Consider the following 66,548-nt stretch of genomic DNA (forward strand, 5'->3'; position numbering starts at 1 on the left):
ATTGAATCCAGGAAGAGGGAAGAGGTAGAGGGGCTGGAAGTGTGTGACCTGTGCTCACGTTGTGAGTCTTAAAAAGGTCTGAGTGAATCCAGGAAGAGGGAAGAGGCAGAGGGGCTGGAAGTGTGTGGGTGCTCAGGCTGTGAGTCTTAAAAAGGTCTGAGTGAATCCAGGAAGAGGGAAGAGGCAGAGGGGCTGGAAGTGTGTGGGTGCTCAGGCTGTGAGTCTTAAAAAGGTCTGAGTGAATCCAGGAAGAGGGAAGAGGTAGAGGGGCTGGAAGTGTGTGAGTGTTCAGAGGCTGTGAGTTTTTAAAACATCTGAGTGAATCCACTAAGACGGAAGACGCAGAGGGGCTGGAAGTGTGTGGGTGCTCAGGCTGTGAGCCTTAAAAAGGTCTGAGTGAATCCAGGAAGTGGGAAGAGGTAGAGGGGCTGGAAGTGTGTGACCTGTGCTCACGCTGTGAGTCTTAAAATGGTCTGAGTGAATCCAGGAAGAGGGGAGAGACAGAGTAGCTGGAAGTGTGTGGGTGCTCAGGCTGTGAGCCTTAAAAAGTCTGATTGAATCCAGGAAGAGGGAAGAGGCAGAGGGGCTTGAAGTGTGTAACCTGTGCTCACGCTGTGAGTCTTAAAAAGGTCTGAGTGAATCAAGGAAGAGGGAAGAGGCAGAGGGGATGGAAGTGTGTGAGTGTTCAGAAGCTGTGAGTTTTAAAAAGGTCTAATTGAATCAGGGAAGAGGGAAGAGGCAGAGGGGCTGGAAATGTGTGACCTGTGCACAGGCTGTGGGTCTTATAAATTTCTGAGTGAATCCAGGAAGGGGGAAGGGGCAGAGGGGCTGGAAGTGTGTGGGTGTTCAGAAGCTGTGACTTTTAAAAACGTCTGAGTGAATCAGGGAAGAGGGAAGAGTCAGAGGGCTGGAAGTGTGTGGGTGCTCAGGCTGTGAGCCTTAAAAAGGTCTGATTGAATCCAGGAAGAGGGAAGAGGCAGAGGGGCTGGAAGTGTGTGGGTGCTCAGGCTGTGAGTCTTAAAAAGGTCTGATTGAATCAGGGAAGAGGAAAGACGCAGAGGGGCTGGAAGTGTGTGGGTGCTCAGGCTGTGAGTCTTTAAAAGGTCTGAGTGAATCCAGGAAGAGGGAAGAGGCAGAGGGGCTGGAAGTGTGTGGGTGCTTAGGCTTTGGGTCTTAAAAAGGTCTGAAGGAATCCAGGAAGAGGGAAGAGGCAGAGGGGCTGGAAGACTGTGAGTGTTTAGTAGCTGTGAGATTTAAAAAGGTCTGAGTGAATCAGGGAAGCTGGAAGAGGCAGAGGGGCTGGAAATGTGTGACCTGTGCACAGGCTGTTGGTCTTATAATTTTCTGAGTGAATGCAGGAAGGGGGAAGGGGAAGAGGGGCTGGAAGTGTGTGGGTGTTCAGAAGCTGTGAGTCTTAAAAAAGTCTGAGTGAATCCAGGAAGAGGGAAGAGGCAGATGTGCTGGAAGTGTGTGGGTGTGTACTAGCTGTGAGTTTTAAAACCCTCTGAGCAAATCCAGGAAGAGGGAAGGGGCAGAGGGGCTGGAAGTGTGTGGGTGCTCAGGCTGTGAGCCTTAAAAAGGTCTGAGTGAATCCAGGAAGAGGGAAGAGGTAGAGGGGCTGGAAGTGTGTGACCTGTGCTCACGTTGTGAGTCTTAAAAAGGTCTGAGTGAATCCAGGAAGAGGGATGAGGCAGAGGGGCTGGAAGTGTGTGGGTGCTCAGGCTGTGAGTCTTAAAAAGGTCTGAGTGAATCCAGGAAGAGGGAAGAGGCAGAGGGGCTGGAAGTGTGTGGGTGCTCAGGTTGTGAGTCTTAAAAAGGTCTGAGTGAATCCAGGAAGAGGGAAGAGGTAGAGGGGCTGGAAGTGTGTGAGTGTTCAGAGGCTGTGAGTTTTTAAAACATCTGAGTGAATCCACTAAGACGGAAGACGCAGAGGGGCTGGAAGTGTGTGGGTGCTCAGGCTGTGAGCCTTAAAAAGGTCTGAGTGAATCCAGGAAGTGGGAAGAGGTAGAGGGGCTGGAAGTGTGTGACCTGTGCTCACGCTGTGAGTCTTAAAATGGTCTGAGTGAATCCAGGAAGAGGGGAGAGACAGAGTAGCTGGAAGTGTGTGGGTGCTCAGGCTGTGAGCCTTAAAAAGTCTGATTGAATCCAGGAAGAGGGAAGAGGCAGAGGGGCTTGAAGTGTGTGACCTGTGCTCACGCTGTGAGTCTTAAAAAGGTCTGAGTGAATCCAGGAAGAGGGAAGAGGTAGATGGGCTGGAAGTGTGTGGGTGCTCAGGCTGTGAGTCTTTAAAAGGTCTGAGTGAATCCAGGAAGAGGGAAGAGGCAGAGGGGCTGGAAGTGTGTGGGTGCTCAGGCTTTCAGTCTTAAAAAGGTCTGAGTGAATCCAGGAAGAGGGAAGAGGCAGAGGGGCTGGAAGTGTGTGGGTGTGTACTAGCTGTGAGTTTAAAAACCCTCTGAGCAAATCCAGGAAGAGGGAAGGGGCAGAGGGGCTGGAAGACAGTGAGTGTTCAGGCTTTCAGTCTTAAAAAGGTCTGAGTGAATCCAGGAAGAGGGAAGAGGTAGATGGGCTGGAAGTGTGTGGGTGCTCAGGCTGTGAGTCTTAAAAAGGTCTGAGTGAATCCAGGAAGAGGGAAGAGGCAGAGGGGATGGAAGTGTGTGGGTGCTCAGGCTTATAGTCTTAAAAATGTTAGAAATGTGTGACCTGTGCACAGGCTGTGGGTCTTATAAATTTCTGAGTGAATCCAGGAAGGGGGAAGGGCCAGAGGGGCTGGAAGTGTGTGGGTGTGTACTAGCTGTGAGTTTTAAAACCCTCTGAGCAAATCCAGGAAGAGGAAAGGGGCAGAGGGGCTGGAAAGGTGTGGGTGCTCAGGCTGTGAGCCTTAAAAAGGTCTGAGTGAATCCAGGAAGAGGGAAGAGACAGAGGGGCTGGAAGTGTGTGAGTATTCAGAAGCTGTGAGTTTTAAAAAGGTCTGAGTGAATCCAGGAAGAGGGAAGAGGCAGAGGGGCTGGAAGTCTGTGAGTGTTCAGAAGCTCTGAGTTTTAAAAAGGTCTGAGTGAATGAGGGAAGAGGGAAGAGGCAGAGGGGCTGGAAGTGTGTGGGTGCTCAGGCTGTGAGTCTTAAAAAGGTCTGAGTGAATCCAGGAAGAGGGAAGAGGTAGAGGGGCTGGAAGTGTGTGACCTGTGCTCACGCTGTGAGTCTTAAAAAGGTCTGAGTGAATCCAGGAAGAGGGAAGAGGTAGATGGGCTGGAAGTGTGTGGGTGCTCAGACTGTGAGTCTTTAAAAGGTCTGAGTGAATCCAGGAAGGGGGAAGGGGCAGAGGGGCTGGAAGTGTGTGGGTGTTCAGAAGCTGTGAGTCTTAAAAAAGTCTGAGTGAATCGAGAAAGAGGGAAGAGGCAGATGGGCTGGAAGTGTGTGAGTGTTCAGAAGCTGTGAGTTTTAAAAACGTCTGAGTGAATCAGGGAAGAGGCAGAGGGGCTGGAAGTGTGTGGGTGTGTACTAGCTGTGAGTTTAAAAACCCTCTGAGCAAATCTAGGAAGAGGGAAGGGGCAGGGGGGCTGGAAGTGTGTGGGTGCTCAGGCTGTGAGCCTTAAAAAGGTCTGATGGAATCCAGGAAGAGGGAAGAGGTAGAGGGGCTTGAAGTGTGTGGGTGCTCAGGCTGTGAGCCTTAAAAAGGTCTGAGTGAATCCAGGAAGAGGGAAGAGGCAGAGGGGCTGGAAGTGTGTGTGTGTTCAGGCTGTGAGTCTTAAAAAGGTCTGAGTGAATCCGGGAAGAGGCTGAGGGGCTGGAAGTGTGTGTGTATTCAGAAGCTGTGAGTTTTAAAAAGGTCTGAGTGAATCCAGGAAGAGGGAAGAGGCAGAGGGGCTGGAAGTGTGTGGGTGCTCAGGCTGTGAGCCTTAAAAAGGTCTGATGGAATCCAGGAAGAGGGAAGAGGTAGAGGGGCTGGAAGTGTGTGGGTGCTCAGGCTGTGAGTCTTAAAAACGTCTGAGTGAATCCAGGAAGAGGGAAGAGGCAGAGGGGTTGGAAGTGTGTGGGTGCTCACGCTGTGAGTCTTAAAAAGTTCTGAGTGAATCCGGGAAGAGGCTGAGGGGCTGGAAGTGTGTGAGTATTCAGAAGCTGTGAGTTTTAAAAAGGTCTATGTGAATCCAAGAAGAGGGAAGAGGCAGATGGGCTGGAAGTGTGTTAGTGTTCAGAAGCTGTGAGTTTTAAAAACGTCTGAGTGAATCAGGGAAGAGGGAAGAGGCAGAGGGGCTGGAAGTGTGTGGGTGTGTACTAGCTGTGAGTTTTAAAACCCTCTGAGTAAATCCAGGAAGAGGGAAGGGGCAGAGGGGCTTGAAGTGTGTGACCTGTGCTCACGCTGTGAGTCTTAAAAAGGTCTGAGTGAATCCAGGAAGAAGGAGGAGGCAGAGGGGCTGGAAGTGTGTGTGTGTTCAGGCTGTGAGTCTTAAAAAGGTCTGAGTGAATCCGGGAAGGGGGAAGGGGCAGAGGGGCTGGAAGTGTGTGGGTGTTCAGAAGCTGTGACTTTTAAAACCCTCTGAGTGAATCAGGGAAGAGGGAAGGGGCAGAGGGGCTGGAAGTGTGTGAGTATTCAGAAGCTGTGAGTTTTAAAAAGGTCTGAGTGAATGAGGGAAGAGGGAAGAGGCAGAGGGGCTGGAAATGTGTGACCTGTGCACAGGCTGTGTGTCTTATAAATTTCTGAGTGAATCCAGGAAGGGAGAAGGGGCAGAGGGGCTGGAAGTGTGTGGGTGTTCAGAAGCTGTGACTTTTAAAACCCTCTGAGTGAATCAGGGAAGAGGGAAGGGGCAGAGGGGCTGGAAGTGTGTGGGTGCTCAGGCTGTGAGTCTTAAAAAGGTCTGAGTAAATCCAGGAAGAGGGAAGAGGCAGACGGGCTGGAAGTGTGTGGGTGCTCACGCTGTGAGTCTTAAAAAGGTCTGAGTGAATCCAGGAAGGGAGACGCGGCAGAGGGGCTGGACGTGTGTGGTTGTTCAGAAGCTGTATGTTTTAAAAACGTCTGAGTGAATCCAGGAAGAGGGAAGAGGCAGAGGGGTTGGAAGTGTGTGGGTGCTCACGCTGTGAGTCTTAAAAAGGTCTGAGTGAATCCGGGAAGAGGCTGAGGGGCTGGAAGTGTGTGAGTATTCAGAAGCTGTGAGTTTTAAAAAGGTCTATGTGAATCCAAGAAGAGGGAAGAGGCAGATGGGCTGGAAGTGTGTGAGTGTTCAGAAGCTGTGAGTTTTAAAAACGTCTGAGTGAATCAGGGAAGAGGGAAGAGGCAGAGGGGCTGGAAGTGTGTGGGTGTGTACTAGCTGTGAGTTTTAAAACCCTCTGAGTAAATCTAGGAAGAGGGAAGGGGCAGAGGGGCTTGAAGTGTGTGACCTGTGCTCACGCTGTGAGTCTTAAAAAGGTCTGAGTGAATCCAGGAAGAAGGAAGAGGCAGAGGGGCTGGAAGTGTGTGTGTGTTCAGGCTGTGAGTCTTAAAAAGGTCTGAGTGAATCCGGGAAGAGGCTGAGGGGCTGGAAGTGTGTGAGTATTCAGAAGCTGTGAGTTTTAAAACCCTCTGCGTGAATCCAGGAAGAGGGAAGGGGCAGAGGGGCTGGAAGTGTGTGGGTGCTGAGGCTGTGAGTCTTAAAAAGGTCTGAGTGAATCCAGGAAGAGGGAAGAGGTAGAGGGGCTGGAAGTCTGTGAGTGTTCACAAGCTGTGAGTTTTAAAAAGGTCTGAGTGAATCCAGGAAGAGGGAAGAGGCAGATGGGCTGGAAGTGTGTGAGTGTTCAGAAGCTGTGAGTTTTAAAAACGTCTGAATGAATCAGGGAAGAGGGAAGAGGCAGAGGGGCTGGAAGTGTGTGGGTGTTCAGAAGCTGTGACTTTTAAAAACGTCTGAGTGAATCAGGGAAGAGGGAAGAGGCAGAGTAGCTGGAAGTGTGTGGGTGCTCAGGCTGTGAGCCTTAAAAAGGTCTGATTGAATCCAGGAAGAGGGAAGACGCAGAGGGGCTGGAAGTGTGTGGGTGCTCAGGCTGTGAGTCTTTAAAAGGTCTGAGTGAATCCAGGAAGAGGGAAGAGGCAGAGGGGCTGGAAGTGTGTGGGTGCTCAGGCTTTCAGTCTTAAAAAGGTCTGAGTGAATCCAGGAAGAGGGAAGAGGCAGAGGGGCTGGAAGACTGTGAGTGTTCAGAAGCTGTGAGATTTAAAAAGGTCTGAGTGAATCAGGGAAGAGGGAAGAGGCAGAGGGGCTGGAAGTGTGTGAGTATTCAGAAGCTGTGAGTTTTGAAAAGGTCTGAGTGAATCCAGGAAGAGGGAAGAGGCAGAGGGGCTGGAAGTCTGTGAGTGTTCAGAAGCTGTGAGTTTTAAAAAGGTCTGAGTGAATGAGGGAAGAGGGAAGAGGCAGAGGGGCTGGAAATGTGTGACCTGTGCACAGGCTGTGGGTCTTATAAATTTCTGAGTGAATCCAGGAAGGGGGAAGGGGCAGAGGGGCTGGAAGTGTGTGGGTGTTCAGAAGCTGTGACTTTTAAAACCCTCTGAGTGAATCAGGGAAGAGGGAAGGGGCAGAGGGGCTGGAAGTGTGTGTGTGTTCAGGCTGTGAGTCTTAAAAAGGTCTGAGTGAATCCGGGAAGAGGCTGAGGGGCTGGAAGTGTGTGAGTATTCAGAAGCTGTGAGTTTTAAAACCCTCTGAGTGAATCAGGGAAGAGGGAAGGGGCAGAGGGGCTGGAAGTGTGTGTGTGTTCAGGCTGTGAGTCTTAAAAAGGTCTGAGTGAATCCGGGAAGAGGCTGAGGGGCTGGAAGTGTGTGAGTATTCAGAAGCTGTGAGTTTTAAAACCCTCTGAGTGAATCCAGGAAGAGGGAAGGGGCAGAGGGGCTGGAAGTGTGTGGGTGCTGAGGCTGTGAGTCTTAAAAAGGTCTGAGTGAATCCACGAAGAGGGAAGCGGCAGAGGGGCTGGAAGTGTGTGGGTGCTGAGGCTGTGAGTCTTAAAAAGGTCTGAGTGAATCCAGGAAGAGGGAAGAGGTAGAGGGGCTGGAAGTCTGTGAGTGTTCACAAGCTGTGAGTTTTAAAAAGGTCTGAGTGAATCAGGGAAGAGGGAAGAGGCAGAGGGGCTGGAAATGTGTGACCTGTGCACAGGCTGTGGGTCTTATAAATTTCTGAGTGAATCCAGGAAGGGGGAAGGGGCAGAGGGGCTGGAAGTGTGTGGGTGCTCAGGCTGTGAGTCTTAAAAAGGTCTGAGTAAATCCAGGAAGAGGGAAGAGGCAGACGGGCTGGAAGTGTGTGGGTGCTCACGCTGTGAGTCTTAAAAAGGTCTGAGTGAATCCAGGAAGGGGGACGCGGCAGAGGGGCTGGAAGTTTGTGGGTGCTCACACTGTGAGTCTTAAAAAGGTCTGAGTGAATCCGGGAAGAGGCTGAGGGGCTGGAAGTGTGTGAGTATTCAGAAGCTGTGAGTTTTAAAAAGGTCTATGTGAATCCAAGAAGAGGGAAGAGGCAGATGGGCTGGAAGTGTGTGAGTGTTCAGAAGCTGTGAGTTTTAAAAACGTCTGAGTGAATCAGGGAAGAGGGAAGAGGCAGAGGGGCTGGAAGTGTGTGGGTGTGTACTAGCTGTGAGTTTTAAAACCCTCTGAGTAAATCCAGGAAGAGGGAAGGGGCAGAGGGGCTTGAAGTGTGTCACCTGTGTTCACGCTGTGAGTCTTAAAAAGGTCTGAGTGAATCCAGGAAGAAGGAAGAGGCAGAGGGGCTGGAAGTGTGTGTGTGTTCAGGCTGTGAGTCTTAAAAAGGTCTGAGTGAATCCGGGAAGAGGCTGAGGGGCTGGAAGTGTGTGAGTATTCAGAAGCTGTGAGTTTTAAAACCCTCTGAGTGAATCCAGGAAGAGGGAAGGGGCAGAGGGGCTGGAAGTGTGTGGGTGCTGAGGCTGTGAGTCTTAAAAAGGTCTGAGTGAATCCACGAAGAGGGAAGCGGCAGAGGGGCTGGAAGTGTGTGGGTGCTGAGGCTGTGAGTCTTAAAAAGGTCTGAGTGAATCCAGGAAGAGGGAAGAGGTAGAGGGGCTGGAAGTCTGTGAGTGTTCACAAGCTGTGAGTTTTAAAAAGGTCTGAGTGAATCCAGGAAGAGGGAAGAGGCAGATGGGCTGGAAGTGTGTGAGTGTTCAGAAGCTGTGAGTTTTAAAAACGTCTGAATGAATCAGGGAAGAGGGAAGAGGCAGAGGGGCTGGAAGTGTGTGGGTGTGTACTAGCTGTGAGTTTTAAAACCCTCTGAGTAAATCCAGGAAGAGGGAAGGGGCAGAGGGGCTGGAAGTGTGTGGGTGTTCAGAAGCTGTGACTTTTAAAAACGTCTGAGTGAATCAGGGAAGAGGGAAGAGGCAGAGTAGCTGGAAGTGTGTGGGTGCTCAGGCTGTGAGCCTTAAAAAGGTCTGAGTGAATCCAGGAAGAGGGAAGAGGCAGATGGGCTGGAAGTGTGTGGGTGTTCAGAAGCTGTGACTTTTAAAAACGTCTGAGTGAATCAGGGAAGAGGGAAGAGGCAGAGTAGCTGGAAGTGTGTGGGTGCTCAGGCTGTGAGCCTTAAAAAGGTCTGATTGAATCCAGGAAGAGGGAAGAGGCAGAGGGGCTGGAAGTGTGTGGGTGCTCAGGCTGTGAGTCTTAAAAAGGTCTGATTGAATCAGGGAAGAGGGAAGACGCAGAGGGGCTGGAATTGTGTGGGTGCTCAGGCTGTGAGTCTTTAAAAGGTCTGAGTGAATCCAGGAAGAGGGAAGAGGCAGAGGGGCTGGAAGTGTGTGGGTGCTCAGGCTTTCAGTCTTAAAAAGGTCTGAGTGAATCCAGGAAGAGGGAAGAGGCAGAGGGGCTGGAAGACTGTGAGTGTTCAGAAGCTGTGAGATTTAAAAAGGTCTGAGTGAATCAGGGAAGAGGGAAGAGGCAGAGGGGCTGGAAATGTGTGACCTGTGCACAGGCTGTTGGTCTTATAAATTTCTGAGTGAATCCAGGAAGGGGGAAGGGGCAGAGGGGCTGGAAGTGTGTGGGTGTTCAGAAGCTGTGAGTCTTAAAAAACTCTGAGTGAATCAGGGAAGAGGCAGAGGGGCTGGAAGTGTGTGGGTGTGTACTAGCTGTGAGTTTAAAATCCCTCTGAACAAATCCAGGAAGAGGGAAGGGGCAGAGGGGCTGGAAGTGTGTGGGTGCTCACGCTGTGAGCCTTAAAAAGGTCTGATGGAATCCAGGAATTGGGAAGAGGTAGAGGGGCTGGTAGTGTGTGGGTGCTCAGGCTGTGAGTCTTAAAAAGGTCTGAGTGAATCCAGGAAGAGGGAAGAGGTAGAGGGGCTGGAAGTGTGTGACCTGTGCTCATGCTGTGAGTCTTAAAAAGGTCTGAGTGAATCCAGGAAGAGGGAAGAGGTAGAGGGGCTGGAAGTGTGTGAGTGTTCAGAGGCTGTGAGTTTTTAAAACATCTGAGTGAATCCACTAAGAGGGAAGACACAGAGGGGCTGGAAGTGTGTGGGTGCTCAGGCTGTGAGCCTTAAAAAGGTCTCAGTGAATCCAGGAAGAGGGAAGAGACAGAGTAGCTGGAAGTCTGTGAGTGTTCAGAAGCTGTGAGTTTTAAAAAGGTCTGAGTGAATCCAGGAAGAGGGAAGAGATAGAGGGCTGGAAGTGTGTGAGTGTTCAGAGGCTGTGAGCTTTTAAAACATCTGAGTGAATCCACTAAGAGGGAAGACGCAGAGCGGCTGGAAGTGTGTGGGTGCTCAGGCTGTGAGTCTTAAAAAGGTCTGAGTGAATCCACGAAGAGGGAAGCGGCAGAGGGGCTGGAAGTGTGTGGGTGCTGAGGCTGTGAGTCTTAAAAAGGTCTGAGTGAATCCAGGAAGAGGGAAGAGGTAGAGGGGCTGGAAGTCTGTGAGTGTTCACAAGCTGTGAGTTTTAAAAAGGTCTGAGTGAATCCAGGAAGAGGGAAGAGGCAGATGGGCTGGAAGTGTGTGAGTGTTCAGAAGCTGTGAGTTTTAAAAACGTCTGAATGAATCAGGGAAGAGGGAAGAGGCAGAGGGGCTGGAAGTGTGTGGGTGTGTACTAGCTGTGAGTTTTAAAACCCTCTGAGTAAATCCAGGAAGAGGGAAGGGGCAGAGGGGCTGGAAGTGTGTGGGTGTTCAGAAGCTGTGACTTTTAAAAACGTCTGAGTGAATCAGGGAAGAGGGAAGAGGCAGAGTAGCTGGAAGTGTGTGGGTGCTCAGGCTGTGAGCCTTAAAAAGGTCTGAGTGAATCCAGGAAGAGGGAAGAGGCAGATGGGCTGGAAGTGTGTGGGTGTTCAGAAGCTGTGACTTTTAAAAACGTCTGAGTGAATCAGGGAAGAGGGAAGAGGCAGAGTAGCTGGAAGTGTGTGGGTGCTCAGGCTGTGAGCCTTAAAAAGGTCTGATTGAATCCAGGAAGAGGGAAGAGGCAGAGGGGCTGGAAGTGTGTGGGTGCTCAGGCTGTGAGTCTTAAAAAGGTCTGATTGAATCAGGGAAGAGGGAAGACGCAGAGGGGCTGGAATTGTGTGGGTGCTCAGGCTGTGAGTCTTTAAAAGGTCTGAGTGAATCCAGGAAGAGGGAAGAGGCAGAGGGGCTGGAAGTGTGTGGGTGCTCAGGCTTTCAGTCTTAAAAAGGTCTGAGTGAATCCAGGAAGAGGGAAGAGGCAGAGGGGCTGGAAGACTGTGAGTGTTCAGAAGCTGTGAGATTTAAAAAGGTCTGAGTGAATCAGGGAAGAGGGAAGAGGCAGAGGGGCTGGAAATGTGTGACCTGTGCACAGGCTGTTGGTCTTATAAATTTCTGAGTGAATCCAGGAAGGGGGAAGGGGCAGAGGGGCTGGAAGTGTGTGGGTGTTCAGAAGCTGTGAGTCTTAAAAAACTCTGAGTGAATCAGGGAAGAGGCAGAGGGGCTGGAAGTGTGTGGGTGTGTACTAGCTGTGAGTTTAAAATCCCTCTGAACAAATCCAGGAAGAGGGAAGGGGCAGAGGGGCTGGAAGTGTGTGGGTGCTCACGCTGTGAGCCTTAAAAAGGTCTGATGGAATCCAGGAATTGGGAAGAGGTAGAGGGGCTGGTAGTGTGTGGGTGCTCAGGCTGTGAGTCTTAAAAAGGTCTGAGTGAATCCAGGAAGAGGGAAGAGGTAGAGGGGCTGGAAGTGTGTGACCTGTGCTCATGCTGTGAGTCTTAAAAAGGTCTGAGTGAATCCAGGAAGAGGGAAGAGGTAGAGGGGCTGGAAGTGTGTGAGTGTTCAGAGGCTGTGAGTTTTTAAAACATCTGAGTGAATCCACTAAGAGGGAAGACACAGAGGGGCTGGAAGTGTGTGGGTGCTCAGGCTGTGAGCCTTAAAAAGGTCTCAGTGAATCCAGGAAGAGGGAAGAGACAGAGTAGCTGGAAGTCTGTGAGTGTTCAGAAGCTGTGAGTTTTAAAAAGGTCTGAGTGAATCCAGGAAGAGGGAAGAGATAGAGGGCTGGAAGTGTGTGAGTGTTCAGAGGCTGTGAGCTTTTAAAACATCTGAGTGAATCCACTAAGAGGGAAGACGCAGAGCGGCTGGAAGTGTGTGGGTGCTCAGGCTGTGAGTCTTAAAAAGGCCTGATTGAATCAGGGAAGAGGGAAGACGCAGAGGGGCTGGAAGTGTGTGGGTACTCAGGCTGTGAGTCTTTAAAAGGTCTGAGTGAATCCAGGAAGAGGGAAGAGGCAGAGGGGCTGGAAGTGTGTGGGTGCTCAGGCTTTCAGTCTTAAAAAGGTCTGAGTGAATTCAGGAGGAGGGAAGAGGCAGAGGGGCTGGAAGACTGTGAGTGTTCAGAAGCTGTGAGATTTAAAAAGGTCTGAGTGAATCAGGGAAGAGGGAAGAGGCAGAGGGGCTGGAAATGTGTGACCTGTGCACAGGCTGTTGGTCTTATAAATTTCTGAGTGAATCCAGGAAGGGGGAAGAGGCAGAGGGGCTGGAAGTCTGTGAGTGTTCAGAAGCTGTGAGTTTTAAAAAGGTCTGAGTAAATCCAGGAAGAGGGAAGAGGCAGAGGGGCTGGAAGTGTGTGGGTGCTCAGGCTGTGAGTCTTAAAAAGGTCTGAGTAAATCCAGGAAGAGGGAAGAGGCAGACGGGCTGGAAGTGTGTGGGTGCTCACGCTGTGAGTCTTAAAAAGGTCTGAGTGAATCCAGGAAGGGGGACGCGGCAGAGGGGCTGGAAGTGTGTGGTTGTTCAGAAGCTCTATGTTTTAAAAACGTCTGAGTGAATCCAGGAAGAGGGAAGAGGCAGAGGGGCTGGAAGTGTGTGTGTGTTCAGGCTGTGAGTCTTAAAAAGGTCTGAGTGAATCCGGGAAGAGGCTGAGGGGCTGGAAGTGTTTGAGTATTCAGAAGCTATGAGTTTTAAAAAGGTCTGAGTGAATCCAGGAAGAGGGAAGAGGCAGAGGGGCTGGAAGTGTGTGGGTGCTCAGGCTGTGAGCCTTAAAAAGGTCTGATGGAATCCAGGAAGAGGTAAGAGGTAGAGGGGCTGGAAGTGTGTGGGTGCTCAGGCTGTGAGTCTTAAAAACGTCTGAGTGAATCCAGGAAGAGGGAAGAGGCAGAGGGGTTGGAAGTGTGTGGGTGCTCACGCTGTGAGTCTTAAAAAGTTCTGAGTGAATCCGGGAAGAGGGTGAGGGGCTGGAAGTGTGTGAGTATTCAGAAGCTGTGAGTTTTAAAAAGGTCTATGTGAATCCAAGAAGAGGGAAGAGGCAGATGGGCTGGAAGTGTGTTAGTGTTCAGAAGCTGTGAGTTTTAAAAACGTCTGAGTGAATCAGGGAAGAGGGAAGAGGCAGAGGGGCTGGAAGTGTGTGGGTGTGTACTAGCTGTGAGTTTTAAAACCCTCTGAGTAAATCCAGGAAGAGGTAAGAGGCAGAGGGGCTGGAAGTGTGTGGGTGTGTACTAGCTGTGAGTTTTAAAACCCTCTGAGTAAATCCAGGAAGACGGAAGGGGCAGAGGGGCTTGAAGTGTGTGACCTGTGCTCACGCTGTGAGTCTTAAAAAGGTCTGAGTGAATCCGGGAAGGGGGAAGGGGCAGAGGGGCTGGAAGTGTGTGCGTGTTCAGAAGCTGTGACTTTTAAAACCCTCTGAGTGAATCAGGGAAGAGGGAAGGGGCAGAGGGGCTGGAAGTGTGTGAGTATTCAGAAGCTGTGAGTTTTAAAAAGGTCTGAGTGAATGAGGGAAGAGGCAGAGGGGCTGGAAATGTGTGACCTGTGCACAGGCTGTGGGTCTTATAAATTTCTGAGTGAATCCAGGAAGAGGGAAGACGCAGAGGGGCTGGAAGTGTGTGGGTACTCAGGCTGTGAGTCTTTAAAAGGTCTGAGTGAATCAAGGAAGAGGGAAGAGGCAGAGGGGCTGGAAGTGTGTGGGTGCTCAGGCTTTCAGTCTTAAAAAGGTCTGAGTGAATTCAGGAAGAGGGAAGAGGCAGAGGGGCTGGAAGACTGTGAGTGTTCAGAAGCTGTGAGATTTAAAAAGGTCTGAGTGAATCAGGGAAGAGGGAAGAGGCAGAGGGGCTGGAAATGTGTGACCTGTGAACAGGCTGTTGGTCTTATAAATTTCTGAGTGAATCCAGGAAGGGGGAAGGGGCAGAGGGGCTGGAAGTCTGTGAGTGTTCAGAAGCTGTGAGTTTTAAAAAGGTCTGAGTAAATCCAGGAAGAGGGAAGAGGCAGAGGGGCTGGAAGTGTGTGGGTGCTCAGGCTGTGAGTCTTAAAAAGGTCTGAGTAAATCCAGGAAGAGGGAAGAGGCAGACGGGCTGGAAGTGTGTGGTTGCTCACGCTGTGAGTCTTAAAAAGGTCTGAGTGAATCCAGGAAGGGGGACGCGGCAGAGGGGCTGGAAGTGTGTGGTTGTTCAGAAGCTCTATGTTTTAAAAACGTCAGAGTGAATCCAGAAAGAGGGAAGAGGCAGAGGGGCTGGAAGTGTGTGTGTATTCAGGCTGTGAGTCTTAAAAAGGTCTGAGTGAATCCGGGAATAGGCTGAGGGGCTGGAAGTGTGTGAGTATTCAGAAGCTGTGAGTTTTAAAAAGGTCTGAGTGAATTCAGGAAGAGGGAAGAGGCAGAGGGGCTGGAAGACTGTGAGTGTTCAGAAGCTGTGAGATTTAAAAAGGTCTGAGTGAATCAGGGAAGAGGGAAGAGGCAGAGGGGCTGGAAATGTGTGACCTGTGCACAGGCTGTTGGTCTTATAAATTTCTGAGTGAATCCAGGAAGGGGGAAGGGGCAGAGGGGCTGGAAGTCTGTGAGTGTTCAGAAGCTGTGAGTTTTAAAAAGGTCTGAGTAAATCCAGGAAGAGGGAAGAGGCAGAGGGGCTGGAAGTATGTGGGTGCTCAGGCTTTCAGTCTTAAAAAGGTCTGAGTGAATTCAGGAAGAGGGAAGAGGCAGAGGGGCTGGAAGACTGTGAGTGTTCAGAAGCTGTGAGATTTAAAAAGGTCTGAGTGAATCAGGGAAGAGGGAAGAGGCAGAGGGGCTGGAAGTGTGTGGGTGCTCAGGCTGTGAGTCTTAAAAAGGTCTGAGTAAATCCAGGAAGAGGGAAGAGGCAGACGGGCTGGAAGTGTGTGGGTGCTCACGCTGTGAGTCTTAAAAAGGTCTGAGTGAATCCAGGAAGGGGGACGCGGCAGAGGGGCTGGAAGTGTGTGGTTGTTCAGAAGCTCTATGTTTTAAAAACGTCTGAGTGAATCCAGGAAGAGGGAAGAGGCAGAGGGGCTGGAAGTGTGTGTGTGTTCAGGCTGTGAGTCTTAAAAAGGTCTGAGTGAATCCGGGAAGAGGCTGAGGGGCTGGAAGTGTTTGAGTATTCAGAAGCTATGAGTTTTAAAAAGGTCTGAGTGAATCCAGGAAGAGGGAAGAGGCAGAGGGGCTGGAAGTGTGTGGGTGCTCAGGCTGTGAGCCTTAAAAAGGTCTGATGGAATCCAGGAAGAGGGAAGAGGTAGAGGGGCTGGAAGTGTGTGGGTGCTCAGGCTGTGAGTCTTAAAAACGTCTGAGTGAATCCAGGAAGAGGGAAGAGGCAGAGGGGTTGGAAGTGTGTGGGTGCTCACGCTGTGAGTCTTAAAAAGTTCTGAGTGAATCCGGGAAGAGGCTGAGGGGCTGGAAGTGTGTGAGTATTCAGAAGCTGTGAGTTTTAAAAAGGTCTATGTGAATCCAAGAAGAGGGAAGAGGCAGATGGGCTGGAAGTGTGTTAGTGTTCAGAAGCTGTGAGTTTTAAAAACGTCTGAGTGAATCAGGGAAGAGGGAAGAGGCAGAGGGGCTGGAAGTGTGTGGGTGTGTACTAGCTGTGAGTTTTAAAACCCTCTGAGTAAATCCAGGAAGAGGGAAGAGGCAGAGGGGCTGGAAGTGTGTGGGTGTGTACTAGCTGTGAGTTTTAAAACCCTCTGAGTAAATCCAGGAAGAGGGAAGGGGCAGAGGGGCTTGAAGTGTGTGACCTGTGCTCACGCTGTGAGTCTTAAAAAGGTCTGAGTGAATCCGGGAAGGGGGAAGGGGCAGAGGGGCTGGAAGTGTGTGCGTGTTCAGAAGCTGTGACTTTTAAAACCCTCTGAGTGAATCAGGGAAGAGGGAAGGGGCAGAGGGGCTGGAAGTGTGTGAGTATTCAGAAGCTGTGAGTTTTAAAAAGGTCTGAGTGAATGAGGGAAGAGGCAGAGGGGCTGGAAATGTGTGACCTGTGCACAGGCTGTGGGTCTTATAAATTTCTGAGTGAATCCAGGAAGAGGGAAGACGCGGAGGGGCTGGAAGTGTGTGGGTACTCAGGCTGTGAGTCTTTAAAAGGTCTGAGTGAATCAAGGAAGAGGGAAGAGGCAGAGGGGCTGGAAGTGTGTGGGTGCTCAGGCTTTCAGTCTTAAAAAGGTCTGAGTGAATTCAGGAAGAGGGAAGAGGCAGAGGGGCTGGAAGACTGTGAGTGTTCAGAAGCTGTGAGATTTAAAAAGGTCTGAGTGAATCAGGGAAGAGGGAAGAGGCAGAGGGGCTGGAAATGTGTGACCTGTGAACAGGCTGTTGGTCTTATAAATTTCTGAGTGAATCCAGGAAGGGGGAAGGGGCAGAGGGGCTGGAAGTCTGTGAGTGTTCAGAAGCTGTGAGTTTTAAAAAGGTCTGAGTAAATCCAGGAAGAGGGAAGAGGCAGAGGGGCTGGAAGTGTGTGGGTGCTCAGGCTGTGAGTCTTAAAAAGGTCTGAGTAAATCCAGGAAGAGGGAAGAGGCAGACGGGCTGGAAGTGTGTGGGTGCTCACGCTGTGAGTCTTAAAAAGGTCTGAGTGAATCCAGGAAGGGGGACGCGGCAGAGGGGCTGGAAGTGTGTGGTTGTTCAGAAGCTCTATGTTTTAAAAACGTCTGAGTGAATCCAGGAAGAGGGAAGAGGCAGAGGGGCTGGAAGTGTGTGTGTATTCAGGCTGTGAGTCTTAAAAAGGTCTGAGTGAATCCGGGAATAGGCTGAGGGGCTGGAAGTGTGTGAGTATTCAGAAGCTGTGAGTTTTAAAAAGGTCTGAGTGAATTCAGGAAGAGGGAAGAGGCAGAGGGGCTGGAAGACTGTGAGTGTTCAGAAGCTGTGAGATTTAAAAAGGTCTGAGTGAATCAGGGAAGAGGGAAGAGGCAGAGGGGCTGGAAATGTGTGACCTGTGCACAGGCTGTTGGTCTTATAAATTTCTGAGTGAATCCAGGAAGGGGGAAGGGGCAGAGGGGCTGGAAGTCTGTGAGTGTTCAGAAGCTGTGAGTTTTAAAAAGGTCTGAGTAAATCCAGGAAGAGGGAAGAGGCAGAGGGGCTGGAAGTATGTGGGTGCTCAGGCTTTCAGTCTTAAAAAGGTCTGAGTGAATCCAGGAAGGGGGAAGGGGCAGAGGGGCTGGAAGTCTGTGAGTGTTCAGAAGCTGTGAGTTTTAAAAAGGTCTGAGTAAATCCAGGAAGAGGGAAGAGGCAGAGGGGCTGGAAGTGTGTGGGTGCTCAGGCTGTGAGTCTTAAAAAGGTCTGAGTAAATCCAGGAAGAGGGAAGAGGCAGACGGGCTGGAAGTGTGTGGGTGCTCACGCTGTGAGTCTTAAAAAGGTCTGAGTGAATCCAGGAAGGGGGACGCGGCAGAGGGGCTGGAAGTGTGTGGTTGTTCAGAAGCTCTATGTTTTAAAAACGTCTGAGTGAATCCAGGAAGAGGGAAGAGGCAGAGGGGCTGGAAGTGTGTGTGTGTTCAGGCTGTGAGTCTTAAAAAGGTCTGAGTGAATCCGGGAAGAGGCTGAGGGGCTGGAAGTGTGTGAGTATTCAGAAGCTGTGAGTTTTAAAAAGGTCTGAGTGAATCCAGGAAGAGGGAAGAGGCAGAGGGGCTGGAAGTGTGTGGGTGCTCAGGCTGTGAGCCTTAAAAAGGTCTGATGGAATCCAGGAAGAGGGAAGAGGTAGAGGGGCTGGAAGTGTGTGGGTGCTCAGGCTGTGAGTCTTAAAAACGTCTGAGTGAATCCAGGAAGAGGGAAGAGGCAGAGGGGTTGGAAGTGTGTTAGTGTTCAGAAGCTGTGAGTTTTAAAAAGGTCTATGTGAATCCAAGAAGAGGGAAGAGGCAGATGGGCTGGAAGTGTGTTAGTGTTCAGAAGCTGTGAGTTTTAAAAACGTCTGAGTGAATCAGGGAAGAGGGAAGAGGCAGAGGGGCTGGAAGTGTGTGGGTGTGTACTAGCTGTGAGTTTTAAAACCCTCTGAGTAAATCCAGGAAGAGGGAAGGGGCAGAGGGGCTTGAAGTGTGTGACCTGTGCTCACGCTGTGAGTCTTAAAAAGGTCTGAGTGAATCCAGGAAGAAGGAAGAGGCAGAGGGGCTGGAAGTGTGGGTGTGTTCAGGCTGTGAGTCTTAAAAAGGTCTGAGTGAATCCGGGAAGGGGGAAAGGGCAGAGGCGCTGGAAGTGTGTGCGTGTTCAGAAGCTGTGACTTTTAAAACCCTCTGAGTGAATCAGGGAAGAGGGAAGGGACAGAGGGGCTGGAAATGTGTGACCTGTGCACAGGCTGTGGGTCTTATAAATTTCTGAGTGAATCCAGGAAGGGGGAAGGGGCAGAGGGGCTGGAAGTGTGTGGGTGTTCAGAAGCTGTGACTTTTAAAACCCTCTGAGTGAATCAGGGAAGAGGGAAGGGGCAGAGGGGCTGGAAGTGTGTGGGTGCTGAGGCTGTGAGTCTTAAAAAGGTCTGAGTAAATCCAGGAAGAGGGAAGAGGCAGAGGGGCTGGAAGTGTGTGGGTGCTCAGGCTGTGAGTCTTAAAAAGGTCTGAGTAAATCCAGGAAGAGGGAAGAGGCAGACGGGCTGGAAGTGTGTGGGTGCTCACGCTGTGAGTCTTAAAAAGGTCTGAGTGAATCCAGGAAGGGGGACGCGGCAGAGGGGCTGGAAGTGTGTGGTTGTTCAGAAGCTGTATGTTTTAAAAACGTCTGAGTGAATCCAGGAAGAGGGAAGAGGCAGAGGGGTTGGAAGTGTGTGGGTGCTCACGCTGTGAGTCTTAAAAAGGTCTGAGTGAATCCGGGAAGAGGCTGAGGGGCTGGAAGTGTGTGAGTATTCAGAAGCTGTGAGTTTTAAAAAGGTCTATGTGAATCCAAGAAGAGGGAAGAGGCAGATGGGCTGGAAGTGTGTGAGTGTTCAGAAGCTGTGAGTTTTAAAAACGTCTGAGTGAATTAGGGAAGAGGGAAGAGGCAGAGGGGCTGGAAGTGTGTGGGTGTGTACTAGCTGTGAGTTTTAAAACCCTCTGAGTAAATCCAGGAAGAGGGAAGGGGCAGAGGGGCTTGAAGTGTGTGACCTGTGCTCACGCTGTGAGTCTTAAAAAGGTCTGAGTGAATCCAGGAAGAAGGAAGAGGCAGAGGGGCTGGAAGTGTGTGTGTGTTCAGGCTGTGAGTCTTAAAAAGGTCTGAGTGAATCCGGGAAGAGGCTGAGGGGCTGGAAGTGTGTGAGTATTCAGAAGCTGTGAGTTTTAAAACCCTCTGAGTGAATCCAGGAAGAGGGAAGGGGCAGAGGGGCTGGAAGTGTGTGGGTGCTGAGGCTGTGAGTCTTAAAAAGGTCTGAGTGAATCCACGAAGAGGGAAGCGGCAGAGGGGCTGGAAGTGTGTGGGTGCTGAGGCTGTGAGTCTTAAAAAGGTCTGAGTGAATCCAGGAAGAGGGAAGAGGTAGAGGGGCTGGAAGTCTGTGAGTGTTCACAAGCTGTGAGTTTTAAAAAGGTCTGAGTGAATCCAGGAAGAGGGAAGAGGCAGATGGGCTGGAAGTGTGTGAGTGTTCAGAAGCTGTGAGTTTTAAAAATGTCTGAATGAATCAGGGAAGAGGGAAGAGGCAGAGGGGCTGGAAGTGTGTGGGTGTGTACTAGCTGTGAGTTTTAATCCCTCTGAGTAAATCCAGGAAGAGGGAAGGGGCAGAGGGGCTGGAAGTTTGTGGGTGTTCAGAAGCTGTGACTTTTAAAAACGTCTGAGTGAATCAGGGAAGAGGGAAGAGGCAGAGTAGCTGGAAGTGTGTGGGTGCTCAGGCTGTGAGCCTTAAAAAGGTCTGATTGAATCCAGGAAGAGGGAAGAGGCAGAGGGGCTGGAAGTGTGTGGGTGCTCAGGCTGTGAGTCTTAAAAAGGTCTGATTGAATCAGGGAAGAGGGAAGACGCAGAGGGGCTGGAAGTGTGTGGGTGCTCAGGCTGTGAGTCTTTAAAAGGTCTGAGTGAATCCAGGAATAGGGAAGAGGCAGAGGGGCTGGAAGTGTGTGGGTGCTCAGGCTTTCAGTCTTAAAAAGGTCTGAGTGAATCCAGGAAGAGGGAAGAGGCAGAGGGGCTGGAAGACTGTGAGTGTTCAGAAGCTGTGATTTTTAAAAAGGTCTGAGTGAATCAGGGAAGAGGGAAGAGGCAGAGGGGCTGGAAATGTGTGACCTGTGCACAGGCTGTTGGTCTTATAAATTTCTGAGTGAATCCAGGAAGGGGGAAGGGGCAGAGGGGCTGGAAGTGTGTGGGTGTTCAGAAGCTGTGAGTCTTAAAAAAGTCTGAGTGAATCAGGGAAGAGGCAGAGGGCTGGAAGTGTGTGGGTGTGTACTAGCTGTGAGTTTAAAATCCCTCTGAGCAAATCCAGGAAGAGGGAAGGGGCAGAGGGGCTGGAAGTGTGTGGGTTCTCAGGCTGTGAGCCTTAAAAAGGTCTGATGGAATCCAGGAAGAGGGAAGAGGTAGAGGGGCTGGTAGTGTGTGGGTACTCAGGCTGTGAGCCTTAAAAAGGTCTGAGTGAATCCAGGAAGAGGGAAGAGGCAGAGGGGCTGGAAGTGTGTGGGTGCTCAGGCTGTGATTCTTAAAAAGGTCTGAGTGAATCCAGGAAGAGGGAAGAGGTAGAGGGGCTGGAAGTGTGTGACCTGTGCTCACGCTGTGAGTCTTAAAAAGGTCTGAGTGAATCCAGGAAGAGGGAAGAGGTAGAGGGGCTGGAAGTGTGTGAGTGTTCAGAGGCTGTGAGTTTTTAAAACATCTGAGTGAATCCACTAAGAGGGAAGACGCAGAGGGGCTGGAAGTGTGTGGGTGCTCAGGCTGTGAGCCTTAAAAAGGTCTCAGTGAATCCAGGAAGAGGGAAGAGACAGAGTAGCTGGAAGTCTGTGAGTGTTCAGAAGCTGTGAGTTTTAAAAAGGTCTGAGTGAATCCAGGAAGAGGGAAGAGGTAGAGGGCTGGAAGTGTGTGAGTGTTCAGAGGCTGTGAGTCTTTAAAAGGTCTGAGTGAATCCAGGAAGAGGGAAGAGGCAGAGGGGCTGGAAGTGTGTGGGTGCTCAGGCTTTCAGTCTTAAAAAGGTCTGAGTGAATTCAGGAAAAGGGAAGAGGCAGAGGGGCTGGAAGACTGTGAGTGTTCAGAAGCTGTGAGATTTAAAAAGGTCTGAGTGAATCAGGGAAGAGGGAAGAGGCAGAGGGGCTGGAAATGTGTGACCTGTGCACAGGCTGTTGGTCTTATAAATTTCTGAGTGAATCCAGGAAGGGGGAAGGGGCAGAGGGGCTGGAAGTCTGTGAGTGTTCAGAAGCTGTGAGTTTTAAAAAGGTCTGAGTAAATCCAGGAAGAGGGAAGAGGCAGAGGGGCTGGAAGTGTGTGGGTGCTCAGGCTGTGAGTCTTAAAAAGGTCTGAGTAAATCCAGGAAGAGGGAAGAGGCAGACGGGCTGGAAGTGTGTGGGTGCTCACGCTGTGAGTCTTAAAAAGGTCTGAGTGAATCCAGGAAGGGGGACGCGGCAGAGGGGCTGGAAGTGTGTGGTTGTTCAGAAGCTCTATGTTTTAAAAACGTCTGAGTGAATCCAGGAAGAGGGAAGAGACAGAGGGGTTGGAAGTGTGTGGGTGCTCACGCTGTGAGTCTTAAAAAGGTCTGAGTGAATCCGGGAAGAGGCTGAGGGGCTGGAAATGTGTGACCTGTGCACAGGCTGTGGGTCTTATAAATTTCTGAGTGAATCCAGGAAGAGGGAAGACGCAGAGGGGCTGGAAGTGTGTGGGTACTCAGGCTGTGAGTCTTTAAAAGGTCTGAGTGAATCAAGGAAGAGGGAAGAGGCAGAGGGGCTGGAAGTGTGTGGGTGCTCAGGCTTTCAGTCTTAAAAAGGTCTGAGTGAATTCAGGAAGAGGGAAGAGGCAGAGGGGCTGGAAGACTGTGAGTGTTCAGAAGCTGTGAGATTTAAAAAGGTCTGAGTGAATCAGGGAAGAGGGAAGAGGCAGAGGGGCTGGAAATGTGTGACCTGTGAACAGGCTGTTGGTCTTATAAATTTCTGAGTGAATCCAGGAAGGGGGAAGGGGCAGAGGGGCTGGAAGTCTGTGAGTGTTCAGAAGCTGTGAGTTTTAAAAAGGTCTGAGTAAATCCAGGAAGAGGGAAGAGGCAGAGGGGCTGGAAGTGTGTGGGTGCTCAGGCTGTGAGTCTTAAAAAGGTCTGAGTAAATCCAGGAAGAGGGAAGAGGCAGACGGGCTGGAAGTGTGTGGTTGCTCACGCTGTGAGTCTTAAAAAGGTCTGAGTGAATCCAGGAAGGGGGACGCGGCAGAGGGGCTGGAAGTGTGTGGTTGTTCAGAAGCTCTATGTTTTAAAAACGTCAGAGTGAATCCAGAAAGAGGGAAGAGGCAGAGGGGCTGGAAGTGTGTGTGTATTCAGGCTGTGAGTCTTAAAAAGGTCTGAGTGAATCCGGGAATAGGCTGAGGGGCTGGAAGTGTGTGAGTATTCAGAAGCTGTGAGTTTTAAAAAGGTCTGAGTGAATTCAGGAAGAGGGAAGAGGCAGAGGGGCTGGAAGACTGTGAGTGTTCAGAAGCTGTGAGATTTAAAAAGGTCTGAGTGAATCAGGGAAGAGGGAAGAGGCAGAGGGGCTGGAAATGTGTGACCTGTGCACAGGCTGTTGGTCTTATAAATTTCTGAGTGAATCCAGGAAGGGGGAAGGGGCAGAGGGGCTGGAAGTCTGTGAGTGTTCAGAAGCTGTGAGTTTTAAAAAGGTCTGAGTAAATCCAGGAAGAGGGAAGAGGCAGAGGGGCTGGAAGTATGTGGGTGCTCAGGCTTTCAGTCTTAAAAAGGTCTGAGTGAATTCAGGAAGAGGGAAGAGGCAGAGGGGCTGGAAGACTGTGAGTGTTCAGAAGCTGTGAGATTTAAAAAGGTCTGAGTGAATCAGGGAAGAGGGAAGAGGCAGAGGGGCTGGAAGTGTGTGGGTGCTCAGGCTGTGAGTCTTAAAAAGGTCTGAGTAAATCCAGGAAGAGGGAAGAGGCAGACGGGCTGGAAGTGTGTGGGTGCTCACGCTGTGAGTCTTAAAAAGGTCTGAGTGAATCCAGGAAGGGGGACGCGGCAGAGGGGCTGGAAGTGTGTGGTTGTTCAGAAGCTCTATGTTTTAAAAACGTCTGAGTGAATCCAGGAAGAGGGAAGAGGCAGAGGGGCTGGAAGTGTGTGTGTGTTCAGGCTGTGAGTCTTAAAAAGGTCTGAGTGAATCCGGGAAGAGGCTGAGGGGCTGGAAGTGTTTGAGTATTCAGAAGCTATGAGTTTTAAAAAGGTCTGAGTGAATCCAGGAAGAGGGAAGAGGCAGAGGGGCTGGAAGTGTGTGGGTGCTCAGGCTGTGAGCCTTAAAAAGGTCTGATGGAATCCAGGAAGAGGGAAGAGGTAGAGGGGCTGGAAGTGTGTGGGTGCTCAGGCTGTGAGTCTTAAAAACGTCTGAGTGAATCCAGGAAGAGGGAAGAGGCAGAGGGGTTGGAAGTGTGTGGGTGCTCACGCTGTGAGTCTTAAAAAGTTCTGAGTGAATCCGGGAAGAGGCTGAGGGGCTGGAAGTGTGTGAGTATTCAGAAGCTGTGAGTTTTAAAAAGGTCTATGTGAATCCAAGAAGAGGGAAGAGGCAGATGGGCTGGAAGTGTGTTAGTGTTCAGAAGCTGTGAGTTTTAAAAACGTCTGAGTGAATCAGGGAAGAGGGAAGAGGCAGAGGGGCTGGAAGTGTGTGGGTGTGTACTAGCTGTGAGTTTTAAAACCCTCTGAGTAAATCCAGGAAGAGGGAAGAGGCAGAGGGGCTGGAAGTGTGTGGGTGTGTACTAGCTGTGAGTTTTAAAACCCTCTGAGTAAATCCAGGAAGAGGGAAGGGGCAGAGGGGCTTGAAGTGTGTGACCTGTGCTCACGCTGTGAGTCTTAAAAAGGTCTGAGTGAATCCGGGAAGGGGGAAGGGGCAGAGGGGCTGGAAGTGTGTGCATGTTCAGAAGCTGTGACTTTTAAAACCCTCTGAGTGAATCAGGGAAGAGGGAAGGGGCAGAGGGGCTGGAAGTGTGTGAGTATTCAGAAGCTGTGAGTTTTAAAAAGGTCTGAGTGAATGAGGGAAGAGGCAGAGGGGCTGGAAATGTGTGACCTGTGCACAGGCTGTGGGTCTTATAAATTTCTGAGTGAATCCAGGAAGAGGGAAGACGCGGAGGGGCTGGAAGTGTGTGGGTACTCAGGCTGTGAGTCTTTAAAAGGTCTGAGTGAATCAAGGAAGAGGGAAGAGGCAGAGGGGCTGGAAGTGTGTGGGTGCTCAGGCTTTCAGTCTTAAAAAGGTCTGAGTGAATTCAGGAAGAGGGAAGAGGCAGAGGGGCTGGAAGACTGTGAGTGTTCAGAAGCTGTGAGATTTAAAAAGGTCTGAGTGAATCAGGGAAGAGGGAAGAGGCAGAGGGGCTGGAAATGTGTGACCTGTGAACAGGCTGTTGGTCTTATAAATTTCTGAGTGAATCCAGGAAGGGGGAAGGGGCAGAGGGGCTGGAAGTCTGTGAGTGTTCAGAAGCTGTGAGTTTTAAAAAGGTCTGAGTAAATCCAGGAAGAGGGAAGAGGCAGAGGGGCTGGAAGTGTGTGGGTGCTCAGGCTGTGAGTCTTAAAAAGGTCTGAGTAAATCCAGGAAGAGGGAAGAGGCAGACGGGCTGGAAGTGTGTGGGTGCTCACGCTGTGAGTCTTAAAAAGGTCTGAGTGAATCCAGGAAGGGGGACGCGGCAGAGGGGCTGGAAGTGTGTGGTTGTTCAGAAGCTCTATGTTTTAAAAACGTCTGAGTGAATCCAGGAAGAGGGAAGAGGCAGAGGGGCTGGAAGTGTGTGTGTATTCAGGCTGTGAGTCTTAAAAAGGTCTGAGTGAATCCGGGAATAGGCTGAGGGGCTGGAAGTGTGTGAGTATTCAGAAGCTGTGAGTTTTAAAAAGGTCTGAGTGAATTCAGGAAGAGGGAAGAGGCAGAGGGGCTGGAAGACTGTGAGTGTTCAGAAGCTGTGAGATTTAAAAAGGTCTGAGTGAATCAGGGAAGAGGGAAGAGGCAGAGGGGCTGGAAATGTGTGACCTGTGCACAGGCTGTTGGTCTTATAAATTTCTGAGTGAATCCAGGAAGGGGGAAGGGGCAGAGGGGCTGGAAGTCTGTGAGTGTTCAGAAGCTGTGAGTTTTAAAAAGGTCTGAGTAAATCCAGGAAGAGGGAAGAGGCAGAGGGGCTGGAAGTATGTGGGTGCTCAGGCTTTCAGTCTTAAAAAGGTCTGAGTGAATTCAGGAAGAGGGAAGAGGCAGAGGGGCTGGAAGACTGTGAGTGTTCAGAAGCTGTGAGATTTTAAAAGGTCTGAGTGAATCAGGGAAGAGGGAAGAGGCAGAGGGGCTGGAAATGTGTGACCTGTGCACAGGCTGTTGGTCTTATAAATTTCTGAGTGAATCCAGGAAGGGGGAAGGGGCAGAGGGGCTGGAAGTCTGTGAGTGTTCAGAAGCTGTGAGTTTTAAAAATGTCTGAGTAAATCCAGGAAGAGGGAAGAGGCAGAGGGGCTGGAAGTGTGTGGGTGCTCAGGCTGTGAGTCTTAAAAAGGTCTGAGTAAATCCAGGAAGAGGGAAGAGGCAGACGGGCTGGAAGTGTGTGGGTGCTCACGCTGTGAGTCTTAAAAAGGTCTGAGTGAATCCAGGAAGGGGGACGCGGCAGAGGGGCTGGAAGTGTGTGGTTGTTCAGAAGCTCTATGTTTTAAAAACGTCTGAGTGAATCCAGGAAGAGGGAAGAGGCAGAGGGGCTGGAAGTGTGTGTGTGTTCAGGCTGTGAGTCTTAAAAAGGTCTGAGTGAATCCGGGAAGAGGCTGAGGGGCTGGAAGTGTGTGAGTATTCAGAAGCTGTGAGTTTTAAAAAGGTCTGAGTGAATCCAGGAAGAGGGAAGAGGCAGAGGGGCTGGAAGTGTGTGGGTGCTCAGGCTGTGAGCCTTAAAAAGGTCTGATGGAATCCAGGAAGAGGGAAGAGGTAGAGGGGCTGGAAGTGTGTGGGTGCTCAGGCTGTGAGTCTTAAAAACGTCTGAGTGAATCCAGGAAGAGGGAAGAGGCAGAGGGGTTGGAAGTGTGTTAGTGTTCAGAAGCTGTGAGTTTTAAAAAGGTCTATGTGAATCCAAGAAGAGGGAAGAGGCAGATGGGCTGGAAGTGTGTTAGTGTTCAGAAGCTGTGAGTTTTAAAAACGTCTGAGTGAATCAGGGAAGAGGGAAGAGGCAGAGGGGCTGGAAGTGTGTGGGTGTGTACTAGCTGTGAGTTTTAAAACCCTCTGAGTAAATCCAGGAAGAGGGAAGGGGCAGAGGGGCTTGAAGTGTGTGACCTGTGCTCACGCTGTGAGTCTTAAAAAGGTCTGAGTGAATCCAGGAAGAAGGAAGAGGCAGAGGGGCTGGAAGTGTGGGTGTGTTCAGGCTGTGAGTCTTAAAAAGGTCTGAGTGAATCCGGGAAGGGGGAAAGGGCAGAGGCGCTGGAAGTGTGTGCGTGTTCAGAAGCTGTGACTTTTAAAACCCTCTGAGTGAATCAGGGAAGAGGGAAGGGACAGAGGGGCTGGAAATGTGTGACCTGTGCACAGGCTGTGGGTCTTATAAATTTCTGAGTGAATCCAGGAAGGGGGAAGGGGCAGAGGGGCTGGAAGTGTGTGGGTGTTCAGAAGCTGTGACTTTTAAAACCCTCTGAGTGAATCAGGGAAGAGGGAAGGGGCAGAGGGGCTGGAAGTGTGTGGGTGCTGAGGCTGTGAGTCTTAAAAAGGTCTGAGTAAATCCAGGAAGAGGGAAGAGGCAGAGGGGCTGGAAGTGTGTGGGTGCTCAGGCTGTGAGTCTTAAAAAGGTCTGAGTAAATCCAGGAAGAGGGAAGAGGCAGACGGGCTGGAAGTGTGTGGGTGCTCACGCTGTGAGTCTTAAAAAGGTCTGAGTGAATCCAGGAAGGGGGACGCGGCAGAGGGGCTGGAAGTGTGTGGTTGTTCAGAAGCTGTATGTTTTAAAAACGTCTGAGTGAATCCAGGAAGAGGGAAGAGGCAGAGGGGTTGGAAGTGTGTGGGTGCTCACGCTGTGAGTCTTAAAAAGGTCTGAGTGAATCCGGGAAGAGGCTGAGGGGCTGGAAGTGTGTGAGTATTCAGAAGCTGTGAGTTTTAAAAAGGTCTATGTGAATCCAAGAAGAGGGAAGAGGCAGATGGGCTGGAAGTGTGTGAGTGTTCAGAAGCTGTGAGTTTTAAAAACGTCTGAGTGAATTAGGGAAGAGGGAAGAGGCAGAGGGGCTGGAAGTGTGTGGGTGTGTACTAGCTGTGAGTTTTAAAACCCTCTGAGTAAATCCAGGAAGAGGGAAGGGGCAGAGGGGCTTGAAGTGTGTGACCTGTGCTCACGCTGTGAGTCTTAAAAAGGTCTGAGTGAATCCAGGAAGAAGGAAGAGGCAGAGGGGCTGGAAGTGTGTGTGTGTTCAGGCTGTGAGTCTTAAAAAGGTCTGAGTGAATCCGGGAAGAGGCTGAGGGGCTGGAAGTGTGTGAGTATTCAGAAGCTGTGAGTTTTAAAACCCTCTGAGTGAATCCAGGAAGAGGGAAGGGGCAGAGGGGCTGGAAGTGTGTGGGTGCTGAGGCTGTGAGTCTTAAAAAGGTCTGAGTGAATCCACGAAGAGGGAAGCGGCAGAGGGGCTGGAAGTGTGTGGGTGCTGAGGCTGTGAGTCTTAAAAAGGTCTGAGTGAATCCAGGAAGAGGGAAGAGGTAGAGGGGCTGGAAGTCTGTGAGTGTTCACAAGCTGTGAGTTTTAAAAAGGTCTGAGTGAATCCAGGAAGAGGGAAGAGGCAGATGGGCTGGAAGTGTGTGAGTGTTCAGAAGCTGTGAGTTTTAAAAATGTCTGAATGAATCAGGGAAGAGGGAAGAGGCAGAGGGGCTGGAAGTGTGTGGGTGTGTACTAGCTGTGAGTTTTAATCCCTCTGAGTAAATCCAGGAAGAGGGAAGGGGCAGAGGGGCTGGAAGTTTGTGGGTGTTCAGAAGCTGTGACTTTTAAAAACGTCTGAGTGAATCAGGGAAGAGGGAAGAGGCAGAGTAGCTGGAAGTGTGTGGGTGCTCAGGCTGTGAGCCTTAAAAAGGTCTGATTGAATCCAGGAAGAGGGAAGAGGCAGAGGGGCTGGAAGTGTGTGGGTGCTCAGGCTGTGAGTCTTAAAAAGGTCTGATTGAATCAGGGAAGAGGGAAGACGCAGAGGGGCTGGAAGTGTGTGGGTGCTCAGGCTGTGAGTCTTTAAAAGGTCTGAGTGAATCCAGGAATAGGGAAGAGGCAGAGGGGCTGGAAGTGTGTGGGTGCTCAGGCTTTCAGTCTTAAAAAGGTCTGAGTGAATCCAGGAAGAGGGAAGAGGCAGAGGGGCTGGAAGACTGTGAGTGTTCAGAAGCTGTGATTTTTAAAAAGGTCTGAGTGAATCAGGGAAGAGGGAAGAGGCAGAGGGGCTGGAAATGTGTGACCTGTGCACAGGCTGTTGGTCTTATAAATTTCTGAGTGAATCCAGGAAGGGGGAAGGGGCAGAGGGGCTGGAAGTGTGTGGGTGTTCAGAAGCTGTGAGTCTTAAAAAAGTCTGAGTGAATCAGGGAAGAGGCAGAGGGCTGGAAGTGTGTGGGTGTGTACTAGCTGTGAGTTTAAAATCCCTCTGAGCAAATCCAGGAAGAGGGAAGGGGCAGAGGGGCTGGAAGTGTGTGGGTTCTCAGGCTGTGAGCCTTAAAAAGGTCTGATGGAATCCAGGAAGAGGGAAGAGGTAGAGGGGCTGGTAGTGTGTGGGTACTCAGGCTGTGAGCCTTAAAAAGGTCTGAGTGAATCCAGGAAGAGGGAAGAGGCAGAGGGGCTGGAAGTGTGTGGGTGCTCAGGCTGTGATTCTTAAAAAGGTCTGAGTGAATCCAGGAAGAGGGAAGAGGTAGAGGGGCTGGAAGTGTGTGACCTGTGCTCACGCTGTGAGTCTTAAAAAGGTCTGAGTGAATCCAGGAAGAGGGAAGAGGTAGAGGGGCTGGAAGTGTGTGAGTGTTCAGAGGCTGTGAGTTTTTAAAACATCTGAGTGAATCCACTAAGAGGGAAGACGCAGAGGGGCTGGAAGTGTGTGGGTGCTCAGGCTGTGAGCCTTAAAAAGGTCTCAGTGAATCCAGGAAGAGGGAAGAGACAGAGTAGCTGGAAGTCTGTGAGTGTTCAGAAGCTGTGAGTTTTAAAAAGGTCTGAGTGAATCCAGGAAGAGGGAAGAGGTAGAGGGCTGGAAGTGTGTGAGTGTTCAGAGGCTGTGAGTCTTTAAAAGGTCTGAGTGAATCCAGGAAGAGGGAAGAGGCAGAGGGGCTGGAAGTGTGTGGGTGCTCAGGCTTTCAGTCTTAAAAAGGTCTGAGTGAATTCAGGAAAAGGGAAGAGGCAGAGGGGCTGGAAGACTGTGAGTGTTCAGAAGCTGTGAGATTTAAAAAGGTCTGAGTGAATCAGGGAAGAGGGAAGAGGCAGAGGGGCTGGAAATGTGTGACCTGTGCACAGGCTGTTGGTCTTATAAATTTCTGAGTGAATCCAGGAAGGGGGAAGGGGCAGAGGGGCTGGAAGTCTGTGAGTGTTCAGAAGCTGTGAGTTTTAAAAAGGTCTGAGTAAATCCAGGAAGAGGGAAGAGGCAGAGGGGCTGGAAGTGTGTGGGTGCTCAGGCTGTGAGTCTTAAAAAGGTCTGAGTAAATCCAGGAAGAGGGAAGAGGCAGACGGGCTGGAAGTGTGTGGGTGCTCACGCTGTGAGTCTTAAAAAGGTCTGAGTGAATCCAGGAAGGGGGACGCGGCAGAGGGGCTGGAAGTGTGTGGTTGTTCAGAAGCTCTATGTTTTAAAAACGTCTGAGTGAATCCAGGAAGAGGGAAGAGACAGAGGGGTTGGAAGTGTGTGGGTGCTCACGCTGTGAGTCTTAAAAAGGTCTGAGTGAATCCGGGAAGAGGCTGAGGGGCTGGAAGTGTGTGAGTATTCAGAAGCTGTGAGTTTTAAAAAGGTCTATGTGAATCCAAGAAGAGGGAAGAGGCAGATGGGCTGGAAGTGTGTTAGTGTTCAGAAGCTGTGAGTTTTAAAAACGTCTGAGTGAATCAGGGAAGAGGGAAGAGGCAGAGGGGCTGGAAGTGTGTGGGTGTGTACTAGCTGTGAGTTTTAAAACCCTCTGAGTAAATCCAGGAAGAGGGAAGGGGCAGAGGGGCTTGAAGTGTGTGACCTGTGCTCACGCTGTGAGTCTTATAAAGGTCTGAGTGAATCCAGGAAGAAGGAAGAGGCAGAGGGGCTGGAAGTGTATGTGTGTTCAGGCTGTGAGTCTTAAAAAGGTCTGAGTGAATCCGGGAAGAGGCTGAGGGGCTGGAAGTGTGTGAGTATTCAGAAGCTGTGAGTTTTAAAACCCTCTGAGTGAATCCAGGAAGAGGGAAGAGGCAGAGGGGCTGGAAGTCTGTGAGTGTTCAGAAGCTGTGAGTTTTAAAAAGGTCTGAGTGAATGAGGGAAGAGGGAAGAGGCAGAGGGGCTGGAAATGTGTGACCTGTGCACAGGCTGTGGGTCTTATAAATTTCTGAGTGAATCCAGGAAGGGGGAAGGGGCAGAGGGGCTGGAAGTGTGTGGGTGTTCAGAAGCTGTGACTTTTAAAACCCTCTGAGTGAATCAGGGAAGAGGGAAGGGGCAGAGGGGCTGGAAGTGTGTGGGTGCTCAGGCTGTGAGTCTTAAAAAGGTCTGAGTAAATCCAGGAAGAGGGAAGAGGCAGACGGGCTGGAAGTGTGTGGGTGCTCACGCTGTGAGTCTTAAAAAGTTCTGAGTGAATCCAGGAAGGGGGACGCGGCAGAGGGGCTGGAAGTGTGTGGTTGTTCAGAAGCTGTATGTTTTAAAAACGTCTGAGTGAATCCAGGAAGAGGGAAGAGGAAGAGGGGTTGGAAGTGTGTGGGTGCTCACGCTGTGAGTCTTAAAAAGGTCTGAGTGAATCCGGGAAGAGGCTGAGGGGCTGGAAGTGTGTGAGTATTCAGAAGCTGTGAGTTTTAAAAATGTCTATGTGAATCCAAGAAGAGGGAAGAGACAGATGGGCTGGAAGTGTGTGAGTGTTCAGAAGCTGTGAGTTTTAAAAACGTCTGAGTGAATCAGGGAAGAGGGAAGAGGCAGAGGGGCTGGAAGTGTGTGGGTGTGTACTAGCTGTGAGTTTTAAGACCCTCTGAGTAAATCCAGGAAGAGGGAAGGGCAGAGGGGCTTGAAGTGTGTGACCTGTGCTCACGCTGTGAGTCTTAAAAAGGTCTGAGTGAATCCAGGAAGAAGGAAGAGGCAGAGGGGCTGGAAGTGTGTGGGTGCTGAGGCTGTGAGTCTTAAAAAGGTCTGAGTGAATCCGGGAAGAGGCTGAGGGGCTGGAAGTGTGTGAGTATTCAGAAGCTGTGAGTTTTAAAAAGGTCTATGTGAATCCAAGAAGAGGGAAGAGGCAGATGGGCTGGAAGTGTGTTAGTGTTCAGAAGCTGTGAGTTTTAAAACCCTCTGAGTGAATCCAGGAAGAGGGAAGGGGCAGAGGGGCTGGAAGTGTGTGGGTGCTGAGGCTGTGAGTCTTAAAAAGGTCTGAGTGAATCCACGAAGAGGGAAGCGGCAGAGGGGCTGGAAGTGTGTGGGTGCTGAGGCTGTGAGTCTTAAAAAGGTCTGAGTGAATCCAGGAAGAGGGAAGAGGTAGAGGGGCTGGAAGTCTGTGAGTGTTCACAAGCTGTGAGTTTTAAAAAGGTCTGAGTGAATCCAGGAAGAGGGAAGAGGCAGATGGGCTGGAAGTGTGTGAGTGTTCAGAAGCTGTGAGTTTTAAAAATGTCTGAATGAATCAGGGAAGAGGGAAGAGGCAGAGGGGCTGGAAGTGTGTGGGTGTGTACTAGCTGTGAGTTTTAATCCCTCTGAGTAAATCCAGGAAGAGGGAAGGGGCAGAGGGGCTGGAAGTTTGTGGGTGTTCAGAAGCTGTGACTTTTAAAAACGTCTGAGTGAATCAGGGAAGAGGGAAGAGGCAGAGTAGCTGGAAGTGTGTGGGTGCTCAGGCTGTGAGCCTTAAAAAGGTCTGATTGAATCCAGGAAGAGGGAAGAGGCAGAGGGGCTGGAAGTGTGTGGGTGCTCAGGCTGTGAGTCTTAAAAAGGTCTGATTGAATCAGGGAAGAGGGAAGACGCAGAGGGGCTGGAAGTGTGTGGGTGCTCAGGCTGTGAGTCTTTAAAAGGTCTGAGTGAATCCAGGAATAGGGAAGAGGCAGAGGGGCTGGAAGTGTGTGGGTGTGTACTAGCTGTGAGTTTTAAAACCCTCTGAGTAAATCCAGGAAGAGGGAAGGGGCAGAGGGGCTTGAAGTGTGTGACCTGTGCTCACGCTGTGAGTCTTAAAAAGGTCTGAGTGAATCCAGGAAGAAGGAAGAGGCAGAGGGGCTGGAAGTGTGTGTGTGTTCAGGCTGTGAGTCTTAAAAAGGTCTGAGTGAATCCGGGAAGAGGCTGAGGGGCTGGAAGTGTGTGAGTATTCAGAAGCTGTGAGTTTTAAAACCCTCTGAGTGAATCCAGGAAGAGGGAAGGGGCAGAGGGGCTGGAAGTGTGTGGGTGCTGAGGCTGTGAGTCTTAAAAAGGTCTGAGTGAATCCACGAAGAGGGAAGCGGCAGAGGGGCTGGAAGTGTGTGGGTGCTGAGGCTGTGAGTCTTAAAAAGGTCTGAGTGAATCCAGGAAGAGGGAAGAGGTAGAGGGGCTGGAAGTCTGTGAGTGTTCACAAGCTGTGAGTTTTAAAAAGGTCTGAGTGAATCCAGGAAGAGGGAAGAGGCAGATGGGCTGGAAGTGTGTGAGTGTTCAGAAGCTGTGAGTTTTAAAAATGTCTGAATGAATCAGGGAAGAGGGAAGAGGCAGAGGGGCTGGAAGTGTGTGGGTGTGTACTAGCTGTGAGTTTTAATCCCTCTGAGTAAATCCAGGAAGAGGGAAGGGGCAGAGGGGCTGGAAGTTTGTGGGTGTTCAGAAGCTGTGACTTTTAAAAACGTCTGAGTGAATCAGGGAAGAGGGAAGAGGCAGAGTAGCTGGAAGTGTGTGGGTGCTCAGGCTGTGAGCCTTAAAAAGGTCTGATTGAATCCAGGAAGAGGGAAGAGGCAGAGGGGCTGGAAGTGTGTGGGTGCTCAGGCTGTGAGTCTTAAAAAGGTCTGATTGAATCAGGGAAGAGGGAAGACGCAGAGGGGCTGGAAGTGTGTGGGTGCTCAGGCTGTGAGTCTTTAAAAGGTCTGAGTGAATCCAGGAATAGGGAAGAGGCAGAGGGGCTGGAAGTGTGTGGGTGCTCAGGCTTTCAGTCTTAAAAAGGTCTGAGTGAATCCAGGAAGAGGGAAGAGGCAGAGGGGCTGGAAGACTGTGAGTGTTCAGAAGCTGTGATTTTTAAAAAGGTCTGAGTGAATCAGGGAAGAGGGAAGAGGCAGAGGGGCTGGAAATGTGTGACCTGTGCACAGGCTGTTGGTCTTATAAATTTCTGAGTGAATCCAGGAAGGGGGAAGGGGCAGAGGGGCTGGAAGTGTGTGGGTGTTCAGAAGCTGTGAGTCTTAAAAAAGTCTGAGTGAATCAGGGAAGAGGCAGAGGGCTGGAAGTGTGTGGGTGTGTACTAGCTGTGAGTTTAAAATCCCTCTGAGCAAATCCAGGAAGAGGGAAGGGGCAGAGGGGCTGGAAGTGTGTGGGTTCTCAGGCTGTGAGCCTTAAAAAGGTCTGATGGAATCCAGGAAGAGGGAAGAGGTAGAGGGGCTGGTAGTGTGTGGGTACTCAGGCTGTGAGCCTTAAAAAGGTCTGAGTGAATCCAGGAAGAGGGAAGAGGCAGAGGGGCTGGAAGTGTGTGGGTGCTCAGGCTGTGATTCTTAAAAAGGTCTGAGTGAATCCAGGAAGAGGGAAGAGGTAGAGGGGCTGGAAGTGTGTGACCTGTGCTCACGCTGTGAGTCTTAAAAAGGTCTGAGTGAATCCAGGAAGAGGGAAGAGGTAGAGGGGCTGGAAGTGTGTGAGTGTTCAGAGGCTGTGAGTTTTTAAAACATCTGAGTGAATCCACTAAGAGGGAAGACGCAGAGGGGCTGGAAGTGTGTGGGTGCTCAGGCTGTGAGCCTTAAAAAGGTCTCAGTGAATCCAGGAAGAGGGAAGAGACAGAGTAGCTGGAAGTCTGTGAGTGTTCAGAAGCTGTGAGTTTTAAAAAGGTCTGAGTGAATCCAGGAAGAGGGAAGAGGTAGAGGGCTGGAAGTGTGTGAGTGTTCAGAGGCTGTGAGTCTTTAAAAGGTCTGAGTGAATCCAGGAAGAGGGAAGAGGCAGAGGGGCTGGAAGTGTGTGGGTGCTCAGGCTTTCAGTCTTAAAAAGGTCTGAGTGAATTCAGGAAAAGGGAAGAGGCAGAGGGGCTGGAAGACTGTGAGTGTTCAGAAGCTGTGAGATTTAAAAAGGTCTGAGTGAATCAGGGAAGAGGGAAGAGGCAGAGGGGCTGGAAATGTGTGACCTGTGCACAGGCTGTTGGTCTTATAAATTTCTGAGTGAATCCAGGAAGGGGGAAGGGGCAGAGGGGCTGGAAGTCTGTGAGTGTTCAGAAGCTGTGAGTTTTAAAAAGGTCTGAGTAAATCCAGGAAGAGGGAAGAGGCAGAGGGGCTGGAAGTGTGTGGGTGCTCAGGCTGTGAGTCTTAAAAAGGTCTGAGTAAATCCAGGAAGAGGGAAGAGGCAGACGGGCTGGAAGTGTGTGGGTGCTCACGCTGTGAGTCTTAAAAAGGTCTGAGTGAATCCAGGAAGGGGGACGCGGCAGAGGGGCTGGAAGTGTGTGGTTGTTCAGAAGCTCTATGTTTTAAAAACGTCTGAGTGAATCCAGGAAGAGGGAAGAGACAGAGGGGTTGGAAGTGTGTGGGTGCTCACGCTGTGAGTCTTAAAAAGGTCTGAGTGAATCCGGGAAGAGGCTGAGGGGCTGGAAGTGTGTGAGTATTCAGAAGCTGTGAGTTTTAAAAAGGTCTATGTGAATCCAAGAAGAGGGAAGAGGCAGATGGGCTGGAAGTGTGTTAGTGTTCAGAAGCTGTGAGTTTTAAAAACGTCTGAGTGAATCAGGGAAGAGGGAAGAGGCAGAGGGGCTGGAAGTGTGTGGGTGTGTACTAGCTGTGAGTTTTAAAACCCTCTGAGTAAATCCAGGAAGAGGGAAGGGGCAGAGGGGCTTGAAGTGTGTGACCTGTGCTCACGCTGTGAGTCTTATAAAGGTCTGAGTGAATCCAGGAAGAAGGAAGAGGCAGAGGGGCTGGAAGTGTATGTGTGTTCAGGCTGTGAGTCTTAAAAAGGTCTGAGTGAATCCGGGAAGAGGCTGAGGGGCTGGAAGTGTGTGAGTATTCAGAAGCTGTGAGTTTTAAAACCCTCTGAGTGAATCCAGGAAGAGGGAAGAGGCAGAGGGGCTGGAAGTCTGTGAGTGTTCAGAAGCTGTGAGTTTTAAAAAGGTCTGAGTGAATGAGGGAAGAGGGAAGAGGCAGAGGGGCTGGAAATGTGTGACCTGTGCACAGGCTGTGGGTCTTATAAATTTCTGAGTGAATCCAGGAAGGGGGAAGGGGCAGAGGGGCTGGAAGTGTGTGGGTGTTCAGAAGCTGTGACTTTTAAAACCCTCTGAGTGAATCAGGGAAGAGGGAAGGGGCAGAGGGGCTGGAAGTGTGTGGGTGCTCAGGCTGTGAGTCTTAAAAAGGTCTGAGTAAATCCAGGAAGAGGGAAGAGGCAGACGGGCTGGAAGTGTGTGGGTGCTCACGCTGTGAGTCTTAAAAAGTTCTGAGTGAATCCAGGAAGGGGGACACGGCAGAGGGGCTGGAAGTGTGTGGTTGTTCAGAAGCTGTATGTTTTAAAAACGTCTGAGTGAATCCAGGAAGAGGGAAGAGGAAGAGGGGTTGGAAGTGTGTGGGTGCTCACGCTGTGAGTCTTAAAAAGGTCTGAGTGAATCCGGGAAGAGGCTGAGGGGCTGGAAGTGTGTGAGTATTCAGAAGCTGTGAGTTTTAAAAATGTCTATGTGAATCCAAGAAGAGGGAAGAGACAGATGGGCTGGAAGTGTGTGAGTGTTCAGAAGCTGTGAGTTTTAAAAACGTCTGAGTGAATCAGGGAAGAGGGAAGAGGCAGAGGGGCTGGAAGTGTGTGGGTGTGTACTAGCTGTGAGTTTTAAGACCCTCTGAGTAAATCCAGGAAGAGGGAAGGGCAGAGGGGCTTGAAGTGTGTGACCTGTGCTCACGCTGTGAGTCTTAAAAAGGTCTGAGTGAATCCAGGAAGAAGGAAGAGGCAGAGGGGCTGGAAGTGTGTGGGTGCTGAGGCTGTGAGTCTTAAAAAGGTCTGAGTGAATCCGGGAAGAGGCTGAGGGGCTGGAAGTGTGTGAGTATTCAGAAGCTGTGAGTTTTAAAAAGGTCTATGTGAATCCAAGAAGAGGGAAGAGGCAGATGGGCTGGAAGTGTGTTAGTGTTCAGAAGCTGTGAGTTTTAAAAACGTCTGAGTGAATCAGGGAAGAGGGAAGAGGCAGAGGGGCTGGAAGTGTGTGGGTGTGTACTAGCTGTGAGTTTTAAAACCCTCTGAGTAAATCCAGGAAGAGGGAAGGGGCAGAGGGGCTTGAAGTGTGTGACCTGTGCTCACGCTGTGAGTCTTATAAAGGTCTGAGTGAATCCAGGAAGAAGGAAGAGGCAGAGGGGCTGGAAGTGTATGTGTGTTCAGGCTGTGAGTCTTAAAAAGGTCTGAGTGAATCCGGGAAGAGGCTGAGGGGCTGGAAGTGTGTGAGTATTCAGAAGCTGTGAGTTTTAAAACCCTCTGAGTGAATCCAGGAAGAGGGAAGAGGCAGAGGGGCTGGAATTCTGTGAGTGTTCAGAAGCTGTGAGTTTTAAAAAGGTCTGAGTGAATGAGGGAAGAGGGAAGAGGCAGAGGGGCTGGAAATGTGTGACCTGTGCACAGGCTGTGGGTCTTATAAATTTCTGAGTGAATCCAGGAAGGGGGAAGGGGCAGAGGGGCTGGAAGTGTGTGGGTGTTCAGAAGCTGTGACTTTTAAAACCCTCTGAGTGAATCAGGGAAGAGGGAAGGGGCAGAGGGGCTGGAAGTGTGTGGGTGCTGAGGCTGTGAGTCTTAAAAAGGTCTGAGTAAATCCAGGAAGAGGGAAGAGGCAGAGGGGCTGGAAGTGTGTGGGTGCTCAGGCTGTGAGTCTTAAAAAGGTCTGAGTAAATCCAGGAAGAGGGAAGAGGCAGACGGGCTGGAAGTGTGTGGGTGCTCACGCTGTGAGTCTTAAAAAGGTCTGAGTGAATCCAGGAAGGGGGACGCGGCAGAGGGGCTGGAAGTGTGTGGTTGTTCAGAAGCTGTATGTTTTAAAAACGTCTGAGTGAATCCAGGAAGAGGGAAGAGGCAGAGGGGTTGGAAGTGTGTGGGTGCTCACGCTGTGAGTCTAAAAAAGGTCTGAGTGAATCCGGGAAGAGGCTGAAAGGCTGGAAGTGTGTGAGTATTCAGAAGCTGTGAGTTTTAAAAAGGTCTATGTGAATCCAAGAAGAGGGAAGAGGCAGATGGGCTGGAAGTGTGTGAGTGTTCAGAAGCTGTGAGTTTTAAAAACGTCTGAGTGAATCAGGGAAGAGGGAAGAGGCAGAGGGGCTGGAAGTGTGTGGGTGTGTACTAGCTGTGAGTTTTAAAACCCTCTGAGTAAATCCAGGAAGAGGGAAGGGGCAGAGGGGCTTGAAGTGTGTGACCTGTGCTCACGCTGTGAGTCTTAAAAAGGTCTGAGTGAATCCAGGAAGAAGGAAGAGGCAGAGGGGCTGGAAGTGTGTGTGTGTTCAGGCTGTGAGTCTTAAAAAGGTCTGAGTGAATCCGGGAAGAGGCTGAGGGGCTGGAAGTGTGTGAGTATTCAGAAGCTGTGAGTTTTAAAACCCTCTGAGTGAATCCAGGAAGAGGGAAGGGGCAGAGGGGCTGGAAGTGTGTGGGTGCTGAGGCTGTGAGTCTTAAAAAGGTCTGAGTGAATCCACGAAGAGGGAAGCGGCAGAGGGGCTGGAAGTGTGTGGGTGCTGAGGCTGTGAGTCTTAAAAAGGTCTGAGTGAATCCAGGAAGAGGGAAGAGGTAGAGGGGCTGGAAGTCTGTGAGTGTTCACAAGCTGTGAGTTTTAAAAAGGTCTGAGTGAATCCAGGAAGAGGGAAGAGGCAGATGGGCTGGAAGTGTGTGAGTGTTCAGAAGCTGTGAGTTTTAAAAATGTCTGAATGAATCAGGGAAGAGGGAAGAGGCAGAGGGGCTGGAAGTGTGTGGGTGTGTACTAGCTGTGAGTTTTAATCCCTCTGAGTAAATCCAGGAAGAGGGAAGGGGCAGAGGGGCTGGAAGTTTGTGGGTGTTCAGAAGCTGTGACTTTTAAAAACGTCTGAGTGAATCAGGGAAGAGGGAAGAGGCAGAGTAGCTGGAAGTGTGTGGGTGCTCAGGCTGTGAGCCTTAAAAAGGTCTGATTGAATCCAGGAAGAGGGAAGAGGCAGAGGGGCTGGAAGTGTGTGGGTGCTCAGGCTGTGAGTCTTAAAAAGGTCTGATTGAATCAGGGAAGAGGGAAGACGCAGAGGGGCTGGAAGTGTGTGGGTGCTCAGGCTGTGAGTCTTTAAAAGGTCTGAGTGAATCCAGGAATAGGGAAGAGGCAGAGGGGCTGGAAGTGTGTGGGTGCTCAGGCTTTCAGTCTTAAAAAGGTCTGAGTGAATCCAGGAAGAGGGAAGAGGTAGAGGGGCTGGAAGTGTGTGAGTGTTCAGAGGCTGTGAGTTTTTAAAACATCTGAGTGAATCCACTAAGAGGGAAGACGCAGAGGGGCTGGAAGTGTGTGGGTGCTCAGGCTGTGAGCCTTAAAAAGGTCTCAGTGAATCCAGGAAGAGGGAAGAGACAGAGTAGCTGGAAGTCTGTGAGTGTTCAGAAGCTATGAGTTTTAAAAAGGTCTGAGTGAATCCAGGAAGAGGGAAGAGGTAGAGGGCTGGAAGTGTGTGAGTGTTCAGAGGCTGTGAGTCTTTAAAAGGTCTGAGTAAATCCAGGAAGAGGGAAGAGGCAGAGGGGCTGGAAGTGTGTGGGTGCTCAGGCTGTGAGTCTTAAAAAGGTCTGAGTAAATCCAGGAAGAGGGAAGAGGCAGACGGGCTGGAAGTGTGTGGGTGCTCACGCTGTGAGTCTTAAAAAGGTCTGAGTGAATCCAGGAAGGGGGACGCGGCAGAGGGGCTGGAAGTGTGTGGTTGTTCAGAAGCTCTATGTTTTAAAAACGTCTGAGTGAATCCAGGAAGAGGGAAGAGACAGAGGGGTTGGAAGTGTGTGGGTGCTCACGCTGTGAGTCTTAAAAAGTTCTGAGTGAATCCAGGAAGGGGGACACGGCAGAGGGGCTGGAAGTGTGTGGTTGTTCAGAAGCTGTATGTTTTAAAAACGTCTGAGTGAATCCAGGAAGAGGGAAGAGGAAGAGGGGTTGGAAGTGTGTGGGTGCTCACGCTGTGAGTCTTAAAAAGGTCTGAGTGAATCCGGGAAGAGGCTGAGGGGCTGGAAGTGTGTGAGTATTCAGAAGCTGTGAGTTTTAAAAATGTCTATGTGAATCCAAGAAGAGGGAAGAGACAGATGGGCTGGAAGTGTGTGAGTGTTCAGAAGCTGTGAGTTTTAAAAACGTCTGAGTGAATCAGGGAAGAGGGAAGAGGCAGAGGGGCTGGAAGTGTGTGGGTGTGTACTAGCTGTGAGTTTTAAGACCCTCTGAGTAAATCCAGGAAGAGGGAAGGGCAGAGGGGCTTGAAGTGTGTGACCTGTGCTCACGCTGTGAGTCTTAAAAAGGTCTGAGTGAATCCAGGAAGAAGGAAGAGGCAGAGGGGCTGGAAGTGTGTGGGTGCTGAGGCTGTGAGTCTTAAAAAGGTCTGAGTGAATCCGGGAAGAGGCTGAGGGGCTGGAAGTGTGTGAGTATTCAGAAGCTGTGAGTTTTAAAAAGGTCTATGTGTATCCAAGAAGAGGGAAGAGGCAGATGGGCTGGAAGTGTGTTAGTGTTCAGAAGCTGTGAGTTTTAAAAACGTCTGAGTGAATCAGGGAAGAGGGAAGAGGCAGAGGGGCTGGAAGTGTGTGGGTGTGTACTAGCTGTGAGTTTTAAAACCCTCTGAGTAAATCCAGGAAGAGGGAAGGGGCAGAGGGGCTTGAAGTGTGTGACCTGTGCTCACGCTGTGAGTCTTATAAAGGTCTGAGTGAATCCAGGAAGAAGGAAGAGGCAGAGGGGCTGGAAGTGTATGTGTGTTCAGGCTGTGAGTCTTAAAAAGGTCTGAGTGAATCCGGGAAGAGGCTGAGGGGCTGGAAGTGTGTGAGTATTCAGAAGCTGTGAGTTTTAAAACCCTCTGAGTGAATCCAGGAAGAGGGAAGAGGCAGAGGGGCTGGAAGTCTGTGAGTGTTCAGAAGCTGTGAGTTTTAAAAAGGTCTGAGTGAATGAGGGAAGAGGGAAGAGGCAGAGGGGCTGGAAATGTGTGACCTGTGCACAGGCTGTGGGTCTTATAAATTTCTGAGTGAATCCAGGAAGGGGGAAGGGGCAGAGGGGCTGGAAGTGTGTGGGTGTTCAGAAGCTGTGACTTTTAAAACCCTCTGAGTGAATCAGGGAAGAGGGAAGGGGCAGAGGGGCTGGAAGTGTGTGGGTGCTGAGGCTGTGAGTCTTAAAAAGGTCTGAGTAAATCCAGGAAGAGGGAAGAGGCAGAGGGGCTGGAAGTGTGTGGGTGCTCAGGCTGTGAGTCTTAAAAAGGTCTGAGTAAATCCAGGAAGAGGGAAGAGGCAGACGGGCTGGAAGTGTGTGGGTGCTCACGCTGTGAGTCTTAAAAAGGTCTGAGTGAATCCAGGAAGGGGGACGCGGCAGAGGGGCTGGAAGTGTGTGGTTGTTCAGAAGCTGTATGTTTTAAAAACGTCTGAGTGAATCCAGGAAGAGGGAAGAGGCAGAGGGGTTGGAAGTGTGTGGGTGCTCACGCTGTGAATCTAAAAAAGGTCTGAGTGAATCCGGGAAGAGGCTGAAAGGCTGGAAGTGTGTGAGTATTCAGAAGCTGTGAGTTTTAAAAAGGTCTATGTGAATCCAAGAAGAGGGAAGAGGCAGATGGGCTGGAAGTGTGTGAGTGTTCAGAAGCTGTGAGTTTTAAAAACGTCTGAGTGAATCAGGGAAGAGGGAAGAGGCAGAGGGGCTGGAAGTGTGTGGGTGTGTACTAGCTGTGAGTTTTAAAACCCTCTGAGTAAATCCAGGAAGAGGGAAGGGGCAGAGGGGCTTGAAGTGTGTGACCTGTGCTCACGCTGTGAGTCTTAAAAAGGTCTGAGTGAATCCAGGAAGAAGGAAGAGGCAGAGGGGCTGGAAGTGTGTGTGTGTTCAGGCTGTGAGTCTTAAAAAGGTCTGAGTGAATCCGGGAAGAGGCTGAGGGGCTGGAAGTGTGTGAGTATTCAGAAGCTGTGAGTTTTAAAACCCTCTGAGTGAATCCAGGAAGAGGGAAGGGGCAGAGGGGCTGGAAGTGTGTGGGTGCTGAGGCTGTGAGTCTTAAAAAGGTCTGAGTGAATCCACGAAGAGGGAAGCGGCAGAGGGGCTGGAAGTGTGTGGGTGCTGAGGCTGTGAGTCTTAAAAAGGTCTGAGTGAATCCAGGAAGAGGGAAGAGGTAGAGGGGCTGGAAGTCTGTGAGTGTTCACAAGCTGTGAGTTTTAAAAAGGTCTGAGTGAATCCAGGAAGAGGGAAGAGGCAGATGGGCTGGAAGTGTGTGAGTGTTCAGAAGCTGTGAGTTTTAAAAATGTCTGAATGAATCAGGGAAGAGGGAAGAGGCAGAGGGGCTGGAAGTGTGTGGGTGTGTACTAGCTGTGAGTTTTAATCCCTCTGAGTAAATCCAGGAAGAGGGAAGGGGCAGAGGGGCTGGAAGTTTGTGGGTGTTCAGAAGCTGTGACTTTTAAAAACGTCTGAGTGAATCAGGGAAGAGGGAAGAGGCAGAGTAGCTGGAAGTGTGTGGGTGCTCAGGCTGTGAGCCTTAAAAAGGTCTGATTGAATCCAGGAAGAGGGAAGAGGCAGAGGGGCTGGAAGTGTGTGGGTGCTCAGGCTGTGAGTCTTAAAAAGGTCTGATTGAATCAGGGAAGAGGGAAGACGCAGAGGGGCTGGAAGTGTGTGGGTGCTCAGGCTGTGAGTCTTTAAAAGGTCTGAGTGAATCCAGGAATAGGGAAGAGGCAGAGGGGCTGGAAGTGTGTGGGTGCTCAGGCTTTCAGTCTTAAAAAGGTCTGAGTGAATCCAGGAAGAGGGAAGAGGCAGAGGGGCTGGAAGACTGTGAGTGTTCAGAAGCTGTGATTTTTAAAAAGGTCTGAGTGAATCAGGGAAGAGGGAAGAGGCAGAGGGGCTGGAAATGTGTGACCTGTGCACAGGCTGTTGGTCTTATAAATTTCTGAGTGAATCCAGGAAGGGGGAAGGGGCAGAGGGGTTGGAAGTGTGTGGGTGTTCAGAAGCTGTGAGTCTTAAAAAAGTCTGAGTGAATCAGGGAAGAGGCAGAGGGGCTGGAAGTGTGTGGGTGTGTACTAGCTGTGAGTTTAAAATCCCTCTGAGCAAATCCAGGAAGAGGGAAGGGGCAGAGGGGCTGGAAGTGTGTGGGTGCTCAGGCTGTAAGCCTTAAAAAGGTCTGATGGAATCCAGGAAGAGGGAAGAGGTAGAGGGGCTGGTAGTGTGTGGGTGCTCAGGCTGTGAGCCTTAAAAAGGTCTGAGTGAATCCAGGAAGAGGGAAGAGGCAGAGGGGCTGGAAGTGTGTGGGTGCTCAGGCTGTGATTCTTAAAAAGGTCTGAGTGAATCCAGGAAGAGGGAAGAGGTAGAGGGGCTGGAAGTGTGTGACCTGTGCTCACGCTGTGAGTCTTAAAAAGGTCTGAGTGAATCCAGGAAGAGGGAAGAGGTAGAGGGGCTGGAAGTGTGTGAGTGTTCAGAGGCTGTGAGTTTTTAAAACATCTGAGTGAATCCACTAAGAGGGAAGACGCAGAGGGGCTGGAAGTGTGTGGGTGCTCAGGCTGTGAGCCTTAAAAAGGTCTCAGTGAATCCAGGAAGAGGGAAGAGACAGAGTAGCTGGAAGTCTGTGAGTGTTCAGAAGCTGTGAGTTTTAAAAAGGTCTGAGTGAATCCAGGAAGAGGGAAGAGGTAGAGGGCTGGAAGTGTGTGAGTGTTCAGAGGCTGTGAGCTTTTAAAACATCTGAGTGAATCCACTAAGAGGGAAGACGCAGAGGGGCTGGAAGTGTGTGGGTGCTCAGGCTGTGAGTCTTAAAAAGGTCTGATTGAATCAGGGAAGAGGGAAGACGCAGAGGGGCTGGAAGTGTGTGGGTACTCAGGCTGTGAGTCTTTAAAAGGTCTGAGTGAATCCAGGAAGAGGGAAGAGGCAGAGGGGCTGGAAGTGTGTGGGTGCTCAGGCTTTCAGTCTTAAAAAGGTCTGAGTGAATTCAGGAAAAGGGAAGAGGCAGAGGGGCTGGAAGACTGTGAGTGTTCAGAAGCTGTGAGATTTAAAAAGGTCTGAGTGAATCAGGGAAGAGGGAAGAGGCAGAGGGGCTGGAAATGTGTGACCTGTGCACAGGCTGTTGGTCTTATAAATTTCTGAGTGAATCCAGGAAGGGGGAAGGGGCAGAGGGGCTGGAAGTCTGTGAGTGTTCAGAAGCTGTGAGTTTTAAAAAGGTCTGAGTAAATCCAGGAAGAGGGAAGAGGCAGAGGGGCTGGAAGTGTGTGGGTGCTCAGGCTGTGAGTCTTAAAAAGGTCTGAGTAAATCCAGGAAGAGGGAAGAGGCAGACGGGCTGGAAGTGTGTGGGTGCTCACGCTGTGAGTCTTAAAAAGGTCTGAGTGAATCCAGGAAGGGGGACGCGGCAGAGGGGCTGGAAGTGTGTGGTTGTTCAGAAGCTCTATGTTTTAAAAACGTCTGAGTGAATCCAGGAAGAGGGAAGAGACAGAGGGGTTGGAAGTGTGTGGGTGCTCACGCTGTGAGTCTTAAAAAGGTCTGAGTGAATCCGGGAAGAGGCTGAGGGGCTGGAAGTGTGTGAGTATTCAGAAGCTGTGAGTTTTAAAAAGGTCTATGTGAATCCAAGAAGAGGGAAGAGGCAGATGGGCTGGAAGTGTGTTAGTGTTCAGAAGCTGTGAGTTTTAAAAACGTCTGAGTGAATCAGGGAAGAGGGAAGAGGCAGAGGGGCTGGAAGTGTGTGGGTGTGTACTAGCTGTGAGTTTTAAAACCCTCTGAGTAAATCCAGGAAGAGGGAAGGGGCAGAGGGGCTTGAAGTGTGTGACCTGTGCTCACGCTGTGAGTCTTATAAAGGTCTGAGTGAATCCAGGAAGAAGGAAGAGGCAGAGGGGCTGGAAGTGTATGTGTGTTCAGGCTGTGAGTCTTAAAAAGGTCTGAGTGAATCCGGGAAGAGGCTGAGGGGCTGGAAGTGTGTGAGTATTCAGAAGCTGTGAGTTTTAAAACCCTCTGAGTGAATCCAGGAAGAGGGAAGAGGCAGAGGGGCTGGAAGTCTGTGAGTGTTCAGAAGCTGTGAGTTTTAAAAAGGTCTGAGTGAATGAGGGAAGAGGGAAGAGGCAGAGGGGCTGGAAATGTGTGACCTGTGCACAGGCTGTGGGTCTTATAAATTTCTGAGTGAATCCAGGAAGGGGGAAGGGGCAGAGGGGCTGGAAGTGTGTGGGTGTTCAGAAGCTGTGACTTTTAAAACCCTCTGAGTGAATCAGGGAAGAGGGAAGGGGCAGAGGGGCTGGAAGTGTGTGGGTGCTCAGGCTGTGAGTCTTAAAAAGGTCTGAGTAAATCCAGGAAGAGGGAAGAGGCAGACGGGCTGGAAGTGTGTGGGTGCTCACGCTGTGAGTCTTAAAAAGTTCTGAGTGAATCCAGGAAGGGGGACGCGGCAGAGGGGCTGGAAGTGTGTGGTTGTTCAGAAGCTGTATGTTTTAAAAACGTCTGAGTGAATCCAGGAAGAGGGAAGAGGAAGAGGGGTTGGAAGTGTGTGGGTGCTCACGCTGTGAGTCTTAAAAAGGTCTGAGTGAATCCGGGAAGAGGCTGAGGGGCTGGAAGTGTGTGAGTATTCAGAAGCTGTGAGTTTTAAAAATGTCTATGTGAATCCAAGAAGAGGGAAGAGACAGATGGGCTGGAAGTGTGTGAGTGTTCAGAAGCTGTGAGTTTTAAAAACGTCTGAGTGAATCAGGGAAGAGGGAAGAGGCAGAGGGGCTGGAAGTGTGTGGGTGTGTACTAGCTGTGAGTTTTAAAACCCTCTGAGTAAATCCAGGAAGAGGGAAGGGCAGAGGGGCTTGAAGTGTGTGACCTGTGCTCACGCTGTGAGTCTTAAAAAGGTCTGAGTGAATCCAGGAAGAAGGAAGAGGCAGAGGGGCTGGAAGTGTGTGTGTGTTCAGGCTGTGAGTCTTAAAAAGGTCTGAGTGAATCCGGGAAGAGGCTGAGGGGCTGGAAGTGTGTGAGTATTCAGAAGCTGTGAGTTTTAAAACCCTCTGAGTGAATCCAGGAAGAGGGAAGGGGCAGAGGGGCTGGAAGTGTGTGGGTGCTGAGGCTGTGAGTCTTAAAAAGGTCTGAGTGAATCCACGAAGAGGGAAGCGGCAGAGGGGCTGGAAGTGTGTGTGTGTTCAGGCTGTGAGTCTTAAAAAGGTCTGAGTGAATCCGGGAAGAGGCTGAGGGGCTGGAAGTGTGTGAGTATTCAGAAGCTGTGAGTTTTAAAACCCTCTGAGTGAATCCAGGAAGAGGGAAGGGGCAGAGGGGCTGGAAGTGTGTGGCTGCTGAGGCTGTGAGTCTTAAAAAGGTCTGAGTGAATCCACGAAGAGGGAAGCGGCAGAGGGGCTGGAAGTGTGTGGGTGCTGAGGCTGTGAGTCTTAAAAAGGTCTGAGTGAATCCAGGAAGAGGGAAGAGGTAGAGGGGCTGGAAGTCTGTGAGTGTTCACAAGCTGTGAGTTTTAAAAAGGTCTGAGTGAATCCAGGAAGAGGGAAGAGGCAGATGGGCTGGAAGTGTGTGAGTGTTCAGAAGCTGTGAGTTTTAAAAATGTCTGAATGAATCAGGGAAGAGGGAAGAGGCAGAGGGGCTGGAAGTGTGTGGGTGTGTACTAGCTGTGAGTTTTAATCCCTCTGAGTAAATCCAGGAAGAGGGAAGGGGCAGAGGGGCTGGAAGTTTGTGGGTGTTCAGAAGCTGTGACTTTTAAAAACGTCTGAGTGAATCAGGGAAGAGGGAAGAGGCAGAGTAGCTGGAAGTGTGTGGGTGCTCAGGCTGTGAGCCTTAAAAAGGTCTGATTGAATCCAGGAAGAGGGAAGAGGCAGAGGGGCTGGAAGTGTGTGGGTGCTCAGGCTGTGAGTCTTAAAAAGGTCTGATTGAATCAGGGAAGAGGGAAGACGCAGAGGGGCTGGAAGTGTGTGGGTGCTCAGGCTGTGAGTCTTTAAAAGGTCTGAGTGAATCCAGGAATAGGGAAGAGGCAGAGGGGCTGGAAGTGTGTGGGTGCTCAGGCTTTCAGTCTTAAAAAGGTCTGAGTGAATCCAGGAAGAGGGAAGAGGCAGAGGGGCTGGAAGACTGTGAGTGTTCAGAAGCTGTGATTTTTAAAAAGGTCTGAGTGAATCAGGGAAGAGGGAAGAGGCAGAGGGGCTGGAAATGTGTGACCTGTGCACAGGCTGTTGGTCTTATAAATTTCTGAGTGAATCCAGGAAGGGGGAAGGGGCAGAGGGGCTGGAAGTGTGTGGGTGTTCAGAAGCTGTGAGTCTTAAAAAAGTCTGAGTGAATCAGGGAAGAGGCAGAGGGGCTGGAAGTGTGTGGGTGTGTACTAGCTGTGAGTTTAAAATCCCTCTGAGCAAATCCAGGAAGAGGGAAGGGGCAGAGGGGCTGGAAGTGTGTGGGTGCTCAGGCTGTGAGCCTTAAAAAGGTCTGATGGAATCCAGGAAGAGGGAAGAGGTAGAGGGGCTGGTAGTGTGTGGGTGCTCAGGCTGTGAGCCTTAAAAAGGTCTGAGTGAATCCAGGAAGAGGGAAGAGGCAGAGGGGCTGGAAGTGTGTGGGTGCTCAGGCTGTGATTCTTAAAAAGGTCTGAGTGAATCCAGGAAGAGGGAAGAGGTAGAGGGGCTGGAAGTGTGTGACCTGTGCTCACGCTGTGAGTCTTAAAAAGGTCTGAGTGAATCCAGGAAGAGGGAAGAGGTAGAGGGGCTGGAAGTGTGTGAGTGTTCAGAGGCTGTGAGTTTTTAAAACATCTGAGTGAATCCACTAAGAGGGAAGACGCAGAGGGGCTGGAAGTGTGTGGGTGCTCAGGCTGTGAGCCTTAAAAAGGTCTCAGTGAATCCAGGAAGAGGGAAGAGACAGAGTAGCTGGAAGTCTGTGAGTGTTCAGAAGCTGTGAGTTTTAAAAAGGTCTGAGTGAATCCATGAAGAGGGAAGAGGTAGAGGGCTGGAAGTGTGTGAGTGTTCAGAGGCTGTGAGCTTTTAAAACATCTGAGTGAATCCACTAAGAGGGAAGACGCAGAGGGGCTGGAAGTGTGTGGGTGCTCAGGCTGTGAGTCTTAAAAAGGTCTGATTGAATCAGGGAAGAGGGAAGACGCAGAGGGGCTGGAAGTGTGTGGGTACTCAGGCTGTGAGTCTTTAAAAGGTCTGAGTGAATCCAGGAAGAGGGAAGAGGCAGAGGGGCTGGAAGTGTGTGGGTGCTCAGGCTTTCAGTCTTAAAAACGTCTGAGTGAATTCAGGAAGAGGGAAGAGGCAGAGGGGCTGGAAGACTGTGAGTGTTCAGAAGCTGTGAGATTTAAAAAGGTCTGAGTGAATCAGGGAAGAGGGAAGAGGCAGAGGGGCTGGAAATGTGTGACCTGTGCACAGGCTGTTGGTCTTATAAATTTCTGAGTGAATCCAGGAAGGGGGAAGGGGCAGAGGGGCTGGAAGTCTGTGAGTGTTCAGAAGCTGTGAGTTTTAAAAAGGTCTGAGTAAATCCAGGAAGAGGGAAGAGGCAGACGGGCTGGAAGTGTGTGGGTGCTCACGCTGTGAGTCTTAAAAAGGTCTGAGTGAATCCAGGAAGTGGGACGCGGCAGAGGGGCTGGAAGTGTGTGGTTGTTCAGAAGCTCTATGTTTTAAAAACGTCTGAGTGAATCCAGGAAGAGGGAAGAGACAGAGGGGTTGGAAGTGTGTGGGTGCTCACGCTGTGAGTCTTAAAAAGGTCTGAGTGAATCCGGGAAGAGGCTGAGGGGCTGGAAGTGTGTGAGTATTCAGAAGCTGTGAGTTTTAAAAAGGTCTATGTGAATCCAAGAAGAGGGAAGAGGCAGATGGGCTGGAAGTGTGTTAGTGTTCAGAAGCTGTGAGTTTTAAAAACGTCTGAGTGAATCAGGGAAGAGGGAAGAGGCAGAGGGGCTGGAAGTGTGTGGGTGTGTACTAGCTGTGAGTTTTAAAACCCTCTGAGTAAATCCAGGAAGAGGGAAGGGGCAGAGGGGCTTGAAGTGTGTGACCTGTGCTCACGCTGTGAGTCTTAAAAAGGTCTGAGTGAATCCAGGAAGAAGGAAGAGGCAGAGGGGCTGGAAGTGTATGTGTGTTCAGGCTGTGAGTCTTAAAAAGGTCTGAGTGAATCCGGGAAGAGGCTGAGGGGCTGGAAGTGTGTGGGTGTGTACTAGCTGTGAGTTTAAAATCCCTCTGAGCAAATCCAGGAAGAGGGAAGGGGCAGAGGGGCTGGAAGTGTGTGGGTGCTCAGGCTGTGAGCCTTAAAAAGGTCTGATGGAATCCAGGAAGAGGGAAGAGGTAGAGGGGCTGGTAGTGTGTGGGTGCTCAGGCTGTGAGCCTTAAAAAGGTCTGAGTGAATCCAGGAAGAGGGAAGAGCCAGAGGGGCTGGAAGTGTGTGGGTGCTCAGGCTGTGATTCTTAAAAAGGTCTGAGTGAATCCAGGAAGAGGGAAGAGGTAGAGGGGCTGGAAGTGTGTGACCTGTGCTCACGCTGTGAGTCTTAAAAAGGTCTGAGTGAATCCAGGAAGAGGGAAGAGGTAGAGGGGCTGGAAGTGTGTGAGTGTTCAGAGGCTGTGAGTTTTTAAAACATCTGAGTGAATCCACTAAGAGGGAAGACGCAGAGGGGCTGGAAGTGTGTGGGTGCTCAGGCTGTGAGCCTTAAAAAGGTCTCAGTGAATCCAGGAAGAGGGAAGAGACAGAGTAGCTGGAAGTCTGTGAGTGTTCAGAAGCTGTGAGTTTTAAAAAGGTCTGAGTGAATCCATGAAGAGGGAAGAGGTAGAGGGCTGGAAGTGTGTGAGTGTTCAGAGGCTGTGAGCTTTTAAAACATCTGAGTGAATCCACTAAGAGGGAAGACGCAGAGGGGCTGGAAGTGTGTGGGTGCTCAGGCTGTGAGTCTTAAAAAGGTCTGATTGAATCAGGGAAGAGGGAAGACGCAGAGGGGCTGGAAGTGTGTGGGTACTCAGGCTGTGAGTCTTTAAAAGGTCTGAGTGAATCCAGGAAGAGGGAAGAGGCAGAGGGGCTGGAAGTGTGTGGGTGCTCAGGCTTTCAGTCTTAAAAAGGTCTGAGTGAATTCAGGAAGAGGGAAGAGGCAGAGGGGCTGGAAGACTGTGAGTGTTCAGAAGCTGTGAGATTTAAAAAGGTCTGAGTGAATCAGGGAAGAGGGAAGAGGCAGAGGGGCTGGAAATGTGTGACCTGTGCACAGGCTGTTGGTCTTATAAATTTCTGAGTGAATCCAGGAAGGGGGAAGGGGCAGAGGGGCTGGAAGTCTGTGAGTGTTCAGAAGCTGTGAGTTTTAAAAAGGTCTGAGTAAATCCAGGAAGAGGGAAGAGGCAGAGGGGCTGGAAGTGTGTGGGTGCTCAGGCTGTGAGTCTTAAAAAGGTCTGAGTAAATCCAGGAAGAGGGAAGAGGCAGACGGGCTGGAAGTGTGTGGGTGCTCACGCTGTGAGTCTTAAAAAGGTCTGAGTGAATCCAGGAAGTGGGACGCGGCAGAGGGGCTGGAAGTGTGTGGTTGTTCAGAAGCTCTATGTTTTAAAAACGTCTGAGTGAATCCAGGAAGAGGGAAGAGACAGAGGGGTTGGAAGTGTGTGGGTGCTCACGCTGTGAGTCTTAAAAAGGTCTGAGTGAATCCGGGAAGAGGCTGAGGGGCTGGAAGTGTGTGAGTATTCAGAAGCTGTGAGTTTTAAAAAGGTCTATGTGAATCCAAGAAGAGGGAAGAGGCAGATGGGCTGGAAGTGTGTTAGTGTTCAGAAGCTGTGAGTTTTAAAAACGTCTGAGTGAATCAGGGAAGAGGGAAGAGGCAGAGGGGCTGGAAGTGTGTGGGTGTGTACTAGCTGTGAGTTTTAAAACCCTCTGAGTAAATCCAGGAAGAGGGAAGGGGCAGAGGGGCTTGAAGTGTGTGACCTGTGCTCACGCTGTGAGTCTTAAAAAGGTCTGAGTGAATCCAGGAAGAAGGAAGAGGCAGAGGGGCTGGAAGTGTATGTGTGTTCAGGCTGTGAGTCTTAAAAAGGTCTGAGTGAATCCGGGAAGAGGCTGAGGGGCTGGAAGTGTGTGGGTGTGTACTAGCTGTGAGTTTAAAATCCCTCTGAGCAAATCCAGGAAGAGGGAAGGGGCAGAGGGGCTGGAAGTGTGTGGGTGCTCAGGCTGTGAGCCTTAAAAAGGTCTGATGGAATCCAGGAAGAGGGAAGAGGTAGAGGGGCTGGTAGTGTGTGGGTGCTCAGGCTGTGAGCCTTAAAAAGGTCTGAGTGAATCCAGGAAGAGGGAAGAGCCAGAGGGGCTGGAAGTGTGTGGGTGCTCAGGCTGTGATTCTTAAAAAGGTCTGAGTGAATCCAGGAAGAGGGAAGAGGTAGAGGGGCTGGAAGTGTGTGACCTGTGCTCACGCTGTGAGTCTTAAAAAGGTCTGAGTGAATCCAGGAAGAGGGAAGAGGTAGAGGGGCTGGAAGTGTGTGAGTGTTCAGAGGCTGTGAGTTTTTAAAACATCTGAGTGAATCCACTAAGAGGGAAGACGCAGAGGGGCTGGAAGTGTGTGGGTGCTCAGGCTGTGAGCCTTAAAAAGGTCTCAGTGAATCCAGGAAGAGGGAAGAGACAGAGTAGCTGGAAGTCTGTGAGTGTTCAGAAGCTGTGAGTTTTAAAAAGGTCTGAGTGAATCCATGAAGAGGGAAGAGGTAGAGGGCTGGAAGTGTGTGAGTGTTCAGAGGCTGTGAGCTTTTAAAACATCTGAGTGAATCCACTAAGAGGGAAGACGCAGAGGGGCTGGAAGTGTGTGGGTGCTCAGGCTGTGAGTCTTAAAAAGGTCTGATTGAATCAGGGAAGAGGGAAGACGCAGAGGGGCTGGAAGTGTGTGGGTACTCAGGCTGTGAGTCTTTAAAAGGTCTGAGTGAATCCAGGAAGAGGGAAGAGGCAGAGGGGCTGGAAGTGTGTGGGTGCTCAGGCTTTCAGTCTTAAAAAGGTCTGAGTGAATTCAGGAAGAGGGAAGAGGCAGAGGGGCTGGAAGACTGTGAGTGTTCAGAAGCTGTGAGATTTAAAAAGGTCTGAGTGAATCAGGGAAGAGGGAAGAGGCAGAGGGGCTGGAAATGTGTGACCTGTGCACAGGCTGTTGGTCTTATAAATTTCTGAGTGAATCCAGGAAGGGGGAAGGGGCAGAGGGGCTGGAAGTCTGTGAGTGTTCAGAAGCTGTGAGTTTTAAAAAGGTCTGAGTAAATCCAGGAAGAGGGAAGAGGCAGAGGGGCTGGAAGTGTGTGGGTGCTCAGGCTGTGAGTCTTAAAAAGGTCTGAGTAAATCCAGGAAGAGGGAAGAGGCAGACGGGCTGGAAGTGTGTGGGTGCTCACGCTGTGAGTCTTAAAAAGGTCTGAGTGAATCCAGGAAGTGGGACGCGGCAGAGGGGCTGGAAGTGTGTGGTTGTTCAGAAGCTCTATGTTTTAAAAACGTCTGAGTGAATCCAGGAAGAGGGAAGAGACAGAGGGGTTGGAAGTGTGTGGGTGCTCACGCTGTGAGTCTTAAAAAGGTCTGAGTGAATCCGGGAAGAGGCTGAGGGGCTGGAAGTGTGTGAGTATTCAGAAGCTGTGAGTTTTAAAAAGGTCTATGTGAATCCAAGAAGAGGGAAGAGGCAGATGGGCTGGAAGTGTGTTAGTGTTCAGAAGCTGTGAGTTTTAAAAACGTCTGAGTGAATCAGGGAAGAGGGAAGAGGCAGAGGGGCTGGAAGTGTGTGGGTGTGTACTAGCTGTGAGTTTTAAAACCCTCTGAGTAAATCCAGGAAGAGGGAAGGGGCAGAGGGGCTTGAAGTGTGTGACCTGTGCTCACGCTGTGAGTCTTAAAAAGGTCTGAGTGAATCCAGGAAGAAGGAAGAGGCAGAGGGGCTGGAAGTGTATGTGTGTTCAGGCTGTGAGTCTTAAAAAGGTCTGAGTGAATCCGGGAAGAGGCTGAGGGGCTGGAAGTGTGTGAGTATTCAGAAGCTGTGAGTTTTAAAACCCTCTGAGTGAATCCAGGAAGAGGGAAGAGGCAGAGGGGCTGGAAGTCTGTGAGTGTTCAGAAGCTGTGAGTTTTAAAAAGGTCTGAGTGAATGAGGGAAGAGGGAAGAGGCAGAGGGGCTGGAAATGTGTGACCTGTGCACAGGCTGTGGGTCTTATAAATTTCTGAGTGAATCCAGGAAGGGGGAAGGGGCAGAGGGGCTGGAAGTGTGTGGGTGTTCAGAAGCTGTGACTTTTAAAACCCTCTGAGTGAATCAGGGAAGAGGGAAGGGGCAGAGGGGCTGGAAGTGTGTGGGTGCTCAGGCTGTGAGTCTTAAAAAGGTCTGAGTAAATCCAGGAAGAGGGAAGAGGCAGACGGGCTGGAAGTGTGTGGGTGCTCACGCTGTGAGTCTTAAAAAGTTCTGAGTGAATCCAGGAAGGGGGACGCGGCAGAGGGGCTGGAAGTGTGTGGTTGTTCAGAAGCTGTATGTTTTAAAAACGTCTGAGTGAATCCAGGAAGAGGGAAGAGGAAGAGGGGTTGGAAGTGTGTGGGTGCTCACGCTGTGAGTCTTAAAAAGGTCTGAGTGAATCCGGGAAGAGGCTGAGGGGCTGGAAGTGTGTGAGTATTCAGAAGCTGTGAGTTTTAAAAATGTCTATGTGAATCCAAGAAGAGGGAAGAGACAGATGGGCTGGAAGTGTGTGAGTGTTCAGAAGCTGTGAGTTTTAAAAACGTCTGAGTGAATCAGGGAAGAGGGAAGAGGCAGAGGGGCTGGAAGTGTGTGGGTGTGTACTAGCTGTGAGTTTTAAAACCCTCTGAGTAAATCCAGGAAGAGGGAAGGGCAGAGGGGCTTGAAGTGTGTGACCTGTGCTCACGCTGTGAGTCTTAAAAAGGTCTGAGTGAATCCAGGAAGAAGGAAGAGGCAGAGGGGCTGGAAGTGTGTGTGTGTTCAGGCTGTGATTCTTAAAAAGGTCTGAGTGAATCCGGGAAGAGGCTGAGGGGCTGGAAGTGTGTGAGTATTCAGAAGCTGTGAGTTTTAAAACCCTCTGAGTGAATCCAGGAAGAGGGAAGGGGCAGAGGGGCTGGAAGTGTGTGGGTGCTGAGGCTGTGAGTCTTAAAAAGGTCTGAGTGAATCCACGAAGAGGGAAGCGGCAGAGGGGCTGGAAGTGTGTGGGTGCTGAGGCTGTGAGTCTTAAAAAGGTCTGAGTGAATCCAGGAAGAGGGAAGAGGTAGAGGGGCTGGAAGTCTGTGAGTGTTCACAAGCTGTGAGTTTTAAAAAGGTCTGAGTGAATCCAGGAAGAGGGAAGAGGCAGATGGGCTGGAAGTGTGTGAGTGTTCAGAAGCTGTGAGTTTTAAAAACGTCTGAATGAATCAGGGAAGAGGGAAGAGGCAGAGGGGCTGGAAATGTGTGACCTGTGCACAGGCTGTGGGTCTTATAAATTTCTGAGTGAATCCAGGAAGAGGGAAGAGGCAGAGGGGTTGGAAGTGTGTGGGTGCTCACGCTGTGAGTCTTAAAAAGGTCTGAGTGAATCCGGGAAGAGGCTGAGGGGCTGGAAGTGTGTGAGTATTCAGAAGCTGTGAGTTTTAAAAAGGTCTATGTGAATCCAAGAAGAGGGAAGAGGCAGATGGGCTGGAAGTGTGTTAGTGTTCAGAAGCTGTGAGTTTTAAAAACGTCTGAGTGAATCAGGGAAGAGGGAAGAGGCAGAGGGGCTGGAAGTCTGTGGGTGTGTACTAGCTGTGAGTTTTAAAACCCTCTGAGTAAATCCAGGAAGAGGGAAGGGGCAGAGGGGCTTGAAGTGTGTGACCTGTGCTCACGCTGTGAGTCTTAAAAAGGTCTGAGTGAATCCAGGAAGAAGGAAGAGGCAGAGGGGCTGGAAGTGTATGTGTGTTCAGGCTGTGAGTCTTAAAAAGGTCTGAGTGAATCCGGGAAGAGGCTGAGGGGCTGGAAGTGTGTGAGTATTCAGAAGCTGTGAGTTTTAAAACCCTCTGAGTGAATCCAGGAAGAGGGAAGAGGCAGAGGGGCTGGAAGTCTGTGAGTGTTCAGAAGCTGTGAGTTTTAAAAAGGTCTGAGTGAATGAGGGAAGAGGGAAGAGGCAGAGGGGCTGGAAATGTGTGACCTGTGCACAGGCAGTGGGTCTTATAAATTTCTGAGTGAATCCAGGAAGGGGGAAGGGGCAGAGGGGCTGGAAGTGTGTGGGTGTTCAGAAGCTGTGACTTTTAAAACCCTCTGAGTGAATCAGGGAAGAGGGAAGGGGCAGAGGGGCTGGAAGTGTGTGGGTGCTCAGGCTGTGAGTCTTAAAAAGTTCTGAGTAAATCCAGGAAGAGGGAAGAGGCAGACGGGCTGGAAGTGTGTGGGTGCTCACGCTGTGAGTATTAAAAAGGTCTGAGTGAATCCAGGAAGGGGGACGCGGCAGAGGGGCTGGAAGTGTGTGGTTGTTCAGAAGCTGTATGTTTTAAAAACGTCTGAGTGAATCCAGGAAGAGGGAAGAGGCAGAGGGGTTGGAAGTGTGTGGGTGCTCACGCTGTGAGTCTTAAAAAGGTCTGAGTGAATCCGGGAAGAGGCTGAGGGGCTGGAAGTGTGTGAGTATTCAGAAGCTGTGAGTTTTTAAAATGTCTATGTGAATCCAAGAAGAGGGAAGAGACAGATGGGCTGGAAGTGTGAGTGTTCAGAAGCTGTGAGTTTTAAAAACGTCTGAGTGAATCAGGGAAGAGGGAAGAGGCAGAGGGGCTGGAAGTGTGTGGGTGTGTACTAGCTGTGAGTTTTAAAACCCTCTGAGTAAATCCAGGAAGAGGGAAGGGGCAGAGGGGCTTGAAGTGTGTGACCTGTGCTCACGCTGTGAGTCTTAAAAAGGTCTGAGTGAATCCAGAAAGAAGGAAGAGGCAGAGGGGCTGGAAGTGTGTGGGTGCTGAGGCTGTGAGTCTTAAAAAGGTCTGAGTGAATCCACGAAGAGGGAAGCGGCAGAGGGGCTGGAAGTGTGTGGGTGCTGAGGCTGTGAGTCTTAAAAAGGTCTGAGTGAATCCAGGAAGAGGGAAGAGGTAGAGGGGCTGGAAGTCTGTGAGTGTTCACAAGCTGTGAGTTTTAAAAAGGTCTGAGTGAATCCAGGAAGAGGGAAGAGGCAGATGGGCTGGAAGTGTGTGAGTGTTCAGAAGCTGTGAGTTTTAAAAACGTCTGAATGAATCAGGGAAGAGGGAAGAGGCAGAGGGGCTGGAAGTGTGTGGGTGTGCACTAGCTGTGAGTTTTAAAACCCTCTGAGTAAATCCAGGAAGAGGGAAGGGGCAGAGGGGCTGGAAGTTTGTGGGTGTTCAGAAGCTGTGACTTTTAAAAACGTCTGAGTGAATCAGGGAAGAGGGAAGAGGCAGAGTAGCTGGAAGTGTGTGGGTGCTCAGGCTGTGAGCCTTAAAAAGGTCTGATTGAATCCAGGAAGAGGGAAGAGGCAGAGGGGCTGGAAGTGTGTGGGTGCTCAGGCTGTGAGTCTTAAAAAGGTCTGATTGAATCAGGGAAGAGGGAAGACGCAGAGGGGCTGGAAGTGTGTGGGTGCTCAGGCTGTGAGTCTTTAAAAGGTCTGAGTGAATCCAGGAAGAGGGAAGAGGCAGAGGGGCTGGAAGTGTGTGGGTGCTCAGGCTTTCAGTCTTAAAAAGGTCTGAGTGAATCCAGGAAGAGGGAAGAGGCAGAGGGGCTGGAAGACAGTGAGTGTTCAGAAGCTATGAGATTTAAAAAGGTCTGAGTGAATCAGGGAAGAGGGAAGAGGCAGAGGGGCTGGAAATGTGTGACCTGTGCACAGGCTGTTGGTCTTATAAATTTCTGAGTGAATCCAGGAAGGGGGAAGGGGCAGAGGGGCTGGAAGTTTGTGAGTGTTCAGAAGCTGTGAGTCTTAAAAAGTTCTGAGTGAATCAGGAAGAGGGGAGAGACAGAGTAGCTGGAAGTGTGTGGATGCTCAGGCTGTGAGCCTTAAAAAGGTCTGATTGAATCCAGGAAGAGGGAAGAGGCAGAGGGGCTTTAAGTGTGTGGGTGCTCAGGTTTTCAGTCGTAAAAAGGTCTGAGTGAATCCAGGAAGAGGGAAGAGGCAAAGGGGCTGGAAGACTCTGAGTGAGTTTTAAAACCCTCTGAGGAAATCCAGGAAGAGGGAAGGGGCAGAGGGGCTGGAAGTGTGTGGGTGCTCAGGCTGTGAGCCTTAAAAAGGTCTGAGTGAATCTGGGAAGAGGGAAGAGGCAGAGGGGCAGGAAGTGTGTGGGTGCTCAGGCTGTGAGTCTTAAAAAGGTCTGAGTGAATCCAGGAAGAGGGAAGAGGTAGAGGGGCTGGAAGTGTGTGACCTGTGCTCACGCTGTGAGTCTTAAAAAGGTCTGAGTGAATCCGGGAAGAGCCAGAGGGGCTGGAAGTGTGTGAGTGTTCAGAGGCTGTGAGTTTTTAAAACATCTGAGTGAATCCACTAAGAGGGAAGACGCAGAGGGGCTGGAAGTGTGTGGGTGCTCAGGCTGTGAGCCTTAAAAGGGTCTGAGTGAATCCAGGAACAGGGAAGAGACAGAGTAGCTGGAAGTCTGTGAGTGTTCAGAAGCTGTGAGTTTTAAAAAGGTCTGAGTGAATCCAGGAAGATGGAAGAGGCAGAGGGGCTGGAAGTCTGTGAGTGTTCAGAAGCTGTGAGTTTTAAAAACGTCTGAGTGAATCAGGGAAGAGGGAAGAGGCAGAGGGGCTGGAAGTGTGTGGGTGTGTACTAGCTGTGAGTTTTAAAACCCTCTGAGCAAATCCAGGAAGAGGGAAGGGGCAGAGGGGCTGGAAGTGTGTGGGTGTTCAGGCTGTGAGCCTTAAAAAGGTCTGAGTGAATCCAGGAAGAGGGAAGAGGTAGAGAGGGTGGAAGTGTGTGACCTGTGCTCACGCTGTGAGTCTTAAAAAGGTCTGAGTGAATCCAGGAAGAGGGAAGAGGCAGAGGGGCTGGAAGTGTGTGGGTGCTCAGGCTTTCAGTCTTAAAAAGGTCTGAGTGAATTCAGGAAGAGGGAAGAGGCAGAGGGGCTGGAAGACTGTGAGTGTTCAGAAGCTGTGAGATTTAAAAAGGTCTGAGTGAATCAGGGAAGAGGGAAGAGGCAGAGGGGCTGGAAATGTGTGACCTGTGCACAGGCTGTTGGTCTTATAAATTACTGAGTGAATCCAGGAAGGGGGAAGGGGCAGAGGGGCTGGAAGTGTGTGGGTGTTCAGAAGCTGTGAGTCTTAAAAAAGTCTGAGTGAATCCAGGAAGAGGGAAGAGACAGAGTAGCTGGAAGTCTGTGAGTGTTCAGAAGCTGTGAGTCTTAAAAAGTTCTGAGTGAATCAGGAAGAGGGGAGAGACAGAGTAGCTGGAAGTGTGTGGGTGCTCAGGCTGTGAGCCTTAAAAAGGTCTGATTGAATCCAGGAAGAGGGAAGAGGCAGAGGGGCTTGAAGTGTGTGGGTGCTCAGGTTTTCAGTCTTAAAAAGGTCTGAGTGAATCCAGGAAGAGGGAAGAGGCAAAGGGGCTGGAAGACTCTGAGTGAGTTTTAAAACCCTCTGAGGAAATCCAGGAAGAGGGAAGGGGCAGAGGGGCTGGAAGTGTGTGGGTGCTCAGGCTGTGAGCCTTAAAAAGGTCTGAGTGAATCCAGGAAGAGGGAAGAGGTAGAGGGGCTGGTAGTGTGTGGGTGCTCAGGCTGTGAGCCTTAAAAAGGTCTGAGTGAATCCGGGAAGAGGGAAGAGGCAGAGGGGCAGGAAGTGTGTGGGTGCTCAGGCTGTGAGCCTTAAAAAGGTCTGAGTGAATCCAGGAAGAGGGAAGAGGTAGAGAGGGTGGAAGTGTGTGACCTGTGCTCACGCTGTGAGTCTTAAAAAGGTCTGAGTGAATCCAGGAAGAGGGAAGAGGCAGAGGGGCTGGAAGTTTGTGGGTGCTCAGGCTGTGAGTCTTAAAAAGGTCTGAGTGAATCCAGGAAGAGGGAAGAGGTAGAGGGGCTGGAAGTGTGTGACCTGTGCTCACGCTGTGAGTCTTAAAAAGGTCTGAGTGAATCCAGGAAGAGGGAAGAGGCAGAGGGGCTGGAAGTGTGTGGGTGCTCAGGCTTTCAGTCTTAAAAAGGTCTGAGTGAATTCAGGAAGAGGGAAGAGGCAGAGGGGCTGGAAGACTGTGAGTGTTCAGAAGCTGTGAGATTTAAAAAGGTCTGAGTGAATCAGGGAAGAGGGAAGAGGCAGAGGGGCTGGAAATGTGTGACCTGTGCACAGGCTGTTGGTCTTATAAATTACTGAGTAAATCCAGGAAGGGGGAAGGGGCAGAGGGGCTGGAAGTGTGTGGGTGTTCAGAAGCTGTGAGTCTTAAAAAAGTCTGAGTGAATCCAGGAAGAGGGAAGAGACAGAGTAGCTGGAAGTCTGTGAGTGTTCAGAAGCTGTGAGTCTTAAAAAGTTCTGAGTGAATCAGGAAGAGGGGAGAGACAGAGTAGCTGGAAGTGTGTGGGTGCTCAGGCTGTGAGCCTTAAAAAGGTCTGATTGAATCCAGGAAGAGGGAAGAGGCAGAGGGGCTTGAAGTGTGTGGGTGCTCAGGTTTTCAGTCTTAAAAAGGTCTGAGTGAATCCAGGAAGAGGGAAGAGGCAAAGGGGCTGGAAGACTCTGAGTGAGTTTTAAAACCCTCTGAGGAAATCCAGGAAGAGGGAAGGGGCAGAGGGGCTGGAAGTGTGTGGGTGCTCAGGCTGTGAGCCTTAAAAAGGTCTGAGTGAATCCAGGAAGAGGGAAGAGGTAGAGGGGCTGGTAGTGTGTGGGTGCTCAGGCTGTGAGCCTTAAAAAGGTCTGAGTGAATCCGGGAAGAGGGAAGAGGCAGAGGGGCAGGAAGTGTGTGGGTGCTCAGGCTGTGAGTCTTAAAAAGGTCTGAGTGAATCCAGGAAGAGGGAAGAGGTAGAGGGGCTGGAAGTGTGTGACCTGTGCTCACGCTGTGAGTCTTAAAAAGGTCTGAGTGAATCCGGGAAGAGCCAGAGGGGCTGGAAGTGTGTGAGTGTTCAGAAGCTGTGAGTTTTAAAAACGTCTGAGTGAATCAGGGAAGAGGGAAGAGGCAGAGGGGCTGGAAGTGTGTGGGTGTGTACTAGCTGTGAGTTTTAAAACCCTCTGAGCAAATCCAGGAAGAGGGAAGGGGCAGAGGGGCTGGAAGTGTGTGGGTGTTCAGGCTGTGAGCCTTAAAAAGGTCTGAGTGAATCCAGGAAGAGGGAAGAGGTAGAGAGGGTGGAAGTGTGTGACCTGTGCTCACGCTGTGAGTCTTAAAAAGGTCTGAGTGAATCCAGGAAGAGGGAAGAGGCAGAGGGGCTGGAAGTTTGTGGGTGCTCAGGCTGTGAGTCTTAAAAAGGTCTGAGTGAATCCAGGAACAGGGAAGAGACAGAGTAGCTGGAAGTCTGTGAGTGTTCAGAAGCTGTGAGTTTTAAAAAGGTCTGAGTGAATCCAGGAAGAGGGAAGAGGCAGAGGGGCTGGAAGTGTGTGAGTGTTCAGAAGCTGTGAGTTTTAAAAACGTCTGAGTGAATCAGGGAAGAGGGAAGAGGCAGAGGGGCTGGAAGTGTGTGGGTGTGTACTAGCTGTGAGTTTTAAAACCCTCTGAGCAAATCCAGGAAGAGGGAAGGGGCAGAGGGGCTGGAAGTGTGTGGGTGTTCAGGCTGTGAGCCTTAAAAAGGTCTGAGTGAATCCAGGAAGAGGGAAGAGGTAGAGAGGGTGGAAGTGTGTGACCTGTGCTCACGCTGTGAGTCTTAAAAAGGTCTGAGTGAATCCAGGAAGAGGGAAGAGGCAGAGGGGCTGGAAGTTTGTGGGTGCTCAGGCTGTGAGTCTTAAAAAGGTCTGAGTGAATCCAGGAAGAGGGAAGAGGTAGAGGGGCTGGAAGTGTGTGACCTGTGCTCACGCTGTGAGTCTTAAAAAGGTCTGAGTGAATCCAGGAAGAGGGAAGAGGCAGAGGGGCTGGAAGTGTGTGGGTGCTCAGGCTTTCAGTCTTAAAAAGGTCTGAGTGAATTCAGGAAGAGGGAAGAGGCAGAGGGGCTGGAAGACTGTGAGTGTTCAGAAGCTGTGAGATTTAAAAAGGTCTGAGTGAATCAGGGAAGAGGGAAGAGGCAGAGGGGCTGGAAATGTGTGACCTGTGCACAGGCTGTTGGTCTTATAAATTACTGAGTGAATCCAGGAAGGGGGAAGGGGCAGAGGGGCTGGAAGTGTGTGGGTGTTCAGAAGCTGTGAGTCTTAAAAAAGTCTGAGTGAATCCAGGAAGAGGGAAGAGACAGAGTAGCTGGAAGTCTGTGAGTGTTCAGAAGCTGTGAGTCTTAAAAAGTTCTGAGTGAATCAGGAAGAGGGGAGAGACAGAGTAGCTGGAAGTGTGTGGGTGCTCAGGCTGTGAGCCTTAAAAAGGTCTGATTGAATCCAGGAAGAGGGAAGAGGCAGAGGGGCTTGAAGTGTGTGGGTGCTCAGGTTTTCAGTCTTAAAAAGGTCTGAGTGAATCCAGGAAGAGGGAAGAGGCAAAGGGGCTGGAAGACTCTGAGTGAGTTTTAAAACCCTCTGAGGAAATCCAGGAAGAGGGAAGGGGCAGAGGGGCTGGAAGTGTGTGGGTGCTCAGGCTGTGAGCCTTAAAAAGGTCTGAGTGAATCCAGGAAGAGGGAAGAGGTAGAGGGGCTGGTAGTGTGTGGGTGCTCAGGCTGTGAGCCTTAAAAAGGTCTGAGTGAATCCGGGAAGAGGGAAGAGGCAGAGGGGCAGGAAGTGTGTGGGTGCTCAGGCTGTGAGTCTTAAAAAGGTCTGAGTGAATCCAGGAAGAGGGAAGAGGTAGAGGGGCTGGAAGTGTGTGACCTGTGCTCACGCTGTGAGTCTTAAAAAGGTCTGAGTGAATCCGGGAAGAGCCAGAGGGGCTGGAAGTGTGTGAGTGTTCAGAGGCTGTGAGTTTTTAAAACATCTGAGTGAATCCACTAAGAGGGAAGACGCAGAGGGGCTGGAAGTGTGTGGGTGCTCAGGCTGTGAGCCTTAAAAGGGTCTGAGTGAATCCAGGAACAGGGAAGAGACAGAGTAGCTGGAAGTCTGTGAGTGTTCAGAAGCTGTGAGTTTTAAAAAGGTCTGAGTGAATCCAGGAAGAAGGAAGAGGCAGAGGGGATGGAAGTGTGTGAGTGTTCAGAAGCTGTGAGTTTTAAAAACGTCTGAGTGAATCAGGGAAGAGGGAAGAGGCAGAGGGGCTGGAAGTGTGTGGGTGTGTACTAGCTGTGAGTTTTAAAACCCTCTGAGCAAATCCAGGAAGAGGGAAGGGGCAGAGGGGCTGGAAGTGTGTGGGTGTTCAGGCTGTGAGCCTTAAAAAGGTCTGAGTGAATCCAGGAAGAGGGAAGAGGTAGAGAGGGTGGAAGTGTGTGACCTGTGCTCACGCTGTGAGTCTTAAAAAGGTCTGAGTGAATCCAGGAAGAGGGAAGAGGCAGAGGGGCTGGAAGTTTGTGGGTGCTCAGGCTGTGAGTCTTAAAAAGGTCTGAGTGAATCCAGGAACAGGGAAGAGACAGAGTAGCTGGAAGTCTGTGAGTGTTCAGAAGATGTGAGTTTTAAAAAGGTCTGAGTGAATCCAGGAAGAGGGAAGAGGCAGAGGGGCTGGAAGTGTGTGAGTGTTCAGAAGCTGTGAGTTTTAAAAACGTCTGAGTGAATCAGGGAAGAGGGAAGAGGCAGAGGGGCTGGAAGTGTGTGGGTGTGTACTAGCTGTGAGTTTTAAAACCCTCTGAGCAAATCCAGGAAGAGGGAAGGGGCAGAGGGGCTGGAAGTGTGTGGGTGTTCAGGCTGTGAGCCTTAAAAAGGTCTGAGTGAATCCAGGAAGAGGGAAGAGGTAGAGAGGGTGGAAGTGTGTGACCTGTGCTCACGCTGTGAGTCTTAAAAAGGTCTGAGTGAATCCAGGAAGAGGGAAGAGGCAGAGGGGCTGGAAGTTTGTGGGTGCTCAGGCTGTGAGTCTTAAAAAGGTCTGAGTGAATCCAGGAAGAGGGAAGAGGTAGAGGGGCTGGAAGTGTGTGACCTGTGCTCACGCTGTGAGTCTTAAAAAGGTCTGAGTGAATCCAGGAAGAGGGAAGAGGTAGAGGGGCTGGAAGTGTATGAGTGTTCAGAGGCTGTGAGTTTTTAAAACATCTGAGTGAATCCACTAAGAGGGAAGACGCAGAGGGGCTGGAAGTGTGTGGGTGCTCAGGCTGTGAGCCTTAAAAAGGTCTGAGTGAATCCAGGAAGAGGGAAGAGGCAGAGGGGCTTGAAGTGTGTAACCTGAGCTCACACTGTGAGTCTTAAAAAGGTCTGAGTGAATCCAGGAAGAGGGAAGAGGCAGAGGGGCTGGAAGTGTGTGAGTGTTCAGAAGCTGTGAGTTTTAAAAACGTCTGAGTGAATCAGGGAAGAGGGAAGAGGCAGAGGGGCTGGAAGTGTGTGGGTGTGTACTAGCTGTGAGTTTTAAAACCCTCTGAGCAAATCCAGGAAGAGGGAAGGGGCAGAGGGTCTGGAAGTGTGTGGGTGTTCAGGCTGTGAGCCTTAAAAAGGTCTGAGTGAATCCAGGAAGAGGGAAGAGGTAGAGAGGCTGGAAGTGTGTGACCTGTGCTCACGCTGTGAGTCTTAAAAAGGTCTGAGTGAATCCAGGAAGAGGGAAGAGGCATAGGGGCTGGAAGTTTGTGGGTGCTCAGGCTGTGAGTCTTAAAAAGGTCTGAGTGAATCCAGGAAGAGGGAAGAGGTAGAGGAGCTGGAAGTGTGTGACCTGTGCTCACGCTGTGAGTCTTAAAAAGGTCTGAGTGAATCCAGGAAGAGGGAAGAGGTAGAGGGGCTGGAAGTGTATGAGTGTTCAGAGGCTGTGAGTTTTTAAAACATCTGAGTGAATCCACTAAAAGGGAAGACGCAGAGGGGCTGGAAGTGTGTGGGTGCTCAGGCTGTGAGCCTTAAAAAGGTCTGAGTGAATCCAGGAAGAGGGAAGAGGCAGAGGGGCTTGAAGTGTGTAACCTGTGCTCACGCTGTGAGTCTTAAAAAGGTCTGAGTGAATCCAGGAAGAGGGAAGAGGCAGAGGGGCTGGAAGTGTGTGAGTGTTCAGAAGCTGTGAGTTTTAAAAACGTCTGAGTGAATCAGGGAAGAGGGAAGAGGCAGAGGGGCTGGAAGTGTGTGGGTGTGTACTAGCTGTGAGTTTTAAAACCCTCTGAGCAAATCCAGGAAGAGGGAAGGGGCAGAGGGGCTGGAAGTGTGTGGGTGCTCAGGCTGTGAGCCTTAAAAAGGTCTGAGTGAATCCAGGAAGAGGGAAGAGGCATTGGGGCTTGAAGTGTGTAACCTGAGCTCATACTGTGAGTCTTAAAAAGGTCTGAGTGAATCCAGGAAGAGGGAAGAGGCAGAGGGGCTGGAAGTGTGTGAGTGTTCAGAAGCTGTGAGTTTTAAAAACGTCTGAGTGAATCAGGGAAGAGGGAAGAGGCAGAGGGGCTGGAAGTGTGTGGGTGTGTACTAGCTGTGAGTTTTAAAACCCTCTGAGCAAATCCAGGAAGAGGGAAGGGGCAGAGGGTCTGGAAGTGTGTGGGTGTTCAGGCTGTGAGCCTTAAAAAGGTCTGAGTGAATCCAGGAAGAGGGAAGAGGTAGAGAGGCTGGAAGTGTGTGACCTGTGCTCACGCTGTGAGTCTTAAAAAGGTCTGAGTGAATCCAGGAAGAGGGAAGAGGCAGAGGGGCTGGAAGTGTGTGGGTGTTCAGGCTGTGAGCCTTAAAAAGGTCTGAGTGAATCCAGGAAGAGGGAAGAGGTAGAGAGGGTGGAAGTGTGTGACCTGTGCTCACGCTGTGAGTCTTAAAAAGGTCTGAGTGAATCCAGGAAAAGGGAAGAGGCAGAGGGGCTGGAAGTTTGTGGGTGCTCAGGCTGTGAGTCTTAAAAAGGTCTGAGTGAATCCAGGAAGAGGGAAGAGGTAGAGGGGCTGGAAGTGTGTGACCTGTGCTCACGCTGTGAGTCTTAAAAAGGTCTCAGTGAATCCAGGAAGAGGGAAGAGACAGAGTGGCTGGAAGTGTTTGAGAATTCAGAAGCTATGAGTTTAAAAACGTCTGAGTGTATCAGGGAATAGCGAAGTGTATGGGTGTGTACTGGCTGTGAGTTTTAAAACCCTCTGAGTGAATCCAGGAAGAGGGAAGGGGCAGAGGGGCTGGAAGTGTGTGGGTGCTCAGGCTGTGAGCCTTAAAAAGGTCTGAGTGAATCCAGGAAGAGGGAAGAGACAGAGTAGCTGGAAGTCTGTGAGTGTTCAGAAGCTGTGAGTTTTAAAAAGGTCTGAGTGAATCCAGGAAGAGGGAAGAGTTAGAGGGGCTGGAAGTGTGTGAGTGTTCAGAGGCTGTGAGCTTTTAAAACCTCTGAGTGAATCCACTAAGAGGGAAGACGCAGAGGGGCTGGAAATGTGTGGGTGCTCAGGCTGTGAGCCTTAAAAAGGTCTGAGTGAATCCAGGAAGAGGGAAGAGACAGAGTAGCTGGAAGTCTGTGAGTGTTCAGAAGCTGTGAGCCTTAAAAAGGTCTGAGTGAAACCGGGAAGAGGGAAGAGGCAGAGGGGCTGGAAGTGTGTGGGTGCTCAGGCTGTGAGTCTTAAATAGGTCTGAGTGAATCCAGGAAGAGGGAAGAGGTAGAGGGGCTGGAAGTGTGTGACCTGTGCTCACGCTGTGAGTCTAAAAAAGGTCTGAGTGAATCCAGGAAGAGGGAAGAGGTAGAGGGGCTGGAAGTGTGTGAGTGTTCAAAGACTGTGAGTTTTTAAAACATCTGAGTGAATCCACTAAGAGGGAAGACGCAGAGGAGCTGGAAGTCTGTGAGTGTTCAGAAGCTGTGAGTTTTAAAACCCTCTGAGTGAATCCAGGAAGAGGGAAGGGGCAGAGGGGCTGGAAGTGTGTGGGTGCTCAGGCTGTGAGCCTTAAAAAGGTCTGATTGAATCCAGGAAGAGGGAAGACACAGAGGGGCTGGAAGTGTGTGGGTGCTCAGGCTGTGAGCCTTAAAAAGGTCTGAGTGAATCCAGGAAGAGGGAAGAGGTAGAGGGGCTGGAAGTGTGTGAGTGTTCAGAGGCTGTGAGCTTTTAAAACATCTCAGTGAATCCACTAAGAGGGAAGACGCAGAGGGGCTGGAAATGTGTGGGTGCTCAGGCTGTGAGCCTTAAAAAGGTCTGAGTGAATCCAGGAAGAGGGAAGAGACAGAGTAGCTGGAAGTCTGTGAGTGTTCAGAAGCTGTGAGTCTTAAAAAGGTCTGAGTGAATCAGGAAGAGGGGAGAGACAGAGTAGCTGGAAGTGTGTGGGTGCTCAGGCTGTGAGCCTTAAAAAGGTCTGATTGAATCCAGGAAGAGGGAAGGGGCAGAGGGGCTTGAAGTGTGTGGGTGCTCAGGTTTTCAGTCTTAAAAAGGTCTGAGTGAATCCAGGAAGAGGGAAGAGGCAGAGGGGCTGGAAGACTCTGAGTGAGTTTTAAAACCCTCTGAGCAAATCCAGGAAGAGGGAAGGGGCAGAGGGGCTGGAAGTGTGTGGGTGCTCAGGCTGTGAGCCTTAAAAAGGTCTGAGTGAATCCAGGAAGAGGGAAGAGGTAGAGGGGCTGGTAGTGTGTGGGTGCTCAGGCTGTGAGCCTTAAAAAGGTCTGAGTGAAACCGGGAAGAGGGAAGAGGCAGAGGGGCTGGAAGTGTGTGGGTGCTCAGGCTGTGAGTCTTAAAAAGGTCTGAGTGAATCCAGGAAGAGGGAAGAGGTAGAGGGGCTGGAAGTGTGTGACCTGTGCTCACGCTGTGAGTCTAAAAAAGGTCTGAGTGAATCCAGGAAGAGGGAAGAGGTAGAGGGGCTGGAAGTGTGTGAGTGTTCAAAGGCTGTGAGTTTTTAAAACATCTGAGTGAATCCACTAAGAGGGAAGACGCAGAGGGGCTGGAAGTGTGTGGGTGCTCAGGCTGTGAGCCTTAAAAGGGTCTGAGTGAATCCAGGAAGAGGGAATAGACAGAGTAGCTGGAAGTCTGTGAGTGTTCAGAAGCTGTGAGTTTTAAAAAGGTCTGAGTGAATCCAGGAAGAGGGAAGAGGCAGAGGGGCTGGAAGTGTGTGGGTGTGTACTAGCTGTGAGTTTTAAAACCCTCTGAGTGAATCCAGGAACAGGGAAAAGGCAGAGGGGATTGAAGTGTGTGACCTGTGCTCACGCTGTGAGTCTTAAAAAGGTCTGAGTGAATCCAAGAAGAGGGAGGAGGTAGATGGGCTGGAAGTGTGTGGGTGCTCAGGCTGTGAGCCTTAAAAAGGTCTGAGTGAATCCAGGAAGAGGGAAGAGGCAGTGGGGCTTGAAGTGTGTAACCTGTGCTCACGCTGTGAGTCTTAAAAAGGTCTGAGTGAATCCAGGAAGAGGGAAGAGGCAGAGGGGCTGGAAGTGTGTGAGTGTTCAGAAGCTGTGAGTTTTAAAAAGGTCTAAGTGAATCAGGGAAGAGGGAAGAGGCAGAGGGGCTGGAAATGTGTGACCTGTGCACTAGCTGTGGGTCTTATAAATTTCTGAGTGAATCCAGGAAGGGGGAAGGGGCAGAGGGGCTGGAAGTGTGTGGGTGTTCAGAAGCTGTGACTTTTAAAAACGTCTGAGTGAATCAGGGAAGAGGGAAGAGGTAGAGGGGCTGGAAGTGTGTGGGTGCTCAGGCTGTGAGTCTTAAAAAGGTCTGAGTGAATCCAGGAAGAGGGAAGAGGCAGAGGGGCTTGAAGTGTGTAACCTGTGCTCGCGCTGTGAGTCTTAAAAAGGTCTGAGTGAATCCAGGAAGAGGGAAGAGGTAGAGGGGATGGAAGTGTGTGAGAATTCAGAAGCTATGAGTTTAAAAACGTCTGAGTGTATCAGGGAATAGCGAAGTGT

This window comes from Natrix helvetica (genome assembly GCF_964273705.1).
Source record: "Natrix helvetica genome assembly, chromosome: W".
Taxonomy (NCBI): Eukaryota; Metazoa; Chordata; class Lepidosauria; order Squamata; family Natricidae; genus Natrix; species Natrix helvetica.